The sequence below is a fragment of the Phacochoerus africanus genome, chromosome 13 (assembly GCF_016906955.1).
Source record: "Phacochoerus africanus isolate WHEZ1 chromosome 13, ROS_Pafr_v1, whole genome shotgun sequence".
NCBI classification, from domain to species: Eukaryota; Metazoa; Chordata; class Mammalia; order Artiodactyla; family Suidae; genus Phacochoerus; species Phacochoerus africanus.
Genome location: NC_062556.1, coordinates 16,498,768 through 16,570,856, shown reverse-complemented (window position 1 = coordinate 16,570,856; position 72,089 = coordinate 16,498,768). Strand labels below are relative to the sequence as shown.

At 47.2% G+C, this 72,089-nt stretch overlaps 1 protein-coding gene and 1 long non-coding RNA gene across 2 annotated transcripts; one reads left to right on the top strand and one right to left on the bottom strand.

Annotated features, from left to right (window-relative positions):
- Nucleotides 1–21,410: 21,410 nt before the first annotated feature.
- On the bottom strand, nt 21,411–22,246 carry LOC125113204 (uncharacterized). The gene is made up of 3 exons (XR_007131383.1): nt 22,036–22,246; nt 21,647–21,744; nt 21,411–21,564 (listed from the first exon to the last, which is right to left on the bottom strand). It is a non-coding gene; the product is annotated as an uncharacterized LOC125113204 (long non-coding RNA).
- Nucleotides 22,247–41,085: 18,839 nt separating this feature from the next.
- Nucleotides 41,086–71,784, top strand: SERPINE3 (serpin family E member 3). Its single transcript, XM_047756438.1, is given in 10 exon segments — nt 41,086–41,308; nt 42,317–42,397; nt 42,557–42,817; nt 48,130–48,380; nt 50,579–50,795; nt 52,652–52,850; nt 61,668–61,768; nt 71,035–71,121; nt 71,628–71,749; nt 71,752–71,784. Coding segments are annotated over 8 exon segments (1,266 nt in total). The 5' UTR covers nt 41,086–41,308; nt 42,317–42,397; nt 42,557–42,561.
- Nucleotides 71,785–72,089: the final 305 nt, after the last annotated feature.

Sequence of the window (72,089 nt, the reverse complement as noted above, 5' to 3'; positions counted from 1 at the left end):
CACTTACAGCAATGGACAGATGATCCAGACAGAAAATCAATATAGGAACAGAAGCCTTAAGTGATGCATTAGACCAGATGAACTTAAATGATGTTTATAGAACATTTCATCTAAAAGCAGCAGAATATACAGTCTTCTCAAGTGCTTGTGGAACATTCTCCAGGATAGATCATATTCTGAGCCATCAATCAAGCTTTGGTAAATTTAAGAAAACTGAAATCCTATCAAACATCTTTTTCTACCATATGCTCTAAGACTAGAAGGCAACTACAAGAAAAAAAATGCCAACACATTTGTAGAAATCAACTACAAGAAAAAAACACAAACACATGGATGCTAAACAATATACTACTAAATAACCAATGGACCACTCAAGAAATCGAAGAGGAAATCAAAAAATTACCTAGAGACAAATGAAAATAAAAACACAATCCAAAACCTATGCGATGGAGCAAAAGCAATTCTAAGAGGCAAGTTTAAAGCAATAGAAGCCTACCTAAGCAAACAAGAAACATCTCCAATAACCTAACCTTATACCTAAAGCAACTACATAAAGAACAACAAACAAAACCCAAAGTTGGGAGAATCAAAGAAATCGTAACAGAAATAAATGAAATACACACAAAGAAAACAAGAGAAAAGACTCTATTGAAACTAAAAGCTGGTTCTTTGAAAAGATCAACAAAATTGATACACCTTTAGCCAGACTCATCAAGGAGAGGACGCCAATTAATAAAATTAGAAATTTAGTATACGCAAACGATTGCATTTGGAGTGGAAAAGCAATAACGTCCTGCTGTATAGCACTGGGAATGATATTCAATCACTTGTGATAGAACATGATGGAAGATAACGTGAACAAAAGAATGTATATACATGTACGACTGGGTAACTTTGCTGTACCGCAGAAACTGACAGAACATTGTAAAATCAACTATAATAAAATTTTTTAAATAAAATAAAATTAGAAATGAAAAAGGAAATGTTACAATTGACCCCATGGAAATACAAAATATAGTAAGAGACTGCTACACGCAACAATACACCAATAAAACATACAACCTAGAAGAAATGGACAATTTCTTAGAAAGGTGCAACCTTTCAAGACAGAAACAGAAAAAAAAATAGAAAATATGAATAGACCACTCACAAGTACTGAAATTGAAACTGTGATTAAAAAACTTTCAACAACCAAAAGTCCAGGACTGGAAGACTTCACAGGCAAATTTTATCAAACACTTAGAGAAGAGTTAACATCCATCCCTCTGAAAGTATTCCAAAAACTTGCACAGGAAACAACACTCTCCAAAATCATTCTATGAGGCTACTGCCACCATGATGCCAGAACTGGAGATATCACAGAAAAAGTTATAGCTGAGTATCACTGATGAATATAAATGCCAAAACCCTTAATGAAAGAGTAAGCAAATGGAATGCAAAAATATATGAAAAAGATCACCATGATCAAGTGAGATTTACCCCAGGAATTCAAGGATTTCTCAATATGCACAAGTCAATCAGTGCAATAATCCACATTAACAAATTCAAGGAGTTCCCGTCGTGGTGCAGTGGTTAACGCATCCGACTAGGAACCATGAGGTTGCGGGTTCGGTCCCTGCCCTTGCTCAGTGGGTGAAGGATCCGGCGTTGCCCTGAGCTGTGGTGCAGGTTGCAGACGCGGCTTGGATCCCGCGTTGCTGTGGCTCTGGCGTAGGCCGGTGGCTACAGCTCCGATTCAACCCCTAGCCTGGGAACCTCCATAAGCCGAGAGAGCGGCCCAAGAAATAGCAAAAAGACAAAAAAAAAAAAACCAAATTCAAGAATAAAAACCATATGATCATCTTAATAGATGCACATAAAGCTTTTGACAAAATCCAACATGCATTTTTTATTTAAAAAACTCTCTACAAAGTGGGCATAGCAGGAACATATCTCAACATAATAAGGGTTGTATACAACAAATACACAGCTAACATCATACTCAACAGTGAAGAGCTGAAAGCTTTCCTGCTCAGATCAAGACCAAGACAAGGATTCCACCCTTACCACTTTTATTCAACATAGTTTTGGAAGTCCTAGCCATGGCAATCAGAGAAGAAAAATAAATAAAAGGAATCCAAATTGGAAAAGAAGTACAACTGTCCCTGTTTGCAGATGACATGATACTATATATAGAAAATCCTAATGATGCTACCAGAAAAATATTAGAGCTCATCAATGAATGTGGTAAAGTTGCAGGGTTCAAAATTAAAACACAAAAATCTCTTGTATTCCTACATACTGAAAATGAAATATCAGAAAGAATAATTAAGGCAAAAACCCCATTTACCACCGCATCGAAGAGAATGAAATACTTGGGAATAAACCTAAAGAGACAAATGCACTCTGAAAACTCTAAGACACTGATGAGAGAAATCAAAGATGACACAAATGGACAGAAAGCTACACCATGCTCTTGTTTTGGAAGAATCAGCATTACCAAAGTGACTACACTACCCAAAGCAATACCTATCAAATTATCAATGGCATTTTTCACAAAACTAGATTAAAAAATTTTTAATTTATATGGAAATGCAAAAGACCCCAGCTACCAAAATCGATCTTAAAAAAGAAAAATGGAGCTGGAGGATCAGGCTCCCTGACTTCAGGCTATACTATGAAACTACCACTTATCAGAATGGTATGGAACTAGCACAAAAACAGAAATATAGGTCAATGGAACAGGATAGAAAGCCCAGAAACAAATCCATGCACCACGGTCAACTACTCTATGACAAAGGAGGCAAAAATACACAATGGTGAAAACAAAGTCTCTTCAATAAGCAGTGCTGGGAAAACTGGACAGTTACATGCCCAAGAATGAAATCAGGACACTCTCCAACATCACACACAAAAATAAACTCAAAATGGATTAAAGACCTAAACATAAGACCAGATACTCTAAACCTCCTAGAGGAACGCTCTTAACTACAGCAATATCTTTTTTTAATCTATCTCCTAGAATAGTGAAGATAAAAACAAAGATAGGAGTTCCTGTCATGGTGCAGAGGAAACGAATCCGACTAGGAACCACGAGGCTGCAGGCTCGATCCCTGGCCTCGCTCAGTGGGTTAAGGATCTGATGTTGTCATGACCAGTGGTGTACATCTTAGACGAGGTCCGGATCCTGCGTTGCTGTGTCTGTGGCTGGTAGCAACAGCTCCAATTCGACCCCTAGCCCGGGAACTTCCAAATGCCACAAGTGCGGCCCTAAAAAAAGCAAAAACAAAAACAAAAAACAAAGACAAACAAATGGAACCCAACTAAGCTTAAAAGCTTCTGCAAAGCAAAGGAAACCATAAACAAAACAAAAAGTCCACAAAATGGAAGAAAATTTTTGCTAATGAAGTGACTGACGAGGGATTCATCTCCAAAACATGCAAACAACTCACGCAGCTCAATATCAAACAACCTAATCAAAAAATGGGCAGGGAGTTCCCGTCCTGGCTCAGTGGTAACGAACCTGACTAGCAGGTTAGGATGCAGGTTCTATCCCCGGCCTTGCTCAGTGGGTTAAGGATCCAGTGTTGCTGTGGGCTAGGGTGTAGCTCACAGACACAGCTCAGATCCCATGTTGCTGTGGCTTTGTCCCAGCAGTTACAGCTCTGATTTGACCCCTTGCCTGGGAATTTCCAGATGCCATAGATGCAGCCCTAAGAAGCAAAAAAAAAATGGGTAGAAGATCTAAAGAAACATCTCTCCAAAGAGGACACACAGATTGACAAAAGCACAAAAATATGAAAAGATGCTGAATGTCACTAATTATTAGAGAAATGTAAATCAAAACTACAATGAGGTAGCATCTCACATCAGTCATAACGGGTTTGTAGTCAAAAAGTCTACAAACAATAAATAGTGGAGAGGATGTGGAGAAAAGGAACCCCTCCTACACTGTTGGTGGGCATGTAAATTAGCACAAGCACTACGGAAAACAGTATGGAAACTCCTTCAAAAACTAAGTAGAGAACTACCACATGATCTAGCAATCCCACCCCTGGGCATCTATCCAGAGAAAACTAATTCACAAAGATATATGTGCCCCAATGTTCACTGCAGCACTGTTATAATAGCCAAGACATGGAAGCAACTCAAACGTCTCTCAACAGACATGTCGATGTGGTCCACAGAGACGATGGAATATTACTCAGCCACCAAAAATGTGAAGAAACGCCGCTTGCAGCAACATGACTGGACCTAGAGATTATCACACTAGGTGAAGTAAGCCCGACAAAGACAAGTATTACATGATAACACTCACATGTGGACTCTAATAAAAAAGGATTCAAAAGAACTTATTTGTAAAACAGAAACTTGTGATCAATCATGGTTTTCATAGGGCAAACTGTGGAGAGGAGGGATGCATTAGGAGGATGGGAATAACATATACACACTACTATATATTAAACAGATAACAGGGACGTACCATCCAGCCCAGGGAAATACATGCAATAGCCTGTGATAACCTATATAGGAAAATAATGGATATGTGTACGTGGATACGTGATTCACTTTGCTGTGCATCTGAAATTAATACAACATTGTAAGTCAACTCTTCTCCAATAAAAACGATTTTTAAGCTTCCTGTAGGTGTAAGAAGTCCTATGGCAGGCACGTCCCTCCACCAGACCTCTGATTCACCAAGCGGCGACTGGTATCTGCGGTGGATAGTCGTCTGCCTGTGGCTTAGAAAATGGAAAAAAGAAGAGGAAGGTATTTGGGCAGGAATCCAGGCAGGGCAACGACAGCTTGCTAAAGAGCTACTGCTTCACTTTCTATTCTTCCAGCTGCTAGCAATCATCAGCACATCAAGGGAAAACTTCGCAAGAGCTGATGAGAGGTCTTGTGATAGCAGGAAAACGCCGGCCTTCCGGGCGCAAATCCGTGGTCCTCAGTCGAACTCCAAGTCCGCTGGTGTCCACGTTTTCAGTAAAAGATCTAATTTAACAGAGGAAGCAATCCAGTTGCTATGAAGCCCAATTCAGTTATTTATTTATACCGAAGGGAGCAGGGGCACTAAGCAGTTTCCTCTCTCGGAGAGGATCGATTTGTATGCGTGTTTTGTAAATTATAAATCATCATGCAAATGCTACAGAGATGGATGCATCCTTCCTGCTTACATATTAATGTGTATTAAGACTTCCCAGGAGCACCGAGGAATTTCCTGAGACATCATACATAATGATGCCTTGTAAACGCTAAAGCACAAGGCACATGGAACAAGCAAGCGGGCAGTATTTTGATTTTTTTGTAATTTTTATTAGAGTTGATTTGCAGTGTTGGGTCAATTTCTGCTGTACAGCATAGTGACCAGGTCATACATATATGCATTCTTTTTCTCATAGTATCTTCCATCATGTTCTGTCCCAAGAGATTGGATAGAGTTCCCTGTGCTGTAGGGTAGGACCTCATTTGATTTTTTTTTCCAGTCAAGGCACGCTCTACACCCTGCATGGGGCCTCTGCTCCACACTTGCCCACCAGAGGGATCAGGCAAGAAAGTGACAGACAGACGCACTGACAAGCCAAACGCCCACATGGCACGGACTCTGAGAGCCTGACGGAACCCACAACAACCTTTTGCCATTCTGATAAACTGGACTCTTAAAACTAGCCCAAGGAGGAGTTCCTGTCATGGCACAGTAGAAACAAATCCGACGAGGAGACATCAGGTTATGGGTTCAATCCCTGGCCTCTCTCAGTGGGTTAAGGATCCAGTGTTGCCGTGAGCTGTGGCGTAGGTCCCAGAGGCAGTTCAGATCCAGCATCACTGTGGCTGTGATGTAGGCTGGCAGCTGTAGCTCCGATTCGACCCCTAGCCTGGGAACCTGCATATGCTGCAGGTGCAGCCCTAAAAAGCAAAACAAAACAAAAACCTAGCCCCCCCCAAAAAATAAAAATAAAATTATAAAAAAAAAAAACCCTAGCCCAGGAAGCTGTGATTTGTTCCTTTTTTGTGCTCTGACAGGCTAAAGCAAAGGATTAAGTAAAATCCTTAAACATCATCTCTGTTTAATGAGGTATAACATTTACTCCCGGAGTTCCTGTTGTGGCGCAGCAGAAATAAATCTGACTAGGAACCATGAGGTTGTGGGTTCGATCCCTGGCCTCGCTCAGTGGGTTAAAGATCCAGCGTTGCTATGAGCTGTGGTGTAGGTCGAAGATGTGGCTCACATCCCGAGTTGCTATGGCTCTGGTGAGGCTGGCGGTTACAGCTCCAATTAGACCCCTAGCCCGGGAACCTCCATATGCTGCAGGTGCGGCCCTGAAAAGACAAACAATAAAAAAGCACTTACTCCCAAATTTAAATGAACAATTAATAAAACATTTACATCGTGCAGACTCCTGGAGATCAAAGGCAAACTGAACAACCCAAGATCATCACGTTTAGCCACAGACCATGATTGTTCCCTCCATGTGCAGCTCAGGGATCCCCCCCCCCCTCCAAGCTGTGAAATAAAAGAGAAGGAAAAGCCTGTAAGACACATCATAAAGCAGTTAAAGCGCACTGTCACCAACCAGACCGTCTCAGAAGTGACAGAGATACCAAGATGAAAAAAAGGAGTATAGGTTCAAGGCAGCACTGTCAACAGTCTTTTTCACAAAAACAATTACAATAAAAATCTCCAAGTAGCACCAAAAAAAAAAAAAAAAAAAAATCAACCCCAGCCAGTAGTCCATTCATGTTGGGTAGCATTAAAAGCAATCAAATGCAGGGGCAGCCGAGAAGCCAAACCATCCCTCGGAGTTCGCCCCAATAGCACGTGCCCCTGAACCCCACGACGCTCCACTGGCGCACTCTCTCTTTTCAAGGATCCGCAAAGACAGCTGCCCCTTGGGAGGCTGACTCAAGCCAGCTGGCCCTTCATGTCACACGGCCAATCGCCAGAGCACCTGACTCCCTCAGCCTTCCATGTGGCATCCTCGAGACCCTGCCAGGCCCTCAACATCTCTGTTCGACTTTTGTCCAATCCAAACTCTAACCTGGGCCTCCTAAACCCCTCCCAGGCCTGATGTGGCCTTCAAGTTGAACTTGGAGCTTATACCAGCAGTTCTAAGCCACAACCAGGCAATTCAGCCAGGATGTCACCTGGGCTCGTTGGCAAGCTGTGCGACTATTTGGCATGTTACTGCGTTCTGCCTTTATCTCACACCAGCTCCTGGGAAGTAGGGATTTATATGCTGGGGTGAGTGCCCTAGGAATGACCTTGGCCAGTACCGGCACTGGAGGCTTTTTTTTCGGCACCACTGCCGCCACCCACCCTACCGGCTAAGAATACATGGTTTTCAGGGCCCTGACAAGGGTCCTGGGCCACGAGAAAAAGGAAGGCCACATGTGGAAGGCCAAATAAAATCCTGATCTCAAGGCTGGGGCAGGCTTCCTGTCTACCCACCCCCAATGTCGTGACAGGAAGAAGCACTACTCCTCCCCAGCACAGGGGAGAGGCTGGGCTCCCTCAAGGCCAGAGGACGCTGTGTAGGGAGGCATGGGGGCAAATGCAAATTCCCTGGGCTTTCTGCTCAATGTGGCTGTGAACCTAAGATGCTCTACAGAAACTCAATCTAGGGAGTTCCCGTTGTGGTTCAGGAGTTAACAAACCAGACTAGTATCCATGAGGACACAGGTTTGATCCCTGACCTGGTCAGTGAGTTAAGGATCCAGCGTGGCCGCGAGCTGCAGTGTAGGTTGCAGATGTGGCTCGGATCTGGCATAGCTGTGGCTGTGGTATAGGCTGGCAGCTACAGCTCTGATACAACCCCTAGCCTGGGAATTTCCATATGCCTCAAGTGCGGCCCTAAAAAGACCAAAAAAAAAAAAAAAAGTTCCATTTATCAATTTTTACAGTCAGTGGAAAGTCTCTAGGTATGGCTTGGGTCCCCACTTGGCGTCCTGGGGTCTACGATGCACCAGGGCTGGGTCACATCCTCTTCTCCCTGTACAGTTGCCTAGGTTTGCTCCCCTCAGATCCCACAGACCCTCCTAAATTTCTGCCACTGTGGTAGGTGGCGAAATGCTGCCCAAATTTGTCCTCATCCTCAAACTCTCTGAATACGTTAGGCTACATGTATAAGGGATCTCGGGTTGCGGTAGCCAATCAACTGACCTTCCTGTTGGAGTGAGCCCACTGTATTCACAGGCAGCCATCCAAGTGGAAGAAGGAAGCAGAAAGAAAGCAGAGCAGGAGATGTGATGATGAAAGCAGCATCAGAGACATGCTACGTGGCTGGCTTTGAAGATGGAGGAAGGAGCCTTAAGTGAAAAACAGGGAGAGTAGCTGGAAGCTAGAAAGACAAGCTAACAGATTCTCCCCTGGAGCCAACGTCTTACTTGTAGTCCAGTGAGACCCATTTCACACTTCTAAATTACAGCACTGTAAGATAATACATTTACGTTGTTTCAAGGCACTAGATGTGTGGTATTTGTTACAGCAGCAAGAGGAAACCAGGACACCATTCTCTCACCCTCCCCCACTCTCCAGTGATAATCGTCCTTCTACTGAGCAATGTGCATGCTTGTCACCAACTGGGTGGGGGAGGCAGGCCGGGCACAGTGTGTAATCCTCTTGGCTCCCTAGAGATACGAAGTACAAGCATCCTAGTTTTACACACTAGGAAGATTTGGCATGCCACCACTCAAGAATAAAGATTCACTTCAAATCAGACATCTCAATCAAATGCGCAAATACACAGCCAGGCTACATATTCATCAATGCCTAGTATTGATATAAACTCTTCAAGAACAGATGGTATGTCTTCAAGATAATAACTCATTCTTGCTCTCTCAGCCCAAAGCCAGCTTAATGAGGAGATACTAGAAGCATTCTCATGAAGGTCAGAAACAAGATGACAAGGCCATCCACTATCACCTCAATTATTTAACATTGCTCTGGCGCATTCGCCAATGCAATCAACCAATAGAAACAACACGGAGGAGTTCCCATCATGGCTCAGTGCTTAATGAACCCAGCTAGCATTCATGAGGACACGGGTTTGATCTCTGGCCTTGCTCAGTGGGTTAAGGATCCGGCATGGCCGTGAGCTGTGGTTAGGTCACAGATGCGGCTCAGATCCCGAGTTGCTGTGGCTCTGGCATAAGCCTGCGGCTAGAGAGCCAATGGGACCCCTAGCCTGGGAACCTCCATATGGAGCCCTCCATATATATATATTTTTAGGGCTGTGGGCGAGGCCCTAAAAAAAAAAAAAAGAGAGAGAGAGAGAATGCAAAGATTCTGGTCCAAGATAGCAGCACAGAAGAATCCTGAACTCACCTCCTCCAAAACTCACCAAATCTGTAGCTATACACTGAACAATTCTCTCTGAAAGAAATCCAGAAACTAGCTGAGTGACTACTCTGCACATTGGGCAGGTGAGGGGAAAAAAAAAACTGACATCAAAAAGAGGTAAAAAGGTTGAGACGCACTGTCACCATAAACCCCTGGAAAGAAGACATAGAAATGGTCGATGGGTCCCTGAACAGATGCTCACCACCACGGATCACCAGGAAAATGCAAATCCAAACCATAATGAGATATCACCTCACACTTTTTGGAATATTGCAGAAACACAAAAAATAAAACCCTTGAACACCGTTAGTAAGAACGTAAATCATAAAGCCACTATGGAAAACAATACGGTGGCTCCTCAAAAAAATTAAAAACAGATCTACCATATAATCCAGCAATTCCACCTCCTGGGTATTTATCCAAAGGAAACAAAATTACTAGCTTCAAAAATATATCTAGGAGTTCCCGTCGTGGCGCAGTGGTTAACGAATCCGACTAGGAACCATGAGGTTGCGGGTTCGGTCCCTGCCCTTGCTCAGTGGGTTAAGGATCTGGCGTTGCCGTGAGCTGTGGTGTAGGTTGCAGACGCGGCTCGGGTCCCGAGTTGCTGTGGCTCTGGCGTAGGCCGGAGGCTACAGCTCCAATTCGACCCCTAGCCTGGGAACCTCCATATGCCGCGGAAGCGGCCCAAAGAAATAGCAAAAAGACAAAAAAATATATATATATATATCTCCACCTTCATATTCATTGCAGCATTGTTTACTATAAATAAGCCATGACAACAACCTAATTGTCTACCAACAGAAGAATGGATAAAGAAAATGTGTATATATGTGTATATATATTTGTACAATGGAATATTATTCAGCCACAAAATGAAGGAATCCTGTCACTTGCAGCAACATGAATGGACCTTGACGGCATCATGCTAAGTTTAAGTCACCCAGAGAAAGACAAAAATTGTATGATCTCAGATATACGTGGAATCTAAAAAACAACAACCCAAACTCATAGACACAGAGAACAGGTTGGTGGATGTCAGAGGCAGGAATGGGGGTGAGGGAAATGGGTGAAGGGGACTAAAACTTCCAGTTCTAAGATAAGTAAGTTCTTCGGAGGTAACGTATAGCATGGTGACTGAATTTAACGACATTGTGTTGTATATTTGAAAGTTGCCAAGAGAGTAGATCTTAAAAGTTCTCATCACAAGGCAAAAAAAAATTGTTACTGTGATACTTTGAATTATAAGACATATAAATTTGGTCATTTTAATGACCAAAGTAGATTTCTCATATGTTTATTGGGTCTGCATCCTTGGTTCTTGGCTCAAGCTCCTAAAACCCTCGACATTTCCTAAAAGCCATAGGAGCATCTTTCATCATAATATTTGGTGTCTTGTTCCTGAAATTGCTTCAGAGCCACCAAGGTGACATGAGTATCATGTTATTCATAACAAGCCCCTTTCCACCACAACTGGATTTACATGAATGAGGTGAGTCTTGCAAAGCACCTAAGGGTGGGGCTGGTTGCCAGGGAAACCCAACCATAAATAGAAGGATGGAACTTTCAATCCCACCTCCTGACTTCCAGGGATGGGAGAGGGGCTGGAAGTGGAATTGATCACCAATGGCCAGTGATTTAATCATGCCCATGCACTGAAGCCCCTACAAAAAGCCAAATGGAGGGAGGAGGGGAACTTCCAGACTGGGGAACCACAACACTTCCATGTGCCCCAAGTGTATCAGGTGTATCAGGAACCAAACTCCGCAAGGACAGAAACTCCTTTGTTTGGGACCTTGTTCCATGTAGCTCTTCATTTGGCTGTAGATTCATGTCCTTTACCAGTCTTTGTAATCAATCATTAATCTAGTGAGTTAACAGGTTTCCTGAGGGGTGAGCTGCTCAAGCCAATGAGTTCAACCCACGGCATCCTCCAACCAATAGCTGGTCAGTCAGAAGCACAGGTAACAGTCTGGGCTTGTGACTGGCATCTCAACTGCGGGACTGAGCCCTCTACCTGGGGAATCTGATTCCATCTCCAGGTAGATGTGTCAGAACTGTGTTGAATTGTACAATACCCAGCGGATGTTGAAGAACTGCCTGCTTGTTGGTGGTGTGGAAGCACCCGCACACCCAGCAGAAATCAGGTGTGAAACATTTCCGTAACCATGTGAGATGACAAACATTAAATGTGAAAGGAGAGATGTTAACTAAGCTTGTGGTGATTTCACAATACACACATGGGTCAAATCATCATGTCACACATCTTCAACTCGACAATGTTCTATGTCTACGGCATCACAACAAAACTGGAAAAAGGCATTCAGTAAGGTAGCTGCCTACAATATTAACACAGAGAAATCAATAGCCTTCATGTATACAAACCACCAATAACTGGAAGAAAAGATCCTGTTTCCAGTAGCAACTATTTTAAAATCCCTAGAAATAAACTTAAGGGGGAAACTATAAAACTTATATAAAAGAAAACTTTGTTATTTGTTTGTCTTTTTAGGGCCACACCCACAGCATATGCAGGTTCCCAGGTTAGGGGTCTAATCGGAGCTACAGCTGCCAGCCTACACCACAGCCACAGCAAAGCCAGATCTGAGCCACGTCTGCAACCTACACCACAGCTCATGGAAATGCCAGATCCTTAATCCACTGAGTGAGGCCAGGGATCTAACCCACAACCTCATGGCTCCTAGTCGGATTCGTTTCTGCTGCGCCATGACAGAAACTCTGCATAAAGAAAATTTTAAATCGCTGCTTAGGGACAGAAAAGATCTGCATAAATGGAAATGTCTATGATGTTACTGGATTGGAAGTCTCTATAACATAAAGATATCGTCAGTTCTTCCTATGTTAGTGCATAAATTTAGTGTGATTCCAATTAAATAGCAATAGGATTTTATAACAGATGAGTTGATTCTAGAGTTCATATGGGAAAACAAATGAACAAGAATAATCAGGAAAATAATGAGGGAGAACCATCTCTGTCAGGTATTTAAACATAAGCCTACTCAACAGTGTGCCTGGTACATAAATAACCAGACAGAACTGAAATGAACCCAGATACATAGAGGCAATTATTCTGTAATAATACAAACTTCAAGTCCGTGTGGAATAGATAATGGTAAATTAACTGGATGCTTATCTGGGCAAAAAAAAAAAAAAGTTGGAGCCGTATGTTATACTTCATGCAAAAATAAATTCCAGGTGGTTACAACAGTCAAATGCGAAACATAAAATTATCAAGCAGAAGAAATCACCAGAGAATTCCTTCCTAACGTCAGAGCAAGAGGACCAGGAGCAGGACCAAGAAGAGTGCCAAAAAGAAATAGTAGGTAAAATTTCAAACTTTTCAAGCCAAAAATCATCATAAGCAATACCAAACCCAATAACAAACTGTAAGGAGGGCCAGGAACCATCTGTCATTCAAATCTCAAAGAGCTGATTTCCCTCTTATACAAAGATCTCCTACATATCAACAAATTCAACAGAGCAAAAGCAAATGATGAAACATAGGAAAAGTTCCAAATGCAGGCAGAATTAATGTTGCTAATCCACTGACTTTAGAATTGGGGCAGGCCCAACTCATCGCAAAGGTCTTTAAAAGTAGGAGGAGGCAGAAGAGGGTCAGCACAGAAGCGGGGTCAGAAAGGTGCTTTCAGAATAAAAGAGATGCATTCAGAACAAAAGAAATCCACATTAAAAACCACACGCAGACCTCCCTGTTTATCTACCACAGAGGAAAAGATCAATGTGTTTTAAGACAAACCTCACGGGCAAGGATATGGGGAAAGAGGCACTGTCATTCCCGAAGGTGAGAGCAAACTCCTACAACCTCTCTGGATGGCTGGCATTATCTAATAAAAATCACACATATGTATTGCTATCAAATAGCAACTGCAATCAAATAATTTATCCTACAGACATACTTGCACATAGGCGAAATAACACATGCACTGACGCAATGTCTATAGTAACAGGAAAAAATTGGGAGTTCCTTTTTGTGGCTCAGCAGTAACAAACACGACTAGTATCCATGAGGATGCGGGTCAGATCCCTGATCTTGCTCAGTGGGTTAAGGATCTGGTGTTGCCATGAGCTGTGGTATAGGTCACAGACTCAGTTTGGATCTGGCATTGCTGTGGCTGTGGGCATAGGCCGGCAGCTGTAGCTTCATGCAACCTCTAGCCCAGGAACTATCGCACGCCATGGGTGCATTCCTAAAAAAAAAGGAAAACCACCACAAACGACCCAAATGTCCATTAATAGGGTACTAGTTAAATGATTTCTGACAATGGAATATTATGCACCTGAAAAAGGAAACAAGATCTTTACTGACAGGCAACCATTTCTGAGATACATCAAAGGAGAAAAACAAGGAGCAGAATGGTGCCTCCAGTATGCTTGATTTTTTAAGAAGGAAAAAAGACTAAAACACACATGGTTAAAAATTCAAATGCAAGTATGAATAGGATTTTATATAGATACACATGCATACATACACACCATTTCTGGCATGAATAGACGTGAAACACAAGAGACCAGTACTATTGGCTCTCTCTCTCTCTCTCCCAGAAGAGCAGACCTGGGTATGAAGGACATAAGAGTGAGAGAATATTTTCTTTGTATGCTGTTTTGTGCCTATTTCACAATGTTATAATACCTTTTATAAAAATAAAATATAAATTGGAGTTCCCTGGTAACACAGGTTAGGAATCTGGCCTTGTCACCACTGTGCTATGGGTTCGATCCCTAGCCCCAGAACTTCCCAATGCCACAAGTACAGCCAAAAAAATAAAATAAAAAATATAACACACATATACATGTGTGTGCACAGAAAGACTGTGCCTGAAAAATCGTGTGACTTGCGATTTTATTATTTTTGAGCCCTCTGAAACGAATGCCTCCTCTACCCACAGATCTCACACTTTTACTGCTCAGTGGATACCAATGAAGTGAGAGTTAAACTGGGGATACACTGCATTGGGTCTAGTGGGATATACTTATGTGTTGTTTTTCAGTCTCTTCCATGTTAAGTCATAGCCGGTGGTCATAGGCTAGGAATGGCTTCCAAGAAAGTGCCCATCAGCTCACGGGACCAGGGGTCCCTCCTGGCATCAGAACATGTCCTTTTGGCACCTGACACTACAAATACTTGGGTGGTCAGAGAGAAACAAGGCTTGAAATGTCCTAAGCCAGGAGCTTGCCTGGTGAAAATCCTTTCAACCCCCAGACATGTAAAAACGTGAGCAGAGAATTCAGTTCCCACAGATGCCTCGTCAAAACAGAAGGTTCTCTTGTCAGGAATATGCTCATGGGGGCGGTTATAAACATACCACAGAATTTTTTATTTCCCTGAGAATCATACAAAACAGAATTTATGAAAATGCCTGTGTCCATAAAACACAAACCTACAGCAAAAGCACAAATACTTTATACTTCAGTAGGTGAGGTCAATGGTTTGTGCCTCCCAACTCTCAATGGAAAACATTTTGATCTTACATAGCTGCCATGTGTCAATAAAACTGGAAAACTTGGTGATCAGTCATGCTAGAGGAAAATCTGGATTCTCTTTCCACTCTCTCCATAGAAAGGTCATGTGCCCGTGAGCTGTGGTGTAGGTGGCAGATGCAGCTTGGATCCTGCGTGGCTGTGCCTGTGGTGTAGGCCGGCAGCTGTAGCTCCAATGAGACCCCGAGCCTGGGAACCGCCATATGCTGTGGGTGCTAAAAAGCCAAAAAAAAAAAACAAAAAAAACACGATTTGGTAGAATACCACAAAATCATTGTTATGAGGGGTGAAAAAAAAATGCAGGGAAAAAGTAGCACAGTGGTGGGACGGGTCCTGAGTTCATTAACATGTTAGACTATTTTTCTGGATTTTGTGATGTGGGAATATTTGTCCAGTATTTCCAAATTGTGATTTGTTATTTTTTCCTTCATTCTAAGTACTTTCTTACCTAATCTGTTTTCAATATTTTCTCTCCCCAAATTATGTAAGCTTTGGGCTCCAGACTCACACCTGACATCCACAAATTTTTTTTTTTTTTTTTTGCTTTTTAGGGCTGCACCCATGGCATAGGGAAGTTCCAAGGCTAGAGGTCGAATCAGAGCTGTAGCTGCCGGCCTACACCACAGCTCATGGCCAAGGCCAGATCCTTAACCCACTGAGCGAGGCCCGGGATGGAAGCCTCATCCTCATGGATGCTAGTCGAGCTCGTTACCACCGAACCACAACGCCAACTTCCTGAATGTAAAATATGAATTTGCCCGTCTCGCGTGGGAAGGTTAGAACTGGCGGCCCAGGGGATCCGGATTTTATACTCAAGACTGATGCCCGCATCAGCCACGTAACTGGAGCCAGTGAAAAACCGGTAGAAGCAAAGCCCGGGTCTGTACACCTCCCATTAACGCTTCTCAACCTTTGTCTCCCTGGGGCACAGAAAACAAAAAGGGGTCCCCCTACCCCAATCTTCTTCCACCTCAGTCTGCAGGTCCACTCAAGGCGGCAGGGCACTTCGCGTTTCAGATCTTCAGAGCAGAGAATTCATTCTAAGACTTACTTCTCTCGGTGACAAGGACCTCCGTGGAGGGACACACTGCAAGCTCAACCCAGGAGGACCCGACCCGAAGCCAGCTTGTGACAGGCGGCCCGGATTCCCAGGCTGCTGCACCACTTTGAATTTTCTCACCGGAGGCTTTTCCCCGCTACTGGCTATTTCACAAAAACCAAGCTTTCTTAGCAAGACTTTCCATCACTTTGTTCCATTCAGCTGCTGAACACTTGCTTACAGCCTTGACTAAAATCTATGAGAAGTCCTCAATTGAAGTTTTTTGACGGTTAGGTTTTTTTCTGTACATTTGGGGGGAGGGAGCCCCTATCTAGCAATTATGGGAACGCACCATGCAATTCTTTCCTCCAAAGAGAAGCTGCTGCAGGGGACGCAGCTGGCTGTTAGGATGAAGCCTGCGACCAGCAGAGCGCCAGGGCCAGGCCTCCGCTCCCTGCTGATTGGCCAAGAGCTTCTCAAAGCTGCCCCCAAACTCTCAGGCTCTTCCCACCCAACCCTCTCCCAAGTGTCAGACCGGCAGCTCAGTCTGCAAGCTCTCCCCTCTCCCGCCTTCCCACACATCTCATCTCACCTTAGCATCTGCTTCTCAAGGACTCAGATGGATACACAACCCTCAACCACCTGGCTCCCATTAGTAAAAGGAAGAAAATAATAAAGCCATTGTTGTTTTTGCAAAGGAAGATGGAAAATAAGATTTACCGGGCATCTACTAAGTGTGAGGCATCGCTAACTATTTTAAAATCCATTATCTCACTTAATTCATAAAGGTAAGCACTGTTATTTCAGATTTTAAAACAGGGTACTCTTGGTATTTGCTGAGCTGCCAGCCTCCGATTAGCTTTCTAGAGAAATTCTAGATTTGGAGTCAAGATGTAGTTTTCATGAGACTTGGGTAAGGGCTAACAAACGCATTACACCGTCGGTTGTAGGAATAAAGACTACTTCCTGCAGTCATCTCCTCACCTTCCTTCTCAGCCAAGAAATCTGCCAATGGGCCTTTCCTTCATTGAGATGCCACCACTTTGTCCTAAGAACTCTCTGCCAAAGTCCAGACTGATTCTGAATCCACACTGGGCAGTTTCAGCCATCAAATCTGACAGCAAAAAGTCATGATATTCTACAGTTGTCACATGCCAAATACAGAGCATCATAGAGTAGTCAAAAAAAAAATACTTTTATGGTAAAACTCCCTAGCTTTCAATTTAAAGAATATACAATCAAAATGGTTTTTTTCTTTTCTTTTTTTTTTTTTTGGTCTTTTTGCTATTTCTTTGGGCCACTCCCGTGGCATATGGAGGTTCCCAGGCTAGGGGTCGAATCGGAGCTGTAGCCACTGGCCTATGCCAGAGCCACAGCAACGTGGGATCCGAGCCGCGTCTGCAACCTACACCACAGCTCAACCGGATAGTTAACCCACTGAGCAAGGGCAGGGATCGAACCCGCAACCTCATGGTTCCCAGTCAGATTCGTTAACCACTAAGCCATGACGGGAACTCCCAAAATGGTTTTTTAAAAAGAAGCGTAAAAGATTCGACAGCTCTATTCACTCTGATAGCACCAATTGCTAGAACCTTGGCACCTCACAGACTTAACCCAACAGAAGCTCATGTCCTACCTGCCCCATGACAGTGGTGGCAAAGTGGATAGTTGGGGTGGGGTCTTGGTCACACAAGGTCAACCACTAAATCAGGTCCACAGTGGCCCTGCCACCCATTTCCAAGGCTGCCTTGGGTGTCAACATCCAGGTCATAGAAGAGAAGCAGGTAGACAAACACCTGCTTCTGCATCACTTCTGCTAACACTGCAGCCACGGATGAACTCCAATCACATGGTCTCAGCTGGATGCAAGGGAGGCTGCGAAAGGTGTCCCTGGCTGGGCAAAGATGTGACACCATGAAAGAAACAGGTGAGTGTTTGGGGGAGACCTGGCCATCTCTGCCCTGCAGGCATTGCTGCCTAGAGTGACCACCATCCCCTTCCGCTCTGGGCACTTTCAGCTTTAGCACCGCAAGTTCCATATCCCAGGGAAGCCCTCTATCCTGGGCAAACTGGGACAGCTGTCACCCTATTAACTGAAAGTGAATTAACATTCTAAAATAATTTAGAAAATGGACAACATTTCTTTTACTTGCATTCAAGAGTTTTGTACATGGCACAAAAATATGAGCAGGTGGTTAGAAACATTGGTTTGTGACAAATTTTTTTTTTTTTTGGATCGAGAATTCGCTAACGGCTAAATGTAAAATTTTAAGAATTCATGAAAACACTGACAAGTTAAAGAGCCACAGATGCCTGAAAGTAAACTGGAACTATGAAAGCAATAAAATCCCTATCTATTCAAACAATTCAATATGGTACAAAGTCAGCAGAACTGCTTACTAACATAAAATACTGCTAAATTGCTTCTCTAGCAAAGTAAGACAATCCGTATCTGAAAAAATAGTGGCAATATTCATTTTTACCAGTTTATCATTTGGGGCAATGGATTTTTTTTTTTTTTGGTCTTCTTAGGGCTGCACCCATAGCATATGGAGGTTTCCATGCTACGTGGTCGAGTTGGAAGCTGTAGCTGCTGACCTACACCATCGCAATGCCAGATCAGAGCCGCATCTCTGAACTACATCACAGCTCATGGCCAACGCCGGATCCTTAACCCACCGAGCAAGGCCAGAGATCGAACATGTGTCCTCATGGATGCTAGTCAGATTTGTTTCTGCTGAGCCACGAGGTGAACTCCATCAATGGATAATTTTCAATGATGAGTTTCCACCCATTTGTCTTTTACCACGTGATTCCCTACAGAAAAGCCCTCTCAAACCTAAGAAGTAACAGGTGATCCCTGCCTTATCTCGTCTCCAGTCCTTTTTGTTTTAGCATCTTTCGGCAGCTTTGCCTCACTCTTTGTTCTCCTTGCTTGTATCACCCTTTCAAGCACAGAGGCCACGTGTTTCCTTTTGGCAGGCTCTCCCCCCCTCCCCTCCACAACCTGTGGGTTCAAAGGGCAACTCAAAACAATGGAGGAAATTGAGCTTGCCAAGATCCAGTTTCCTATTCTCTCCAGAAGGAAAGATGCTTCCTTTATTACCGACACACACACACACATATCAGAGTTATTATCCTCCTTCCCAAATACTCACATATTTCTTTTGTTTTGGGGGGGGGGTGATTTTTGGCCTTCAGCATATGGAGCTCCTGGGCCAGGGATTCGAGTCACAGTTGCAACCTAACCCACTGTGCCGGGCATCGAACCTGTGTCCCAGAGGCTCCCAATTGGCTGTCGTCCATCCCCCTGCACCACAGCAGGAGGTCCTCCTCACATATTTCATTCAGGCGTGTCTGTGAGTGCTTTCCATGGGCTCCTGGGAATTTGTGACCACTCTTTTGCCTCTCTGTGACTTCCCTGAGGGATTCCTTAGAACTTCGCATTGCACCTCACTCTTAGGAGCTCAAAAAAATTCAGAGCCTTCAAGTTTGATTCAAAGACTTTTAGAGGAGGAAGAGATCCACCCACTTCATCTCCTGACAAAGTAAAATACTCCAGGAAGACTGAAATATTATAGTATTTGCATTTGAGCGGTTTTTAATAGCAATTTGAGAAATCTGAGTTCTAGAGGGCTAGGTGGAAAAAAAAATCAATCAATTCTAGCTTTCTGTTGGAGCTTTTGAGACCCATCAACTTTTCTTTCTTACCCGGTACCTCTGCATTTTCAGAGCACTGACTCCAGCCCCGTTTCCTGAGCAGTAGGGTTGGTCTGCCTAGGTCGTTGCTGATTTAAAGAGAGGGCCTGGGGCAGCAGCATCTTTTTGAAGCTGTGGATCCCCAGGGAGCGGAAATAACAGTCCCCCCTGTGCTGATCCGATCTGGGCTTTTCCTGGGGGCTGTCTTTATTACACAATGAGGTGAACTTGATGGGAGAAAAGCAAGGTAGTGGAGTTGGCAGTGAGGCCAAATCATGTCTAGGATATAATGGGGGGTTGTGATCAGACTAGAAGCTAACCAGCGAGCCCCAGGGGCCACACAACTGTAGCCACCATATATACATGTACTGCTCTATGCATTATGTAATACACATCTGACATATACACTACATGCACACGCATTTATACATATATATGCACACTACAGCCCCATACACACCACTACATATACCTACTATCAATAGGGTGTGTGTGCACATGCATGCACACACACACACCATGGCCACTACAGCTGCTCCCTGCTCTGCTGAGGCCCGTGCAGGGTCCACCGCCCCCCTATTCCCACTGCACTGGCCTCTGTCACACCCTGCACAGCTTCTGCACCTGCCCTTCCCGTATCTGACACTCTTTTCTCCCACAAACACCCCTGACCCACTAACTCCTACTCATCTTGAGGTCCCAGCTCAAAAGTCACTTCCTTGGGGAAGGCTGTCCCCTTAAAGGAGGTCAAATCCCCCATAATAGGCTATTTTTCCTGCACAGCAGTTTCCTGTTTCTTATGTAACCAGGCTATTGTTTTGAAATAATATCTGTCCTCCCCAATGGACTGTCCGTCCCAGGAGGACACGATCCTTGTCTAATTTGCCCACCGTGGCATCTCCAGCTATAGTAGAGGTTTGATTAATATTGGCTGCATGAATGGATTTGCATCTGATAATGAACCCAGTCAAAACACGGTACAGGTGGAGGGGATCAGACCTGTCCCTGCTCTGCCCACCCCACCCCCTCCCCTGAGGTACAGACTTGGCTGCAGGTGTCATGGATGGGCCCTAAACCAGCAGTTCTTGAACCTGTGTTTGCAGTAGAATCACCTGCGGGCTGGTGAAACTGCAGACTGCTGGGCACCACCCCCCCAAGTCTCTGCTTCAGTTGGTTTGACTGGGCCTGGGAAGTGGCTCTTCCAACAGGTTTCCAGGTTACGGTCAAGTTCCTGGTCCTGGGACCCCATGTTAAGAACCACTGTTCTAAGTCATCAGGCACTATCCAAAAGGCCTGCTAGAAGCAACCTACCCACCCCCAGGCTTTTCTGTAAGATGCTTCTAGAGTAACTCATACTCCAGATCTTGGCAATCTCATTCTTATTTACAACAGCAGTTCTCAACCATCAGTGGGCTGCAGAATCACCTGCAAAGACACCCAAGGCGCAGACCTCAGAGATTAAGTTTCCATTGATTTGCATGGGAACCCAACAGCTATAGTTTAAAATACTTGTCAGGGGATTTTTTAATTCAAGTCTAGTTGATTTACAATGTTGTGCCAATTTCTCTCCTCAGGTGATGTTTAAGTACAACCAGGATTAAGACTCACTGATTGGGATCATGGCTGGTTAATTCAACCAAAAATGTGTTGTTGTTGCAGAGGTCCAACCTCTAATTACTGAGGTTTTCCTCTTTACTGGACTAAAATCCAGTTCCACCCAGCATCTTTATGGGTAAAACGGAAGCCTATCTCTTACTCCCAACAACCATGTTAGACCATGTGCTCGGCATCAGAATTGGAGAGCAGACGGCAGGTGATCACTCACTCCTCCAGTTCTTTATTGGACAGATGACCATTCCAGGTACGATACTAAGTGCTGGGGACCTAACAGTAGACGGGGCACCATTTCTGCATGGATGGAACCCATAGTTTCAGGATAATTTGCTGGAAATTTTCAGGTGAGGGTCCAGAAGGCAGAAGCTGGGGGCTGTGAACATCAGAAGGACACAAATGAGGGGGAACAAGACTTCACTTGGTTCTAAGACACTGTCAGAACTGAGAGGACCTACCTGGCATCCTCCAGGTCCACGGTATCCCGTGGTCCCAGCAAAGCCGAGTCACTGAATGCAGGAACAGAGGCGAATATGGGAGCAGAGGCATCTGAGACCTACACACAAACCCAGGAAAGGAAAACAGCTTGATTGGGCATGCCTGAGCAGAGGAGCTTGGCGGTCCGAGATACCGTGTGTCAGGTGGGAAGTGGGGTTTTGCTATATTACCATGGGACTACATCTTGACAGGGAACCAGATACAGGGGTGGGGGTGGGGAGTGTCCCACCCTGCTGCACCCCCTCAACCGGGAAACTCTGGCCATCAGAGAAAACGCACACATACGCACGAACATCACGCCAGCAAAACCAGAATGGAAATCTCACTCATGCCTGAGCAAGTCCCATACCTTTGAGATGCGGGACCCTCCAGAAGTAGCTGCTGGAAACAAAAGCCAACATGGAGCCCCTACTCCCTTATCAAATTACATCTTTCAGCAGATCTAGATCCTGGCCACTCAGGAGAGGTCGGAGAGCAGGCCAACTCCCCAGGGAGCTCGGCTGGGTACGAGCCCTGCTGACCAACCAGCGCCCGCAGGGTCCGAGGAGCCTGGCCTCCACCCTGCTCCTCCCGCCTAAACTGAGATAGCCGAGGACGTGCTTTTACCACCAGGGCGGCTCAGGCCCCGCCCAAGCCCCGCCCAGGGCAATTAACCCAGAGGGCGGGGCCAGACACCTTGTTTTCCGAGCCTGCGGGCCTGTGAGGATTCTGTGCTCTGGACCAAACGCCTTCCCCTGGGTCTAGTTCCCAGCCTGAGCCATTGCCTGGGAGCCGGGCACGGGTGTCGGCGCGCTGGAAGGCACCGTCATCCTTCCTCCCGCAGAAAATTGTGCCTCCTGCATCCTTAGGATCAGCTTGCTCACTCTTCTGAGCAGAGGGCAGGGTCCACCCCCTCATCGCTGCCGCAGGACGCACACAGCCCCTCCCACTCCGGGTGAACGCTGCCCCTTCACTTATTTATTCCGCAAACATTTGTGGAAGGAGAAGTCTAGCATTTACTTAGCAAACACCTGGGTTGAGCAGTGTCGGAGCCGAGGAGACAAGCCGGGAACAGCAGGGGTGCTTACGGCAAACAGCCTAGAGCCGAGAAAGACACCAACGTGTGAGCAAATAAATGAAAGACTTCGTGGCTAAGGGCAGCCATAACCCAGCATGTTATTATCTTGACTGGAGACATTTGGAGGGAACGGTTTCTGTGGATTGCGCGGTCAGAAGAGACCTCTTTTCTGAGATTGTGCCCTTTAAGGAGAAACCTAAATTATATAAGAAGAACCTGGCCCCCTGGGAGCGGGAGCAGCTGGGATCTAAGGAACAATAGTAGGGGGCTGAGGAGTAGGAAGTAGGCCACACACAGGAGGCCCAGGGTGGTGACAGGTGACATTGCTTGCAGTTTTTGTTTGTTTATTTTAGGGTCGCACCCACCACATATGGAGGTTCCCAGGCTAGGGGTCGAAGAGGAGCCACAGCTGCCGGCCTACACCAGAGCCATAGCAACACAGGATCGGAGCCATGTCTGCAACCTACACCACAGCTCACGGCAATGCCGGATCCTTAACCTGCTGGGCAAGGCCAGGGATCGAACCTGCAACCTTGTGGTTCCTAGTCAGATTCGTTTCTGCTGCGCCATGACAGGAACTCCAGTTTGCAGTTTTTAAACATCGCTCTGACTGCCGTGTGGAGAATAGAACATAATACAGGGAGGAAGGGGAGAAGCAAAGTGACCGACACAATGGTCCAGGCCAGAGGCAGTGCCCAGCGTCCAGGATGTGCAGTATCCAAGCACGAGCTGCTCTGTGCACCCGGTGAACCCTCACTGACAGGTCGGTGGTGGTACTGGGAGCAATGTTCCTGGCTCCGTACCACAGCCTGGTTCTCTGGCCCTGCCCAGAGATGCTGTGAGCCACTGATATCCTTTATATAAATCCTGTTTCTGCTCAGAGCAGCCAGGATTGGATTCTATTCCTTGTCACTAAGAATTTGAATATGGTTAAGCATATCTTGAAATTGTAACAAACAAATCAGAAGTTCTTGTGTGTTTAAGGCAAGGGATACAGGGACATAGCTCAGTGTAGGATTCTGGAATCAGAAAAGCATGGTAACATGATTTATTAATAAAAAGACCAGAGTTCCCATTGTGGCGCAGCGGAAACGAATCTGACTAGGAACCATGAGGATGCGCGTTCGATCCCTGGCCTCGCCCAGTGAGTTAAGGATCCCACATTGCTGTCAGCTGTGGTGTAGGTCGCAGACACGGCTTGGATCCTGCGTGGCTGTGGCTGTGGCATACGCTGGCAGCTGTAGCTCTGATTCAACCCCTAGCCTGAGAACCTCCATATGCTACAGGTGTGGCCCTAAAAAGCAAATAAAGAAATAAATAAAAAGACCAATGACCAGCTTGCCAGACCAGCCTATCTGCTGACCCCATGTACATAGTCTATCGCTCTCCAAAGTTTCCTGATTTGGAGGGTACCAATCATGCTCCTTATTAAGTCCTGGGGCATAACTTTCACTCTGGGTCCCCAAGCCAAAGCTTACTGACAGCCAGGATGGGAAAGGGGTCATTTTACAAATGCCAAATGTCACAGCAACTGCTGCAGCACAGGGCATATGTCTGCGATAAGCCTTTTTTGGTAACCACGCAATGATCTCCCTGTTAATCGTGTCCTACCCCCTCCAAATTCATATGCTGAAGCCCTAACCCCCAGTCCCTCAGAATCGCACAGTATTTAAAGATCGTTTCAAGTGGGCACTAAACTGACCGGTGTCCTTATATGAAGCGATTAGGACACAGATGCATCCAGGGAAAGAAGATCTGAAGACACAGGGAGAAGTCAGACAACTACAAGGCAAGGTCAGAGGCCTCAGGAGAAACCAACCTTGCCAACACCGTGAGCTCAGACTGCCAGCCGCCAGCATCGTAAGAAAATCAGTTTCTGTCGCTGAAGCCCCGTCTGTGGTCCTTTGCTATGGCAGCTCCGCAGACGGACACACTCACATAACACGGCGTAGAGGGGCCTTCTCTCCAGACCTCTACCTTCCGCCGAACCTGCCGTTGCCCTGACCTTACAATTAGTGCCACTCAGCCGAAGGACCCTCAGCTGCTGCACCTCGGGCCCGCTAAGCTGCCGGGTCAGATAATCCAGACCAGTTCATCTTCAGTACCTGGCAGCCCCCTGCTGTGCAATGACCAAATAGGAAGAGTTAGGGGTTAAGTGGGGCTCCTTGAATCCATGCTGACTGCCTGTCTCTGTGTACACAGGGCACAGAAGGTTAAAAAGTATTAAGAACCTTAACCGTGAACCCGACTCATGCACACTATTCCTGGCAAAGCAGGTTTCCAGGGTTACAGACTTGATGCCCGATCCTGTCCTCAAACATAATACTTGCTTTCATCCCCAACGGAAGGTTCTCAAAGAGAAAGGCTTGTCATAAGACTAGTCAGCTGTCTGATATGAAGGCCTTTTATGGGGATCAATCAACAATTTTTTATCAGTTACTCCTGGCTCTGTGGGAGTTTCAAAGAAAGATTACACTTGGTTCCTGCCCTCAAAACAGTGACTTTGTACCTGGGATTGATGTGGTTTAAGAGCTTCCAAATTTAAATAAAACTAAAAGAGCTAACTAAGCAAAGACCAGGACTGACTCCCGGTTCTGTGTCTGGAGCAAAATCTTACACCTCTGAGCATCAGGGGTGAAGCAAAATCTTACACCTCTGAGCATCAGGGGTGAAGCTCCTTTGCCAAATGTGGGTACCTTCCTCACAGGGCTCTTGGGAGAAGGGGGCTAAACAGTACACCTAGGAGGAGATGCTTTAAAAAAAAAAAAAATTCGACGCAGGTAGCTCTTGGTGACAACACCGCGAGTGAGCGGGGTCACGAAGCTAACGCCAAGGACCTCATTCTTCTGTTTGTCCATTGTTTACTGAGCACCTACTACGTGCAACCCAGATCTGTGTTGGGGATACAAGACCAGGTCCCAAGATGCTCCAGCGGGCTGGAAGCAGACAGGCAAACGAGCTCTAACCAGACGGGGCGGGGCAGGGCTCGCACCTGAGGGGGGCGTGGCTGAGCTTCTGGAACGCTGGCTCCTCGGCCCTTCCCTGGAGATACGCTATCAGGCCAGGTGTCATTTTCACACACACACACACACACACACACACACACACACACACACTCTCTCTCTCTCTCTCTCTCTCTCTCTCTCTCTCCAGAGCTGACCGAAGTTCTCATTTCACTTTGCAGCGCAGTGTTTGGCCTACCACGGCATCAAGAGAGCACACAGATTGATAGCCATTTGGAATGTGACGGGGTTTCGCTTTCTGTTTTTCCTCTTCCTCAGGAAATGAAAACATAGATGAATGTCTACAACGATTGGAAATATACAATAGTTAAGACACGTGCTCTGTTTTCCCCTGAGGTCCTGATGATTATCATACACCAGGGGCCTGAGGCAGGCAGTGTGGTCTCACGGTCTGTTGAGGCCTCAGCAGCTGACCTGCAGGATGAGGACGGCGGGTCTGCCCAGGGCCGGGCTGGGGTCTGCCCTGAGCCCTCCCCACGCCAACCAAAGGGGATGGGCCACTGGGTTCCATCCGTTACTGCCATCCTTCCAGGTTGGGGTCCAGTCTGGGCAAGGGCAGAATCCAGACCGTAATCCATATGTTGGGGACCGGCTGCCTGTTCGGTATTAAAAATACCAACATCTGGGCTCTGTGCAGAGTCTGACTCACGTGGGCCGGGAGGGAGCACAGGCACCGATCCTTTCTCCACGTTCCCTCCGGGATCCAAAAGCATGGCCAGGTCTGAGCACCTCTGTCCTGGGAGTCACACACAGCAGGGGCCCAGACACGGGCCCTCCCCGCCTGAGCGAGCCCCACGCGCCCGCCGCTGTCCTGCTGGGCCTTGGCTGAGCACCCCCAAGGAAGGCGCTCGGATTGAAAGCATCCGCTCTTTGAAGCAGCATTAACTGATAGCGCCCAGTGTCTTAGGATGAGGAGCCTGGGGCTTTCGTGCTTTTCAATAACTACATAAAAAAACGCATGGCTGAGCTTCCTCTTGGTGAAGATCCATTTGCTGAGGCCCCCCCTGCGGAGAGTCTTGATGGCTTCCGGAGCGTGTGACGGCCTGGCAAGCCAAAGAGCCAACGGTTTTAGGAAGTGGCACTGCGTATTTCAGAGAACACCCAGGCGGACTCACCCTGCTGCAGGGTATGACGGCAGATCAGTCACGCCGTCAGCCCGGGAAAGAGAAAAGCCATGAAAATGTAGATGCCTGTGACAAACCCCTGAAACACCTACATGCCTGACTGCAGGCTACTCCAAACAATTTTTGCTCTATTTTTCAACATGGTTGAAGTCAAAACTAATGTGGGCTCGAATTGGAAGGGGAAAAAAAAGACACCGACATCCATAATGAACGGACAAGCTAATGAATGGATCGGAACAGAGGAAGGAAACGATAGAAACAGATTGGAAATCATGTGGACTTCATTCATATGAAGGAGAAAGCAACTGGAATCGTCTCGGGCAAATGAATTAAATCTATAAGCACCCCGAACGCATGTCGTTCCAGCTTCCTGCTGAGTTCTGTGGGAGAGGCTTCCTAAACTTGTCTTCTGACCAACGAGTTTCTCAAATGCCTTCTAAAAATGTGTTTTAGAAGCAGGGCAGGAAAGACAAGCCTGGGATTGCATCTGTGTTATGGTCACCCTGGTGCGAATTAAGCCCCCCAGCCTCTTCTTTCTTCCTTATGTCCTCTCCCCAGCCCTCGCTGGGCAGGTGCATCTAAACTCTGAGAATGACCAGATCCCACAGGTGCTAAAGCTAGGATACCTGACTGCTGTCAGAGCAGAAGGGGGAGGCCTCCTTGTCCCCCTCCCATCATGTCCCAGAGGCAGCCACCAGCCCAGTCCACGCTGAAATCCATCTTGACATGGGCAGGTGATCTTGACATTGGCAGCTGCAAATGACCGAAGGCCAGGAATGTACACACCCTTTAGCTAATTCGACTGTTAGATATAGGGATCTGAAAATGGCTTTGAAAAGTGCCTTGTTTTTGCTTTGCCAATTCACCTTGGCCAGCAAGTATTTGCTAATAGCATAGTTGATTATTAATAATAAAATGCACTTTAAAAAAAAGGGGGGGCGGGTATTTTTTGGAAGGTGAATCTTGGCAAATGCTTAAGAAGAGCTGAATAACCAGAGCTCAGAAAATGACAGCCCCGGGCCTGCGGCAAAAAATTCTGAAGCTTCCTTCTGATCCTCTGCCTTAAGTGGGCTCAGCTCCCACACCAGCCTCTGAGTCTCAGGCCTAATCTCAAGAGAGAGAAGCCGATAGGCTGGTGTGGGCGAGGTGTTCACACTTGGTCATTACACAGGTCACGGTTACTGCGTCACGCGGGCCACACCGGACCCCCAGGATCCCGCTTTACAGAGCTGGTCAGGCTGTGGAGCGTGCTTGGTGGCGGCCCAGTGGCTGTCTGCTGGCCAGCGGGGTGTGGAAAGTCAAAGACGAGTGTACCACGTGTGCTCGTGCCCTTGGTCTGCCTGAGTGCCCCTCCACCTGGTGGTCTGTGCCCTCGCCCCCACGCCCCGTCCTTCCAGCACCTCTGGGCTGAAGGCTGACCCCCTCCCTCCCAGGCAAGAATTAAGCATCCCTCCTCCCCACGTGCCTGCTGCTGGCCCTTTGCAGTACAGCCCAGGCTCAGCCTCCTAAGTGGCCTCCCAGACCCTCCTGTCGCCTCAAGTCCATCCACCATGCCTGCCCCCAGGAAAAGGTCTCCTGCTGTCCCCACACAGCCTTCCTCCTGCCACTTCACCCTCTGTCCTCTGCTCCGCACCGCACAACACTTTGCTGTCCTCTGCCTGCACCAGGCGCCCTGCCACGAATGTCATCGGATGCTCTGCACCCAGCAGGAACAGCTTCTGCCCAGGCTGCCCTTTATTCCCCCAGCAGAGCCCGTTCCTCCTGCAGGGACCTTTGGCCTGTCGGGTCCCCCGGCTCCCTGCTCAGGCCCTGCAGTGGCACAGGGTTGAAAGTCAGCTTCTCTGCCTCCCTGCAGACCCTGCTGCTCGAGGGCACTGAGTGCGTCTTACCTGACTCTCTATCCCAGGACCCACCTCAGTGTCCTGCACATAGTAGGACCTCAGAATACACTTGCCGAATCAGTGATTGAACTCTTTAACCCTGAAGGGAAAACCATGGATGAGACAGTGAGCCCCTTCTACCTGGAATGCTTCTATCTCAACTAAAGACCTGGTGGTTTAGAAATCAATTCACCTGATTGGCCAGCGGGGACCTGCCGTACAGCACAGAGAACTCTACCCGGTGGTCTGTAATAATCTATGTGGGAAAGAATCTGAAAGAGAATGGATCCATGTATATGGATGACCGAGTCACGTTGTTGGACAGCAGAAATGATCACAGGCTTGTAAATCAACTATACTCCAATAACACTTTAAAAAACTCACTAGGAGTTCTCATCGTGGGATAGTGGAAACGAATCCAACTAGGAACCATGAAATTGCGGGTTCGATCCCTGGCCTTGCTCAGTGGGTTAAGGATCCGGGGTTGCCGTGAGCTGTGGTGTAGTCAAAGACATGGCTCGGATCTGGCATGGCTGTGGCTCTGGTGTAGGCCAGTGGCTAGAGCTCCGATTCGACCCCCAGACTGAGAACCTCCTACGCTGTGGGCGCAGTCCTAAAAAGACAAACAAACAAGCTCATCCAACTTGAAAAAATAACCAGCATTCCAACATGAAGATAAAATAGATATTTATGGAAAAAATTAATTCACCTGCATGTTTGAGGGAATTACATAACTAATGCCCAGACAGAGGATAAGGGCAAAGAGGAATGAACTAAAAATTGCAGCTTCTCCAGCATAAGTAACTGGGTACTATGGGATGAATTTCATCCCCTGAAAGTACACTGAAGTCCTAATTGCTGGTACCTGTAAATGTGACCTTTGGAAATAGGGTCTTTTACAAGTTTAGATGAGGTCACACTCCATCAGGGTAGGCCCTGAATCCAACCTGACCTGTGTCTTTATAAGAAAGCCATGTGATGACAGAGACAGAGATTAGAGTGACGGGTCTACAACTCAAGGATGGTCACCAGCCACCATAAACCAGGACAGAGGCCTGGAACAGATTCTCCCGCACAGCCTTCAAAGGAACCAAACCTGCCAACTGCTGGATTTCCAACTTCCAGCCTCCGGAACCATGAGACAATGCTTCTGTGGTTCTGAGCCACTCAATTTGTGGTGCTTTGTTACACCAACCCTAGGAAACTAAGTCCGTTGGCGGGAGGGTCATTTTTTGAGCATGTGTGTGGGGAAAGAGTAGACTGATGATCTGTCCGTATCTCAAGACAAAATTATTTTTATTCTTATTGCTACTACTGACCTTTTTTGAGCACACTCTCTGTGCTCAGTGCTGGATGTGCACGATACCATGTAGGCATCCATCCATCCATCCCTCCCTCTGGGAGACAGATGACAAATCATCCTTTCCATGTTACAGATTAAGGAAACTAAGGCTTTGCAAGGTAAGTAACTTGTCTAAGACTGGAATTCAGGTTTGCTGCCTCCAGCACCTGTATTTCACACCCCTTCTCCAAATTCTCCCAAATATCCACGTGGTTGACTGCCCTCCCGGCAGCCAGCCCGAGAGGCATCTTGTGTGGCTGCCTGTACTTTTTTGTTCATGGACTGGGGTGAGAAGGGCAAAAGAGAGTCACAAAAGCTACTGGCCACACAGGTCCTTCGCCTGACCTGGGGGTTCACTCAGCTCTCAAAGAAACTGACCTCTACAACCCACAAAAGCACCTGAACCCACACAACCTGACAGAGGCACTGCCTGGGCAGGCACAGCAGGCAAATGAGCAAATGGACATCACGCATCCATGCAGCTGTGTTCAAATGCGTCTGATCGGCTGCGCAGAGAACAGCAGTCTCCCAGCGGTGTCAAGATCTGCTCCTTCCTTCTGCCTGGGGACAAACCCTCTAGGCTGGGACCCCTCCTAAAGGGGAGACATCTCAGCAGATGGGTGGCAAAACAGACGCTCAAAGGGCCCCACTGTTCTTGGAAGACTGGGGGGCTTCCAAGGCCTGGACCCAGTCCACCCAGACGCACATCTGGGCACTGATACTTCCTAGAAGTGTCTGAGGGCAAATTTCCTCTCTGCACCTCCATCTCTCACCTGGGAAACGGGGAGCACAGATGGCACCTGCCCGGAGCGTCATGAGGACTAACGCAATCTGGCTGAGGCTCTTAGCTCGTTGCCTGGGACATGATAAGGATGTAAGGACTCAAAATGGGAACCATTCTTTGTCTTTTTTTGTTGTTTTGTCCTTTTAGAGCCACACCCGCAGCACATGGAGGTTCCCAGGCTAGGGGTCTAATTCGAGCTGTAGCGCCAGCCTACACCACAGCCACAGCCACACCAGATCCAAGCCTCGTCTGTGACCTACACCATAGCTCACGGCAACGTCAGATCCATAACCCACTGAGCAAGGCCAGGGATCGAACCCAAGCCCTCATGGATGCTAGTGGGGTTCGTTAAATGCTGAGCCATGATGGGAACTCCTATTTTCCTTTTTACACCCCCATTCTCCTGGGTTTGGAGGATGCCAAATCTTTCTCAACCCTTTTCCTGTTTGGACTGCCAGGAGGCTGGGCCTGGGAGGCCTCAGAGCCCCGCCACCCGACCCCGACTGCGCTGAGAGTCAGGGGCCAGAGTGCAGAGCGACGCCCTGCCCTGGTACACTCATGCCTTCCCTGAGCCCTTCTCCCTCAGCGCACTGGCATCAGCAGCCCAGAGGACAGGAAGAAAACTGAAATGACGTTAATCCGCTGTCCAGTCTGAGATATGAGAAATGACTTTTATAAATGACGCCTCATCCTGCATTTAAACAGGCATGAATAAACACCCGTTTGCTGTGCTTAAAACCGGTAAGCTTTTCCATCCAAACCATGCCTTTGCTTGTAAACACATTTTCTCAAAATTACTTAGAATTATAAATATGCCTGTCCCATTACCAATAAGCATATGGCTACCTCCTCTCAAAGAGATAAACATCTGCCATATCCCAAAGTCATAAACCTGTTCTGGACAGAAGAGAACAAAGACGGAATATATTGCTAAGCTGTGGCAACTTGCAGAAAGCTTATACGGACAGCGATGCAATGGCTCCCGTACAGCCACCACGGTGGATGGCACCGCAGGCCGATGGGCTGTGAGGGGAGCCGGGGGTGCCCACGCTCCAGTTGCCACACCACCCCAGGGCCAACAACTCCTGCATCTCCGCAGTGTAGCCCGTGCAGGGCCGCCACGTGCCGTCCATAAAGGACTCCGGCCCTCGGGGAAGGAGGAGGACAAGCTCTCTGCCAGTGGAGACCACTGGACACACGGGCTGCGACCAGGTGGCGGCCAGAGCAGGGAGGGACCACCCGTCCCTGCGAGGGTAGGGCCTGGGGCGCCCCCGGTCCCCTGAAGGAAATACATGCACGCGCCTCATTGAGGGGAAGTGGTGCTTGTGCCTGATGGTTCCTCCTCCCTGGCGCCCGAACCTGGGTCCTTGCTCACGCTCGCGGTGTATGTCCTCAGAGTAAATCACCGTTATATCGTCACGAACATCGCCAAGCACAGCAAAGAGGGTGCGGGGAGGGAAACTCCCCATTTCTTCATGAACAGGCGGGTTCGGGTGCTGCTGGGTGAGGCTCCTCCCGGGGAGGTGCAGTGGCCTCTAAGGTCGCACGCTGTGCGCCCTTGTGATAGACCTCCACCCTTGCAGCCGGGCCGCGGGGCCAGCAGCACCGACAGGACTTCATCACCCAGAAGACCAGCCCACCAGACGCCCCTCGGGGGCCTCCCCCGGCGCTGACCTGTGTCTGCGGCCCAGACCCGCCCCCCGCCCAGTGGGCGTGCTGGGTTCAGAGCACTGGGTCTGAACCCGCTCTATTCACACAGACAGAACGCCTCTGGCTTGTGCATCCAGAAACCTTCCGGAACAGCATCAGCATCTCAGCTTCTTTGTGCAGCCCCTTCCCCAGCGCTCACAGGACCCCACACCCCAGCCCCTGGCCAACCAACCCACATCACTGACACCGCTATCACCGCGGTGTTGAAAATAGAAATAATGTTTTGTTTTTATTCTTGTTTTTATTTTTAGGGCCGCACCCACAGCATATGGAGGTTCCCAGGCTAGGGGTGGAAGTGAAGCTGTAGCTGCCGGCCTTCGCCACAGCCACAGCAGCGAAGGATCCGAGGCACACCTGCAACCGACACCACAGCTCACAGCAACTCGGGATCCTTAATCCACTGCAGCGAGGCCAGGGATCGAACCTTCGTCCTCATGGAGGCTAGTCAGATTCGTTTCCGCCGAGCCACAATGGGAACTCCTAGAAATAATGTTTTAAAATCTCGCTCCCACACACTGCCCACCTCCTCTCATCTCTCCACCTCCCCTTGGGGCGCAGGTGCATTAACGGAATGTGTGCTGGGAATTGCACCCCAGCTTTGAAAATAACGTCACCTGTCACTTGGGGCCTCACAGCAACGTCTCGGCGGCAGGTCAGGAGGTAGAGGTGCAGCCTCCTGGGACCCACCGGCAGGGCTTCTCTGGGAGCTGGGCCCTGTAAGAGCAGGATGTGAACCCCACAAACCGCTGTGCCAACGGCCACTTTCCATGTTAGAGCTTTCTCGAAAGGCCTACCAACTCTTTTCACTGCTGCTCTCTCTACCCGTTACCGCTCCTCTCTCCTCTTCCCACAAAAGAAGGAAGGAAGGGAAGGTGCCCATTTACTTTAACGGGCAATCTGACCATAAAATGAAAACGGATTATGTATGACGGGGTCCCTTTGTTGTACAGCAGAAATGGTCACAGCCTTGTAATTTAACCACACCTCAATAAAACTTAAAACGACAGACAGAACCGAGGGTGTCTCCGCACCTGTGGCTTCTGGCTCCAGGCTCTTCCCTGGAGCCCTCAGGATCCGCCCAGGTGCCACGCAGCCCTCCCCCATCCCGAGCCCTCTGGTGGGCAGAATCTGTCTAAAGCCACAGCTTGAACCCTTAGACCAGATTTCCCCAGCCTTGCTGTCCTCACTCCCATTCACAAACCCCTGCACGGCTCCTTAGTGGCTCAAGGTCCCCCCCTCCCCAGACTGTGGCCTCCATGCGCCCTCAGGCTACAAGGACGGTGTGTCAGAAAAGAAGAGGACACGGCCAGGTGGCCCCCACAGGAATTACAGCCGAGGCAGTGGCCAGCCTAGCTCAGAAGGAGCTCCCTCTGCCATCTCAAGCTTCAGGGCCTCCTAAGTGAGGCTGTGACCTGTCCGCCTCTCCCCTGTGTATTAGCTGTATTTAGGCGGCTTGCCCATATGCCTGCCCAGCCAGGTCATCCAACTGCCAGCAGAGTCCTGACTTGGTGGGTTCCAGGGAGGCCACCGGAGCTTTCAGAGCTGAGCCAGAGGGTCCTTTGGAAATGCTTCAGGGATGACAAATACACTTCTTATAGTCTATGGTGGACTGTTTATTCCCTGCCCCTCAAATTCATATACTGAAACCCACATCCCCACTGGGATGGTATTAGGAGGTGGGGCCCTAGGGAGGTAATTAGGTACCAGGGTGGAGGCCTCATGAATGAGATTGGTGCCTTTAGAAGAAGAGATAGTAGGGAGATGCTCTCTCTCTCTCCCTCCCCCTGCTCCCCCCACCACCCCGGCTCCCTTTCTCCCCCTCTCCCTGCCCCCTTCTCTGCCTTGTAAGGATATATGAGGACAGGGTGGGTGGCTGTCTACAAACCAGGAAGAGGCCCTCACCTGACACCAGATCTGCTGGTGCCTTGATCTTGGACTTCCCGGCCTCCAGAACTGTGCGAATAAATTCTGTTGTTTAAGCCACCCGGTCTGTGGCATTCTGTCATAGCAGCCCAAGCAGAGCAGGACACGGACCAACTACGATAAACTAGATGTGGCTCCATCTGCAAAAATCCTATCCAGAGAAGACTTGTCGGTCAAGGCCCAGCTCCCGGAAAGGCTGCTGTGCATCAGTGCTGCCCACAGCCCTTTGGTGAAGCAGGAGAGGCACATGTCCTGGGCTTGCAGCCCTTGGGTTGATTTTTCCCACTGTTTTTTTTCTCGCCAGTTCTTGAACACGATGCTGGCTTAGTGAAGAATGGCCGTACCCATCTAGTTATTGCAGCCTGAAGGCTAGAGAAGACGACATGGCATAGTCCCCAGTCTTCTTGTTTTATTATTATTGTTACATCCAAGTGATGAAAATGGCCCAAATGCTAAGTATGCAGAAATGTATGAGAAAGGAACACCAAAAGCAAGCTCCGAAGAACTAGAATATCCAAACGCAGGTTGGTGGCTTTGTTCTATTTTCAACCGTAGTTACTCTCTGCTCAATTCTCTCTGTTTTAGGATCATCTGGAGCCAGCTTTGAGGCAGAGCTGCTCTTGACACTGGTTCTGGTACCACACTAGCCTGCGGAGCAGCCAGGCTGAGCACCAGAGCTCATCAGCAGGAACAAACCCACGACGTACCTTGAGCACGTGGCTCCAGCACTTGTAATGTCCCCCAAACCTCCACCACCTCTTCACCTGGCCATCTCGTCCCTTATATCTAGGTCACAGCAGGTGGCCTCTCACACCATATCTACCCATTAAACGTCTCATAACCACAATTTCCCAACCAGAACAAACATATGAAGGAAAAAAAATCACCATGAACCCCTCCAACACCTGCCCAACACTGCCTCCCATTCACTGACACCCACCCTCCATCAGAGCCACGCACTGATCACATGACCTACTTCCTTCCCTGTGACTCTTGCAGACATTTACCATTTGGCATTCTCCAAATGTCTCATAAAGAAAAAGAATTAAGAATTGAAAAGACAAGCTACACATGGGAGAAAGTATTTGCAAGAAATATCTGGAGAGCTTCCTGGTGATGCAGCAGGTTAAGGATCTGGCATTGTCTCTGCCGTGGCTGGGGCCACTGCTGTGGTGCAGGTTTGATGCCAGGCCCGGAAATTTCTGCATGCCACAGGTACAGCCAAAAAAAAAAAAAAAAGGTATCTTATAAAGGACCTGTATCCAAAATAAACCAAAAATGCTTAAAATTCAGCAGCAAGAAAATAGAAACACTGGCACACCGGAGGCTGGCAAAGATGTCGAGGGGCATGAACGCTCATCCATTGCTGGCAGGAATCCAAAACACGACAGCCGCTGCGGAAGACACTCTGGTGGCTTCTTACAAAACGGAATACTTTCAACCCTACAATCCAGCACTCATGCCCCTAAGTATTTACTCAAGTGAGTTGAAAACTGAGGTGCATGCAAAAACCGGCACACGAACTTCCAGCAACTTCATGAGTAATAACTGCCAACAGCTGGAGGGATCAAGAGGTCCTTGGAAAGGTGAAGGGATGAAGAAACCGCGGTACAGCCACACGACGGAAACGTCTTCAGAAACAAACAGAAATGAGCTATCGAGCCACCAAAGGACATGGGGGAATCTGAAATGCATACTGCTAAGTAGAAGAAGTCAGTCTAAAAGGCTATGTAGATTCCAGCTAGAGGACCATCTGCAAAAAGCCAAAGTACGGAGACAGTCAAAGGTCAAGGACTGCCCGAGGCTGCAGGTGGGCCCTGGGGAGGCCTGAACCATGGACACAGAGGGTCTCAGGGCAGTGAGACTCTTCTGGGGTGGTGGACGCCCTTATCCATTAGACAAGAGCCATAAAACTGTACGACACAAAAAGTTTAACACTAATATAAACTGTGGCCTCTAATAACATATCAATTATAAATCACATCAGTATAATATATTAATCAATGTGGAATGGGGGGATTGTTTGATAAAAGGCTTTATAGGTACCCTGTACTTTCTGCTTAATTTTTCTGGAAACCTAAACCTGCTTTAAACCAGAGTCCATTGGCGTTCCCATTGTGGCTCAGTGGTAACGAACCTGACTAATATTCATGGGGACTCGGGTGCAACCCATGGTCCCGCTCGGTGGGTTGGGGATCTGGTGTTGCCATGAGCTGTGGTGTAGGTTGCAGACACGGCTTGGATCTGGCGTTGCTGTGGCTCTGGCGTAGGCCGGCAGCTGTAGCTCAGATTGGACCCCTAGCCTGGGAGCCTCCATATGCCGCAGATGTGGCCCTAAAAAAACAAAACAAAACAGAAGAACAGTCTAGGAGTTCCCCGTCATGGCTCAGCGGTTATTGAGCTCGACTAGCATCCAGGAGGACGAGGCTTCGATTCCTGGCCTTGCTGAGTGGGTTAAGGATCTGGCGTCGCCGTGAGCTGTGGTGTAGGTCACAGACGCAGCTTGGATCCCGAGTGGCCGTGGCTGTGGCCGTGGCTGTGGCTGCGGCTGTGGTGTAGGCCAGTGGCTATAGCCCTGATTGGACCCCTGGCCTGGGAATCTCCATATGTTGCAGTGCAGCCCTAAAGAAAAAGACAAAAAAAAAAGTTTATGTTTTTAATGGCAACAAAGTATAAAACCTGGGAATTTAATCAAGAATACAAGATCTCTATTTTTAAAACTTTAATGTTTTATTAAAACAGTCTATTATACAAGATGATTTTAATGAGTGGAAAGACATTTCATGGTCTTGGATTAGGTGACTTAATACCATTAAGACATTAATTTGTTACAGATTAAACTCTAGATTCAGTGCCATCATAATCAAATTTCAGATGGACTTTTTGAAGGACTTAATAAACTTACTTTAATATCGATTTAGAGTAATAAAAGTCTACAGAAAGCTGAATCAACATTGAGAAAGAATGATAAAGAGTAACCCGCCCTATTACGTGATTAGACACAGTTTAAAGCCAGAGTAGTGGAAACAGTTTGGAAGAGCCAAATGGACCAACGCAACAGAGCAGAGCTCAGAGACCACGCATATGTAATGGGACACAGTAGAGGAGAGAAGGCGCTTACATATCAGTGGGAAAGGATGATTTGAACACATCAAAATTAAGGATTTCCTTTTAACAAAAGACATCATGAAAATAGTTAACAGATAATGGACAGGAAGGGAGAAGATATTTGCAATATCTAAAATTGACAAGGAGAGTTCCCGGTGTGGCTCAGTGGGTTAAGAACCCAACACAGTGTCTGTGAGGATGAGGGTTTGATCCCTGCCCTCACTCGGTGGGTTAAGAATCCGGCATTGCTGTGGCTGTGGCGTAGACTGGCAGCTACAGCTCCAGTTCAGCCCCTAGCCTGGGAACCTCCATATTCCATGGGTGTGGCCCTAAAATAGCTGGGGGGGGGGGGGGAGAAAGCCCTTTGGTTCCTGAAAGACCCACCAGGACTGTGACAAAGAATATGAGACTTGGAGTTCCCATTGTGGCTCAGTGGTAATGATCCCAGCTAGTATCCATGAAGATGCAGGTTCGCTCCCTGGCCTCACTCAGTGGGTTAAGGATTCGGTGTTGCCGTGAGCTGTGGTGTAGGTCGCAGACATGGCTCAGATCTGGTGTGGCTGTGGCTCTGGTGTAGGCCGGCAGCTGCAGCTCTGATGTGACCCCTCGCCTGGGAACCTCCGTATGCTGCGGGTAGAGCGCTAAAAAGAAAAAAAAGAACAACAACAACAAAAAAAAAGCACATGAACTTAGGAATGTGGCCCTAAATTCAAACCCCAGCTTAACCTCCAACAAACGGCGGGAACTTGGGCAAATAGCTTAGGTTCTTCAAGCCTGTTTCATCATCTTCAAAAGGGGGATAATGATACATTTCTCAGAGGACTGTTGTGAGGATTCATTGCCATTGTGAACGGAAAGGATATAACAGAGTACCTGGAACATGGCACGTGCTCAATAATGCTCACTATTTTTGCCGTTATGATTTTGATAAATATCTTTAAGAATGGAGGCTCCCTTAGCAATGTAACCAAGATCCAGGCAAGGGAGAAACAAGCATGCTAACTTCACGTGAATGGTCAGAGGACACACTGACTACCAGGTCCACAGCTGAGCATACAAAGAAAAACTGCAGCCCATCTTTCGTTCATTCACACTTGGAAATGTTTAACTACACAAGAAACATTTTTGCTATATTAAGCTCAGGTATTTTTTCCTTGAGACTGTTTTTTAAAAGCAATTTAGAATGATACATTCTTTGAGTGAGGTAGGAAGGAATGCTTGCCAAAGCCAGAGCTTTTCGAATTGGGAAAATCTTTTTATAAGCATCTCTTCTCCAAATCCACCACTGGCAAATCCACTTCTGCTCAAATAACTGCAACCATGGGGAACTCACAAGGGGTGACAGCCCGTGCACGTTACTGTGGTCTTCCTCATGGTCGGCTCTTGTTCTTCAAACCACCAGCATCAACATCAGAAGTCTGTACTCAGTGAACAAGACTCTAGGTCCCTTGAGAGCTGAACCCAGGATGCTGGTCCGCTGCCACATCCACCAGACCTGGCACAGGGCCTTGGGACCGAGCAGGCTACCCAGAGCTATTTGATGAATGGATGGAGGGAGGGAGGAAAGGATGGAAGAATGGAAGGATGGATGGAGGGAGGGATGGAAGGATGGATGGATGGAGGGAGGGAGGGAAGGATGGAAGAATGGAAGGATGGATGGATGGAGGGAGGGATGGAAGGATGGATGGATGGAGGGAGGGAGGGAAGGGTGGACGGATGGAAGGATGGATGGATGGAGGGAGGGAGGGAAGGGTGGACGGATGGAAGGATGGATGGATGGAGGGAGGGAGGGAAGGAGGGAAGGATGGACGGATGGATGGATGGAGGGAGAGAGGGAAGGGTGGACGGATGGAAGGATGGATGGATGGAGGGAGGGAGGGAAGGATGGACAGATGGAAGGATGGATGGAGGGAGGGAGGGAGGGAAGGATGGACAGATGGATTGCCCACTCTGGATGCTATATAATAAGTTACACGTATTTATTCCCCCCTTAGAGTCCAAGACACATAATAATTCACTATATCTACATTAAATATTTGGGGAATTTGATGTGAAACAATTCTAGAACTGTAACTATTGTAAGATCTTATAAACTATTCCCAGCCTGAGTGTCATAACTGTTTTTTTTTGTCTTTTTTGTTGTTGTTGTTGTTGTTGCTGTTGTTGTTGCTATTTCTTGGGCCGCTCCCGCGGCATATGGAGGTTCCCAGGCTAGGGGTCGAATCGGAGCTGTAGCCACAGGCCTATGCCAGAGCCACAGCAACACGGGATCCGAGCCACGTCTGCAACCTACACCACAGCTCACGGCAACGCCGGATCGTTAACCCACTGAGCAAGGCCAGGGACCGAACCCGCAACCTCATGGTTCCTAGTCGGATTCGTTAACCACTGCGCCACGACGGGAACTCCCTCATAACTGTTTTAAAGTGAATTACTCATGGATTAGTAGATGCAAACTATTCTACATAGGATGGATAAATAATAAGGTCACATTGTAATAGCACAGGGAACTACACTCAATACCCTGTGATCAGAAGCCATAATGGAAAAGAATATGAAAAAGAATTTATACATATAACACACACATATATATATAACTGAATCACTTTGCTGTACAGCAGAAATTAACACATTGTAAATCAACTATACTTCAATAAAATAAAATATTTTTAAAATAATAAATGAATACATAAAATGAATTACCAATTGATTACAGGAGTGCAGTCAGATGAAAACAGTTTCATTCTTTTTTGAATATTAACTCTAACAGGTACCTGAGAGGAAATAACGAAGAATTGCCGTCATTTCAAATGTCCTGTTTTCCTTACTCTTTGACAATATGTAACCTACCATGTATCTTGTATTTAATATAACGTCTAAGACTTTAGGAGAAACGTACGCAATTCTGAATGGGTCACAGGACAGAGTCTGATTATTCTTTCCCCACATGTGCCCTTACTCATTGAGAACATGGGCTCTTTCTCAAATTAGTCATCAGACTTACTACCCGTTCTGAGAAGAACAAGACTGGTAATAGTGCTTACAATATTTCTTATATTGCATATGAATAAAGAAATGCATTCACTTTTCTTAATAATAAATAAGGCAAGTCACCCTGCTCCAAAATGCTTGGGCTATACCTTGCATTGTTTGTTTTTTTGTTTGTTTTTTTCTTTTTTGCTGAATATCATTTGCTAAAAGTTTCGAGTCATGCTCAATGACTGATTTATTGTTTCTTCACGGGAGGAGGGGAGAAGCATTAGGTACCTGGTACCCAGCAAAAGCCCTGAGGGCAGAGTTATCAGTGAAATTCCTCAAAGTGACAAAGGGCTAGAAGAGGGGTTCCTTGCTGGTACAACCAGGTCACAAGCCTAAGAAGGCTTGACGGGTGTGGCTGGCTCCCTCCCCAGGGCTTGCCCTGTTTCCGATCTGGGCTTGGCTGGCCGGGTTGTGCTCCTCCTGGCTCTCTGCAGGACCTCGGGCTCCAGGAATTTGGACCGAGTGGTAGAGACATCGCCGACAGAGACGGCAATTGCCAGCTTCCTCCCTATGCTGCCTTGTGATTCAAAGCAGGATTCTGCTCTGCTTTTCTAAAAGGGGAGCACGTTAATGCTGGAGACCCACAGATCAGAAGCAGGCAAGGAAACTCCACCGGTCCCATCCAAGAGTCTGTAAGTAAACAGCTCCTCTGCGGTGAACCATGGCGGGGATGTGGTCACGGGGAGCCGAGGGGCTTGAAGATCTGACTGCTGGGTCCCTAAGGGAGGTGATAGGAGCTTCAAGAGCATTGGTACTTGGTCATTTCGCAAGGACCCTGGGCTGGAAATGGCTACCTTCAAACACATGCACAGAAAAGACACCCCCACACATGCCCATCCCTGCCCTGGCAATGCCAAGTGACCCAAGCACCGCCTCCGTGCTTGGCTGCAGGAAGGAAGAGGTGGGCATAAGAGGATACTTCTCTACACGGGGCCTTTCTCCGAAATAAACGCCCTGGAGCCTGGTGGCTTTATGTGCTAGCCTTTCACTCTCAAATGGCCTTGGACTGGGCCTCTCTCACACGGATCTGGTCTGATACCGAAGTCAGACATCGGACATGGCAGCAACGGCCGCAGGCCCTCTGGGTGGCACAGGCACTAAAAACACTTTTTGCTCTGCTTCTCCTCTTTGCATCCATTTCTGGCTAAGGTGCTCTCTTCCTCCCAGGGGTGCATTTCTACAGTAGGAGTTAGATTTCTATCCTCCTACGCTCTATGAAAGTGTCCTTTTCTACAAGAATAATGCACACCACAGAATTGTGAGATCCTGGGTATGATTAGCTCATGGATCAATATCTTCATGTGCATTTGCATTTTCAATATTTCATGTACCTCCCAGAGGAGACCAAGACTGGAGTCGCAGGCCTGTTTCTGTCCCCACGCCCTCCTCAAATGATCTCCTGAGCTCTCTAAACCTCATCATCACTATATTTGCAGTAATAGTAACAGCTGCCTTATAAGATTGTTATAATGATTAACCGAGGAAATACAAAGCCCTTTTTAACCTAGTACATTATCTCTTGTTGGTATTATTATTGGCAGAAATGCACAGCCATAAGCTAGCCAGGTACCAAGAAAAATGAGTAGGATGTACTTCTTGTGTTTCTTTTCCAACATAATAGTTCGCTTCTGGTCTGACAGGAGCTTCGCCCGAGGTTACCCGGGTAGCGAGTGACAAAGCAGGCCTAAAATCCAAGCCCGCCAACCTAGTCTGGCTTCACGGTGAGTATTTCTAATGCACACACAAGAGGATACAGTGAAGCAGCCACCAGCAGGGTGAATGGGACAGGGCGACACGCGGGCTAAGGGACCGGCTCCTTCAGCCGCACCCAGTAGGGCGGGCGTTTCCCGCCTCACTTGCATCTCCTCCCTCAACTGCAGGAGCCATGTGGCCTCTCCTGCTGGCTTTTTTCCTGCTTCATGCCTGCCCCGCTGGAGGAGCCCGCGACCTCCGCCAGGTCCTGATGCTGCAGAAGACGGAGCTTGCGCTGCGCCTCTACCGGAGCGTGGCCGCCACCAGCAACCAGACCAACCTGGTCCTCTCCCCGGCCGGCGTGTGCATCCCTCTGGAGCTCCTGCACTTTGGGGCCCAGGGCAACACGGGCCGGCAGCTGGCCGAGGCCCTGGGCTACACCGTTCATGGTAAGAGGAACGCTGCCCACCCCACTCCCCCACCCCCATCTGAGTGAGCAGGGAGCTCCCAGGGCCCAGCGATGGGCAGGCAGAGAAGGTTGCCCACTGGTAAGCGGGCCGCAGAAGGCAGTCCAACACTGCATCGCGGCTACTCTTGATGATTTTCAAGGTTCCTTCTAGCCTCAGATTTGCTGGCGATTTCTCAGTTGCGTTTTACAAGCCTTTTATAGGCTTACTAAGTGCCAGGATGTGCTCAGAGCACCTCCCAAATATAATTTAATTCACTGCTCCAACAGCCCTACTGAGGCAGGTAATTCTCACCATCCCTGTTTTAGAGAGGAGCCTATTTTAGGCACAGAGAGTACAAGCAACTTGCCCAAGGTCACAGGCTAGGAAGCAGCAGAGTTGGGACTCAGGCCCAGGCTGTCTGGCTCCTGAGCCCATGCTCTTGACCAACCTGCTTTCATAAACCTCTGCCTTCTAGCTGGGGCCGTACTTACCCCATAATTCTAGGGCCCATACTCAGGGCCTCTGGCAAGGCCTGACCTCGGTCCCAACCTCCTAATTCCACACAAACGCAGACACTCATACATACAATTTTTTTTTCTCTATCGTAGAATTAAAAGATAGTTAAAAAACAAACAAAAAAAAGAAAAAGGAAAGGCGTTACAATTGTGTGAATGTGCTGAGACCAGCTCAGCAGGATGGGGCTAAAGAACAGGTGCTGTGAAACTTAAGAAAAAGTGAACATAAAACAAGACACATTTATCTTAATCAAAAGTGGCTCAGTGGTTAACGAATCCGACTAGGAACCATGAGGTTGCGGGTTCGGTCCCTGCCCTTGCTCAGTGGGTTAACGATCCAGCGTTGCTGTGAGCTGTGGTGTAGGTTGCAGACACAGCTGGGATCCCGAGTTGCTGTGGCTGTGGTGTAGGCCGGTGGCTACAGCTCCGATTCAACCCCTAGCCTGGGAACCTCCATATGCCATGGGAGCGGCCCCAGAACGGCAAAAAGACAAAAAAAAAAAAAAAAAAGGAACCGGGGGACTCAAGGTCTCAGGGACCAAGAGCGCTGCCTCAAGAAACCACACTGCTTTTATTGTCCTCTTTAGGATGACGGCAAGTGAGGAGGGGCCTTTAGGTGCAGGATATAGTTTTTTTATTATTATTTTAAAAGTTCTTTTATTATTTTAAAAGTCCCATAGCTGGTAGATGGTTAAGCTTTTATTCTGGCCTTTAGGCATTTAACAATCATTAGCATTTGAGGAAGCTTGGCGTCAACTAGCTATACATAGCATCTAGAGAATCATCACTGTGCTTCTGCAAAAGGCATGCCTATCTGCCACAACCCAGTGTGCCTAGAAAAAGGATAAGCATTACCATTGTGTGAATTAATACTTTTTAGAAAGCACAGAAACTAATACCAACACAGTCATAGCAAGGGCTTCCTTTGAGCTGGAGTCTTGAGTTGGCGAGTAGAGGTGAACAATCCAGATGCCCGGCCACAAGGCACCAGCTGTGTGTCCTGGCCCCTCCAGCCAGTGCCTGTCTTTTGCCGAAACAATTCTGGTGAGCCTGGTGGCACACAGACAGATGTGTTTTCTCTCTGGTGGTAACTGAAGGCAAACATAAGCTATCACGCTGAATTTTTCTCAGCAAGTAAATCACAGAAACGCACGCATCCGTGGACGTAGTCTTCAGCCACATTAGATGCAGTGCAATGCAATCCAATCCATCAAGTGCCTCTGAGCTCCTGCTGTGTGGGCTGGGGCTGTGCCAGGAATGCAGCAGGCAGATAATATAAGGAAAACTGCACACAAGCAGCTCGGGCTCCCAGGAACGATGCCCACAGAAATACACTCTAACACGGCACGGTAGGTGTACTTTTTTAAAATTAAGTTAGGACAAGGGAGGACATGACTCATTCCATCAGCAGATCAGGACGGAAAAGTGAGAAACGCAAGCACAGTTATCCTGCGGTCAAGGTTGCTGTTGTCAGGTGCAATCATGGTATCTGGTTAACCAAATACGATGATTAAGAGGGTTTCCATTCAACAATTCCCAGACGTCCAGACTGCTTCACGGTTCAGCTCTGTGAATATAATCCTACCTTTCTTTTCTTACTCATAAATAGCCTCATTATCTTATGGCACCCTGATTAATTATTACAAACAAGAATGTGTTGCTTACAGAGTTCTAGTTAATAGAAAACCCCTGTATGTTTGTTTGCCCGCAAATCGTTCCAAGAATCATGTGTGAGCTGCTTCAAACAACCTGCCAATGACCTCCGCCTGCCCTGGCCCAGCCTTTCCGTTCAAGTGAAGGCAAACCAGAACCACCAAGCCGGGTTCCGGGGCCTGGGGGCACTGTTCCCGTCCGATCAACGGGGAGATCTATCCAGGTTCACAGAGGGACACATGGGCTGTTTTCCCCCCGACATCCAGCCAAAAGGTGACCATCAGCCACTTTGCTAGGACCCCCACCTGCTGGTGCGCCAAGCACAGCAGGAATTTCAGAACAGGCACCAGAAATACCTGCAGAGAGTACCACTGTTTCTCCACATGAAACCCCCGATTTCCTGAAGGTCCCAAGTTCTAGGGGTTACTGTGCGTTTCCAGATAAAATTAATAGAGAACACTTTACGGCGATGCTGGGGACAGAGGCGTCAGCGATGGAGGTGGCCTGGCCCCTGGGAAAGGATCCTGTGTGGTGATGCGTACGGACTCCCTTGCACAGTCGTGGCATTTGATCCCTAAAGAAACCACATGCAATCTCCAGGCCCCCAGCAGAGTCCCCGTCTTACAACTGAGACGAGACGTGAATGATTTAGCAAGACGCAGTTCACCCAACTGGCCAGTGGCGGAGCCGGGATTCCACTTTCAGATTTTTTGACTCCAAAGCCTATGTTCTTTCCTCAATTCCTCAGCCCCGCTCTCAGTCACCGAGCAGTTGCAGAGATCTATCTAAAGCGCCTTGAAACGTCTCCATCTACAGCATCTCTGTTTTTCACTAAACCCACACTCGTGACTTTCTCAGCCCAACCAAACCCTCTGGACATCATCCTAAACCTCACCCCATGCCTCTCCCACTACCTTCCTGTCCCTCCCCCGCCCCGTTTCCTGCCTTCTTGACCACCCCCCTGGTAGAGCCGCCCAGCCCCTCCGGCAAGAAGACAGCTTTCCAGGAGGCGGCAGCTGGTCACCGCTCCCATCAGCCCCTTTTGCCCCATTACACCCAAGATCTAGGGAACACAAGTAACACAGCAAACAGGAGGCTTGGTGAGACTCTCTAGAGCAGAGAAGCAAAATGTTACCAGCCCACCTCCTTCACGGGGCGGGGGGTGACAAGGAAGCGTGTCTATTCATTCATCTCAGCCCCGGCTCCCTCATCTATAAATGGGATCAACACTGCATTTCATTTACGGGGCTGTTGAAATAATTAAACTGCAACCGTGCATGTAGAGCGTTTAGCACACAATCTGTGGACACCGCCAACCTCCAGCATTTTTCATTCCGATGTATATTCATTCCAGCAGCATCTAGAAAACCTCCAATATGCAAACGGTAGGGACAAACCGGGCTCAGGTGGAGGCAAGATTTCTCAAGCCCCTTGACTCTGCTACTTGAGCGTGTCTGGCTAGAAGCACAGCTGGTCCCCTGGGCCCAAAAGAATGAGGACAGAGAGGAGGGCTCTGTGACATCCCCTAAGGTCACGACACTAAGGACCACAGAAGCCTCTCTGTTCACCCCGGAGACAGTCTACATTCTCCAAGGACATGATTCTTTCAGTACCATGACCTTCCCAGTAGAGGGAAATCTGATGAGTACTTTTTTCATTCATTGCTTTTCTCATTAGAATAAAAGGTCTTGAATTAGCTCTAATTCATTAGGCTGTATATATAATATATATGCATTTACACATGCACGCACACACACCCCGCTCAAGTCCATGTTTATAGTTGGAGATCCTAAGAAGGAGCTTTGGGAGTGAAAGCTTTGTGGCGTAAAAGCTGCCCACAACTGTGTCCTGGTGGCTGGGGGCCCCGGCCGGGCTGTATTCTGGGTGCCCTGATCCCAGAAGGACTTGGGTCAGGCAGGTCAGGGGTGAGGGTCGGGGTCATCCTTCATGTCACCGAGGCCAGGCTACCCTCCTGGCCTGGCCTTGGTTACATGAAGGATGGGACAGGGAGTGGACAGACCCCCAGGCCAAGTCAGAGATGCACCCCCTCCCTGGGGTGCCCAGGGAGCACCTGTGCAGGGGAGGGGCCGGGGGTAGGTGGGGGGTGCGGGCCTGAGAGCAAGGGGAGGCCAGTGGGACAAGGGAAGGGCCATGTTCCAGAGGCAGCCTGCCCGGGGAAGGGGGCCCGTCTGTCGGCAAAGCCCAGCCTGCGTGTGTCAGGAGGACACTCAACTGTGTTGTGACTCACCAGTGAGTGAGAGACCTCACTCCAGATACAGAGGCCCTGGGGGAGAAGAGAACAATACCGTGCAAAAGAAATCCACTCCTGATTATGAGAGAAGGAAGCCATTGCCCGTGTAAGGAGTGAATAAATAGGAGTCCAGCTGCCATCCGGGAAGGCGGAAACCAGGGCCTCCCTCAGATGCTTACTTCCTCAACATTCTTGAAGGTTCTCGCTGACAATAATAACACGGGCTTAGTTCAGCACCCTGGCCACCCTCTGTCACCGTCACTGGAGATGTTTCCCAGAAAAGGGCTGACTTCGTAAATATTTGCCCACCAGCCCAGCTCTCTCTGCTTTAGCGCTGGTCTACGTTTCTGACTCAACAAGTTCAGGAAGCGGAGTTCCCACTGTGGCGCAGTGGAAATGAATTAGACTAGTATCCATGAGAACGTGGGTTCGAACCCTGGTCTCCGTGGGTTAAGGATCCGGCATGATCATGAGTTGCGGTGTAGGTTGCAGACAAGGCTTGGATCTGGCATTGCTGTGGCTGTGGTGCAGGCTGGCATCTGCAGCTCAGATTTGACCCCTAGCCTGGGAATCTCCACATGCCATTGGTGTGGCCCTGAAAACCAAAAAAGAAGTAGTAGTTCAGGAAGCATAGCATGTTTTTCTATGTGACTTAATCATAGCCTGATTTCTTTCCAATCTTGCATGCCCCCCCAACTTTTAATCTGTGGATCCATGATAACTGCTGAGCAATTTAGCTATGACTTTTCCAAAGTGACTGCATATGGTAGATGAACCTTAGGAAATAGGAGTGGAGCTGCTGAGATCCCAGGCCCACGCAACGTGCAGAAAGGGCTGGTGCAAACGCCTCTCTTACACTCACCGTTGTCAAATGATCCCACGTCTCTTTGCAGACCCAAGGGTCAGAGAGTGGCTGCGAGCCGTCTATGCCACGCTACCCAGCGCCAGCCCAGGTGCCAAGCTGGAGCTGGCCTGCACCCTCTATGTGCAAGAGGGAACGCCGCTCACCCCCTGCTTCGTGGAGCAGGTCTCCCGGTGGGCCAACAGCAGCCTGGAGCCAGCCAACCTCAGAGAGCCCAAGGGCACCACCCTCCTGGCCAATGGATGGGCCTCCGGGCCGACCACAGGTAAAGGAAAACCGTCCGCCGGGATGAGGCTAATGAGGGAGGGCTGCAAAGACAGGCAGCACCCACCACCTGTCCGAAGCCATGTGGTAGGTAATCAGGCCGCCCTCAATTGCCGCAGAAGCTTGTCCTCTTGGGAGGCCTTACCCTTGCATACAAGGCTCATCTTTGTCCCCTTGTGCTCCTCTCTTTGCCCCCAGGAGCGCGCACGCGCGCGCACACACACACACACACACACACACACACACACACACACACACACACACACACACGCAGCCTCTCTTCAGAGCCTCCCACACCCCGAGGAGCCCTGCAAGCTTTGCTCCATGCAATGCCCCTCAGGTGAGTTTCCACTGAGCTCTGTTCTCCTCCACAACTAACCTTCTTGATGACAGAATTCACGAGGAAGCCAAAAAGTGATTTCTTGGCACTTTAGCTTAAGTAATAATTGTGATTAGATGTTTAGCCCAGTGTCATCAAAGAAAAAGACGTATAAACGAGTGAGCTGTCCAGCGGGTGGGGATGATGCAAAGAGTTATGGCAGCAGCACATCACGCGGGTGTGATGCTCGTCACAGCCGGTGAGCACTGCGAACATTTCCTGAGGGCTCAGTTTATTTATTTAGCCCTCTTCTAAGCGCCTCCTGTTATTAACTCACTTCCCCCCACAGTGATCCTGAGAACCAGGTGCTGTCATTGTCCTCATTGTCCAAATGGAGAAACGGAGGCACAGAGAACTGGGCCTCCCGCCCCGGGGCCAAAGAGCCAGGATCCCCACCCAGGCAGTCTGGCTCCAGCATTCTTGAGAATTACAGAGGTGACGTTCCTGTCGTGGCACAGCAGAAACAAATCTGACTAGTATCCATGAGGATGCAGGTTCGATCCCTGGCCTCACTCAGTGGGTTAAGGATCCCGTGTTGCCGTGAGCTACGGTGTAGGTTGCAGACGCAGCTCAGATCTGGCGTGGCTGTGGCTCTGGTGTAGGCCGGCAGGTGTAGCTCTGATTGGACCCCTGGCCTGGGAACCTCCATATGCGGGGATGCGGGGCCCTCCCCCCAAAAAAAAGAGAGAGAGAGAATTACAAAGGTGACATAGAAATAGGGAGAATGTTCAAGGCCCAACATTTCGAAGGCAGAATAGGGAGTATGTACTTGATGAACTGAGAACAATAAGTGGGTGGCCAGGTGTGCAGAGCTGAAGTGCAGACATTAAGATCTTTATTGATAAGGAGGTTTCCTCCTTTCTCTCTTTCTCAATTTTCTCCAACATTTCACAAAGCCTTTAAATTTACATTAAAGTATTTCACTCCCTATCGCCAATTGTTGTCCTGCCAGGAGGCCCGAAGCCACAGTTGGCTGCTCACAACCCCCATGGGTGGATTTTCCTCTAAGAAAGACAGGCAGGAGTTTCGGCCGTGGGTTAAAGGATCTGGCATGGCCTCAGCTCTGGCACATAGGTCACAGCTGTGGCTGGGATTCAGTCCCTGCCTGGGAACTTCCATATGCCACAGGTGCAACCATAAAATAAAAAACATTAAAGGAAAAAAAAAATAAAAAGGAAGTGGGGCAACTGGTGCCCTAAGAAAACTGAGGCCAGGCTGCCTGGGCTCAAATACAAAGTCTCCATCTTGGGCAACGGGGCGCCTGGTGCTTTAGTCACAATGTGTGACCTTGGACAACCTGTCTGAACCTTGGTGCCCCATCTTTAAAACTGGAAATAACAACAGAACCGGTGGGAGGAGTGGGAGAGGGCTTGCAAAAGCATTTAAAACAAAGCCTAGCACAAAGTATGTTTATTAGATGAATAAAGCGCTGAGGCAACAGAGCCCCTTGCGGGGTGGTCAGCCCGCTCCTCTCTCACATAAAGCCCATGCCCTGGTTCTTGTGTGAACAAAGGCTCTGCCAGAGATGAGCCCCAGCGTCCGGGGCGAGGGAGGTCGGGGGGGGGGGTGCCATTGTCAGCACCCCCAATCACAGCTCCTCGTCCCTCCCAGGGGTCCGCCTAAGCAGGGCCGGCCTTGTGCTTCCTGGAACCAGCCCCAGCGTCCCAACCTGTCCAGAAAAAGATAAAAGCATGGTCTCCAGCCACAGCTCGTTACAAACACTACCGTTCCACAACCAAGAGTACTAAGCAATCTCCTGACCCACCTTCTGGGATGCCCCAGCCTCTCCGGGTGGCGCAGGTGGGGGCCTCAGCGCGATGCTCGGCTTGCAGGGGAGGGTCCAGGCGGCTCCACGTGGACGCGCGGCGGCGGCGGCGGCGGCGACGGCGGCGGCTCGGCGTCTGCGCAGTTGGTGCTGCTGAGCACCATGACTTTCCAGAGCGCCTGGCGGCAGCGGTTCTCCTCCTCCGACACTCAGCTCCTGCCTTTCACCTGTGCCAGGGGCCTCGTCCTCCAGGTGCCCATGATGTACCAGATGGCTGAGGTCAACTACGGTGAGCTGCTTCCCCTTGGCCCTCGGGGCGGGAGGGGACCCGGGCTCCGCGCTCAGGGACAGGGCCGAGCTTTGCGGCCCATCCCTCTGCTGAGCGGGCGCTTGGAACAAGGGAAGGCCCGGCAGCGGGAGGCCCTCAGGACAGAGAGAGCAGGTGGGGAGGAGAAACCCCATTTCAGGCTTGACATTTCCCTCGGCAGCGTAAAGGGGGAAGTTCGTGTGAAACCAGAAAGGTTTGAGCTAAACCCCTTCCCTGGGCAGTCACCCCCATGAAATGAACACCTGCCTCCGTGTTTGGCGCAGAGAACGGATGGAAGGTTGGGAGTCCAGTCTAGAAGGTTCTCGAGAGCACGTCCACCCAGAAGTGCCCCTGGCCTGAAATACCAGGGTTCTTCTGCCCACCATGCCCACTGTCACTCATCCCCAGCTCGGTGAGTGCCGGGCAGCCCTCCATCCTGGCAAACTGATGTGTATGTAATGAGGACGCCTCAGTGGGACCCCAGCAAGGCCAGGGAGAAAGGGACCCCACTGCCCTGCCCCCACTTCCATGCCTCCTCTCCCTCCAAACCCGCTTGGCAGGCTCAGCGGCCTCCAGCATGTGGGACCAATTATGCTCTTATTCTGGGAGAAGCCGGTGAGACTAAATCAGTGTTTTAGGAGCTTGCTGTCATCCTGCTTTGATTCCATGCGGACCCTAGTGAGTTCTCAGTAAATTCATGCATTGGTTTATTCAACCAATACTTATGCATTGAGGTCAAGTAAGATGGGAATGGAAGAATGTGTACTGGAGAAGTAAATATACATTTATGACGGATTATAGTTCTTGTTCCCAACACTTTGCTGTCACTACTGTGCCCCATGCTGGTCCATCCGAACATCAGCTGGGCAGTGCTCTTGTTCCCCGCAGCCCTCCGCGCAGGATGGCCGGCTGATAATGCAGGCTGAGTGGATGTGTACTGACCAGATACAGTAAGGAGTAGGACCACGCCCCAGCCTTTCTCCAATGAGCCGAAAATTTTGCCTTAGTGGCTGGCTGGCTCTGCTCCCTCAAGACCAGGGCCCAGGCCTCCCCGTGCTCCCAGGGAAGGGGTCAGGCCTGGAGCTCTGCTTGAGGCTGGGGCTGCCGCAGGCTGCGGATCTCTCCAGCCGGCCTGGATTGCTCCATATCACTTCCCACCTTGCCCCGTCCCTGGGTCTGGCCGCTGCCTCTGCATTCACCAGCAAGCCTTGCTGGGTCTCTTGATCTCTGACCATCTGTGTCTGCTGCTTCTGAAATCAGGCTCTGCCCAATGGGCTGCACTTGGCCCCATGGCCAGTGTCTCCACCAGCCATGCCGGTGCCCACAGGCTCCTGGCAGCCCGTCCTGAGACCTATTTGTTTATGTCACAGGGTACACATTATCAGGTCAAATCCAGTCTGGACTCATGTTTTGTTAGAAATTGGGAAATTTCACGTGAGGTCTGGGTGTAGAACTTTCACTGAAAAATGGGAAAATCTGGCACAAAGAGCCTGCATCCCGAGATGGCCACAACTCCCCAGGGTTGGAGTGGCTGCCCCTTAAGTCAGAGCGCATGGTCTCCCGGGTGCCATCGTCCCCGCCCTGTCCAGACATTGCAGTCCCCGGGACTCCAGCCCCAGGAGGGTATCTTGGAGACCTTCTAAGCCTTAGGATCAGAAAAGGTGGCCATAGCTCCCAATAATCTTTGACCCCAAACAGCTCCCTGAGGGCGAGGTGGACAGCTTGTTAATAAAATGCACTGTTTCCAGGTCTGCGAGCTGACCCTTCCTGGGGTCTGGCACTGTTGGGCTCCCCGGGCTCCTGTGACAGAACTAATCCCCTGTCCACTCACCCCCCAGGCCAGTTCCAGGACCCTGCAGGCCATCAGGTGGGGGTGCTGGAGCTGCCATACCTGGGAAGTGCGGTGAGCCTACTTCTGGTGCTGCCGCATGACAGAGACACCCCACTGAGCCACATCGAGCCCCACCTCACCGCCAGCATCCTTCACACCTGGACCTCCAGCCTGAAGAGAGCCAGGATGGACGTGTTCCTGCCCAGGTGAGCTGCTGCGCCATCCTTATGTCTGGCCCCTCAGCCCGTTCCCGTTGGCCTGGCCTGGATTGGAGAATCCAGGCAGTCTGGCTCTAGGTCTGTGCAATTACCTTGGAGGAACGGGCCCTAAATCTTAGCACATCCTAAGAATATACAAACATCATTTTTCAAAACCAGCGAGGCAAGATCACTTATGCAGTTGAACAAATATAGATACAACTCGGATCGGAGGGCAAATCAAGGCATAAAAATTCAAGACCTCAAGTCCTTGTGCTGAAGGTTTCATTCTTTCTAAAGAGAGGTGAGCTTTTCTGTAAGAATCTCAATAGATACAAGTGCAAAACCCCGATGGGTGAAAAAGTTACAATGATGGTGCTGGATTTTGCTTCTCCAAAGCAAAACCTATTTGCAAAACTCATTACTTTACAAAGGATTCCTCCGTGATCGTCCTTAAATGATTAGTGTCTCCAGTACATTTGAAATCAGAGTAAATGCATAATTAATTTGCAGACCCGTATTAAGTGAGGAAGTTATGCATGGGCTCATCCTCAGCCTGTAGACTCTTCATGTTCCTCCCCCCTGGCCTCTTTGGCCTCCTCCGCTGACCAGGCCGTTGGCAGCGCCGAGCCAGAGGCCTTGGCAGTGCTCCTGCGAGGAGTTAAATATACATCCAGGCACTGAAACAGAAACACAGAGAGACACCCAGTGAATGGCAGGCCAAGGGCTAAAGTGGCATCTGGCATAGCAAGGGCAGAAGGGCAACCTAACCATAAGAGAAAGCCCATCTCTCCACACCAAATATCTGGACCCCAAATCAAAGCCCAAAGTCTGGCTATTTCAACACATCACTCTGGCCTGGAGCAGAAGCAGCCTTGATCTTTCCGTTATATTTGAGAGAAGCTCAGAAAAGGAAGAAGAGCTTTCAAAGCTAAAGGTAGAGGGAAAATGCAGCCGGCTGCAGGAATTGGCTGCAGTCTTTTTGAATGTAGGAGGCAGGTGACTGGCCTCAACCTGAGCAGCTGACAGAGGTGAGAACTCTCCGCTGGCACTGGTTCTGTGTTTAGAACTTGTAAACTGAAGTTCCCATCATGGCTCAGCTGTAACAAACCCAACTAGCATCCATGAGGATGCAGGTTCGATCCCTGGCCTTGCTCAGTGGGTTAAGGGTCCGGCATTGCTGTGAGCTGTGGTGTAGGTCACAGACACAACTCAGATCTGGTGTAGGGCAGCAGCTACAGCTCCGATTCGACCCCTAGCCTAGGCATGTCCATATGCCATGGGCGCGGCCCTAAAAAGATAGGGGAAGAAAACCAAAAAAAAAGAACTCACAAGCCTTTGAGAAATGATCCTATAAAACTTCAGAGGACAGGAAATGGAGAGGGAGGCAGCAATCATAGTAACATAGGTATTCACACTTGACCTCATCCTGATTAAAAAAAAAAAAAAAATTTAAATCTAACGCTATCCAGCCTGAAGTCTGAGAAGGAAAGAAGTTTTTAAAAAATAAAGCTATTTCACAAGCAAAACAAAACAAGTTTTTAAAAACTCGCTTTAAGCCCCTGAAGAAATAAATATTAATAACTATTTTAGGTCTAGATTTGGGTACAAAACTTTGGACCATGGTAGCATCAAGTCAGCTTTGGGGCAAGAATTTATCTCTAGTTCCACAAATAATTTACTCATCATTTGGTACGACCTGCTCAAAATTAGCCTGCACTTTTCATTTAGCAAGAGCAAAACCTTTGGCACTCTGTGGGTAGCAGTGCAAAAATTGTGTGGCTGTGAGGGGTGCCTTCAGGTTAAACATCACCAAGCACTGCGTGAGCAGATTTTGGATGAATTATGATGCCCAACTTCCAGTGTAACCCCTTATTTATAAAGAAAGACTATATAGGGACTCTCAGCCTTCAGTGGGAACACTAGCATACCAAAAGAGTAATTTTTTTTTTTTTTTGCTTTTTTTAGGGCTGCAGCTGCAGCATATGGAGGTTCCCAGGCTAGGGGTCTCATCGGAGCTACAGCTGCCAGCCTATGCCAGAGCCACAGCAACGCCAGATCTGAGCCGCATCTGCGACCTACACCACAGCTCATGGCAATGCCAGATGGTTAATCCACTGAGCGAGACCAAGGATCGAACTGGCTACCTCATGGTTCCTCGTCGGATTTGTTTCCGCTGCTCCATGATGGGAACTCCCGAAAAGAATAATTGAGAAAACGAGCAATGAGAGTAAACAAGGGCTATACGCATCCATGATGATGTCGTGTCCCACGAGAAAAACTAATTGTGTCAAATGTATATATGTTTAATGAATAAAAAACTTAGGTTTTAGGTCAGCATAGTAGGAAGCCAAGCAATGAGCATTTTTTTTCTAACTTGAGACATGATAATTGCATTTTAAAATGATTTTTCCCTTCCTTCAAGGAGCTACTGATCAGCATCATGTATGGTTTGTGTTTCTCTAAGGATGTTTTCTTTCCTGTTTCTTAAATCGAGAGAGATAATTCGCATACATAAAATCCATTCTTTTAAATGGATTTGCAATTAGAGGTTTTTCAATACAGAGGTTTTTAGTATATTTGCCAAGTTGTGCAACCATCACTACTATCTAATTCCAGAACATTTTCATCACCTTAAAAAGAAATTCCAAGAGTTCCCCTGTGGCTCAGCAAGTTGAGGATCCAGCATTGTTGCTGCTGTGGTTTGGGTCACTGCTGTGGTGCCGGTTTGATCCCTGGACCAGGAACTTCCATGCTGTGGGCATGGTGAAAAAGAAAAAAAAAAAAGAAAAGTCCACACCCATTAACAGTCACTCATATCCTCCCTCCCCCCAGGCCCAGGGCAACCACTAATCTACTTTTTCTCTAAGTGGATTTGTCTTTTCTGGACATTTTCATAGAGATGAAATTGTACCCTATGTGGTCCTTTGTGTCTGGCTTCATTCACTTAGCATAATGTTTTCAAGGTTGATTCTTGTTGTAGCCCATGTCAGTACTTCATTCTTTGTTATGGCTGAATAATATTCCATGACGTGGATATACTGTGTTTTATTTATTCATTCATTCTTGACATTTAGATGTCAAGATAATTTTTGGTTTGTTTCCATTTTTGGCACCTGCAAACATTTATGTGCACATTTTTGTGTACATATATACTGTCAAGTATTTTGGGTATATACCCAAGGAATGGAATTACTGGGTCATGTATTCACGCTACACTTTCCTTTTTGAGGAGCTACTAGACAGTTTTCTAAGTGGCTGCACCATCTTGCATTCCTACCAGCAGTGTATGAGGGTTCCAATTTCTCCATATTCTTTCCAACACTCACTTTTGTCCTTATTTCTTTACTTATTTACTTGTCTTTTTGTCTTTCTAGGGCCGCATTACATATGGAGGTTCCCAGGCTAGGGCTCCAATCAGAGCTGTGGCCACCAGCCTACACCACAGCCACAGCAACGCCAGATCCTTAACCCACTGAGCAAGGCCAGGAATCGAACCTGCGTCCTCATGGATGCTAGTGAGATTCGTTAACTGCTGAGCCACACAAGAGATCCCTTTTTTTTTAAGACCCTCTTCCTGCTTAATGGGTACAGTTTCCGTTTGGGATAATGAAAAAGCTCTGAAGTGGATACTGGTGATGGTTGGACAACAGTGTAAATGTACCCAACACCGCTGAATTATCCACTTAACATCGTTGAAATGGTAAATGTTATGTATATTTTACCCTACTTTTTTAAAGGCCTCTCTTTAGGCAAGGAAGGTAGGAGGAGGGGAAAGACTGCCTTCCCAAATTATGGATTAAAAATTAGGGGAGTTCCCATCGTGGCTCAGTGGTTAACAACCCGACTAGTATCCACGAAGACATGGGTTCAATTCCTGGCCTCGTTTAGTGGGTTGGAGATACAGTGTTGTCCTGAGCTGTGGTGTAGGTCGCAGATGCGGCTCAGATCTGACATTGCTGTGGCTGTGGTGTAGGCCGGTGGCTACAGCTCCGATTCAGCCCCTAGCCTGGGAACCTCCATATGCCGTGGCTGCGGCCCTAAAAAGACAGATAAATACATACATACATACACACAGCAGGGATGTTAGGAGTTCTCTTGTGGCTCAGCAGGTTCAGGACCCGACGTTGTCTCTGCCGTTGGTCAGGGTGCTGCTGTGGCACGGGTTTGATCCCTGGCCCAGGGACTTCAAAAAACCAAGTAGGGGTGTTACAAAGCTTGCATTCAGGAACGATGTGGTTATTTCTAGTTAGATTAGTCAGGATGCATTCACCCCCTCTGCCCTTCAGCAGTGCCCTCCTTTATGCTTTGGCTGCAAGCTGGAGGCAAAGGGCTTCAGCCTGTGTAACCTCACAGCTGTGTGTCACAACAGCTGTAGGAGAAAGTCCCCTTACGGCCTGTGAAGTCTCTCTGCCTTACTCTCATTTACATTTCCCCAAAGACTGCAGTGTCAAGCATCTCTCCATGTGCCTGTTAGCCACTTATATATCTTCTTTGGAAAAATGTCTGTTTGAATTCTTTGTCCATTTCTAAATTGGTTATTTGTCGTTTGACGGTTGACTTACAATAGTTCTTTCTATACTCTAGAGACTAGTCCCTTAGCAGAGATATAATTTGTAAATATTTTCTCCCAGTTTGTGGGTTGTCTCTTCATTTCATCATGATAGTCTTTGAAGCACAAGCATTTTTAGTTTTGATGAAGTTTAATTAATCTTTTTGTTTCTTGTGCTTTATCTGATGGCCTATCTAAAAAACCATTGTTTAACCCGTCACCGAGATCTATGTCTGTTTTCTCTAAGATTTTTAGAGTTTTAGCTCTTATATTTAGTCCTTGATCCCTTTTGAATTCATTTTGTGTACGGGACGAGGTAGAGGTCCAACTTCCTCCTTTGTGCATGGCTACCCAGTTGTTTCAGAGCCACTTATCGAAAAGCCTATTCTTTCTTCCATTGAATTTTTTTGGCTCTCTTGTCAAAAGCAATTGGCCCTAAGTATATAGGTTTATTTCTAGACTTTCAGTTTTATTCTATAGGCACAAATGTCTGTACTGTTGCCAGCATCACATACTCTTGATTGATTACTGTAGCTTTTTTATATGTTTAATGTGTTTATTTTATTTTTCACTTTCTTCTGTTTATTCTTTTTAAAATTTATTTTTCTTTTTTAAATTACTCAATGAATTATATTACATTTATAGTTGTACAGCAATCATCACAACCAAGTTTTATAGCATTTCTATCCCAAACATTTTATAGTTAATATGTTTAGAAATCAACAAATGTGAGTCCTCCAACTTTGTTTTTCTTTTTTAAGATTGTTTTGGGAGTTCCCGTCGTGGCGCAGTGGTTAACGAATCCGACTAGGAACCATGACGTTTCGGGTTCGGTCCCTGCCCTTGCTCAGTGGGTTAAGGATCTGGGGTTGTCGTGAGCTGTAGGTTGCAGACGCGGCTCGGATCCCGCGTTGCTGTGGCTCTGGCGTAGGCCGGTGGCTACAGCTCCGATTCGACCCCTAGCCTGGGAACCTCCATATGCTGCGGGAGTGGCCCAAGAAATAGCAAAAAGACAAAAAAAAAAAAAAGATTATTTTGGCTGTTCTGGATCCCACGCATTTCCATATGAATTTTAGGATTATCTCGTCAGTTTTTGCCAAATGAACAGCTGGGATTTTGTTGAATCTGTAGATTAGTTGGGGGAATAGTGCTTTATAACAGTGTTCAGTATTCCCGTGTCTAAACAAAGGATATCTTTCATTTTGTTTAGGTTTTCTTTAGTTTCTTTCTGCAGTGTTTTTAGGTTTTCAGTGTTTGAGTTTTCTTTTGTTAAACTCATTTCTAAGTATTGCTGCTATGGTAAATAGGGATTCATTTTCAGATTGCTCATTGCTGGTATAAAGAAACCCAGTTGATTTTTGTATCTTGATCTCACATCCATGATGAATGCACCTATTAGCTCTCATAGTTTTCTCTGTGTACGTGTATATTCCTTAGGATTTTCTATATACCAGACCAAGTCGTCTGTGACGAGAAATAGATTTACTTCTTCCCTTTGATTCTGGATGCATTTGCTTTCTTTTTCTTGCATAATCACCCTGCACACCCTTCAGTGGAGTGTTAAATGGAACTGGCGAACATCCGTGTCTTGTTCTGATCTTAGGGGAAGAGGATTCAGTCTTTCGCCGTTAAGGGTGGTGCTGGGTGTGGGGTTTTTGTAGATGCCTGTTTCCAGGCTGGAGAAGTTCCCTCCTATCTCAAGTTTGTTGAGTGGTTTTGATTTTGTTTTTATGGAAGAATGTTGGATTTTGTCAAATGCTTTTTCTCCATCTCTTGAAATGATCACATGGCCTTTGTCCTTTAGTTTATTAATACGGTGTTTTACATTGATCTCGCCTTGCATTCCGGGGATAAATCCCACACAGGGGGGATTTGGATGTTGCTCGACTCAGTTTGCTAGTATTTTGTTGAGGATTTTTACGTCTGTATTTATAGGGAACACTGATCTGTCATTTTTGTGTGACATCCTAGTCTGGCTTTGGTAAAGGGTGACTTTTTTTTTTTTTTTGTCTTTTTGCCATTTCTTGGGCCGTTCATGCGGCATATGGGAGGTTCCCAGGCTAGGGGTCTAATTGGAGCTGTTGCTGCCAGCCTACACCACAGCCACAGCAATGCAGGATCCGAGCCGTGTCTGCGACCGACACCACAGCTCACGGCAACACTGGACCCTTAACCCACTGAGCAAGGGCAGGGATCGAACCCGCAACCTTATGGTTCCTAGTCGGATTCGTTAACCACTGCGCCAAGACAGGAACTCCCCCCCACCTTTTTTTTATTTAACTCAAGGTATTTTCTTCTGGACTGGCCTTCATAGCCATACAGGAAAAAAATCACTGCCGTCTTTCATAGTCATACCTTGCTTTTGCTGTTGTCTTTAGTTACTAAAAATATTGTCCAGTTGCGTTGGCTACTATAACCACTGTACTTGGCTTGACACCTACCTTAGCTCTTTCGCTGTCACTGAGGAGCAATAAAACCACAAGGATAACAATCAAGTCCATGAGCTGTGCCAGGCATTGTCCTGAGCGCTTTACCAGGATGATTTCATTTAATCTGCACAAAGCCCGGAGCTAAGCACTACGTTAGGCTCATTTCACAAGTCAGGAGACCGAGGCAGGGAGGTAAAGGAACTCCCCCCGGGCCCTGCAGCCAGTAAGAGGCTGCGCCAGCTTTCAGACCCTCCACTGGAATCCCAAGTTCATGTTCTTAACCACTGGATTTCTGCACTGAGTTCTCAAAAGAACGTGTTGTAATGATTTAAGAAAATTCCAGAAAAGTAGTCCAAATTTTTTTGAGAAATATCACCATACCTGGAGAAAGCGTGTGCCTCTTGTGGAACCTATTACAAAGATCCACGTTTTATGCGACAATCCGATACTTTCGTTTAAAATATTGGCCACATTGTCTTGTATGGCAGTGAAGAGCTTTCGTCTTTAATGGTCTGGTGCGGTATTTTTATTCTCCTACAAGTTCCGCTACAAGTTCCGCACGGCTTATAGCAAAGATCCTCTGAATTCCATTTTGAACTTTTTTATTTTTCAAAGAAAAATAACATCAGCCATCCTTTGAAAGGCTCCTGCACCAGTAAAACTTTAGGTGCTCTGCCCTCGAAGAAATATGACAAAGTTGCCATGCCGATTCCTCCTGCTCTCAGGACTGAGTAGGAAAACCAAAGGCACGTGCCCCACCCAGAAAATGTGAAACTATGTTGTGTCAAGTATAAGCATATTAAACGAGAGCCTCTGTTCCTTGGCAATGAGTCAGCAACTTCTTTTCAGCACCTGCAGTGTGTGAGCTGCCACCCAGGATGTGAGGTAGCGAAGCACAGATGCCAAAGGGTGCTGGCTCTGCACTCTGTCAGCCTCCTTTGAGTCGAGTTCCATCACAGGCTCATTGCCTTATTATGGGCAAGCTTCTTAAACGCTTTACGCCTCCGTTTTCTCATCTGAAAAACAAGGATAATAATAACATGGTTAAGTGAGGATGAAATGAGATAACCCACAAAAAATACCTGTTGTGCCCTGCACGTGGTAAGCACTCATTAAATGTTAGTTATTGGAGCTCCCGTCGTGGCGCAGTGGTTAACGAATCTGACTAGGAACCCTGAGGTTGCGGGTTCGGTTCCTGCCCTTGCTCAGTGGGTTAACGATCCGGCGTGGCCGTGGGCTGAGGTGTAGGTTGCAGACCCGGCTCGGATCCCGTGTTGCTGTGGCTCTGGTGTAGGCCGGTGGCTACAGCTCCGTTTTGACCCCTAGCGTGGGAACTTCCATATGCCACGGGAGCAGCCCAAGAAATGGCAAAAAGAAAAAGAAAAATTTTAAATATTAGTTATTGTGAGGAACTCCACAAAGTCGACCGTGAACGCCTCTCTTCTCAAGTAGTTTAACCATGTCATTAATAACAGGAAGCAGCAGGTTCTGTGTCTCAAAGAGCAGGACCACCGGAGTGTTTCATGGGTCTTTCAGAACCAGAGGCCATCAGACAGCTGGGGAAGAGGAGTGACAGTTGAGTTGAACTTAGAGAAAAGGATGGGAATTCACACTCAAGGGAAACCTGGAAAGAACAGCAGAAGTGAAGGTCCCCTGGGGGGACCTGGGGGGTCTGATTAGTGGGGGGTCGGGGGCGTGGGAAGGAGCCCTGAGGAGGAAAGCTGGGTGTGAGCCTGGAGCCCCCCCGATCTTCAAGTTAGGGGGTTGGGTGTCATGCAGTGGGGATGAACGTCTCTCGAGTGAGAATTTTAAGAGAAAGTTGATGGTTTGTTTTTTGTCTTTTAGATTTAGAATCCAAAATCATTTCAACTTAAAAAACATTTTATATTCCTGGGGACTCACCGATCTTTTCGACCCACTCAAAGCTAACTTGAAGGGAATTTCAGGTAACAACAGTTCTTCTTCCCAACTTCCTGGCATTGTGTTTGGGGGCAGTTTTTTATCAGTAAATGTGCACTGATTGAGGAGGTCTCCTGTCTAGAGACTTCAGTGGTAAAGAGCCAGAGTTATTAACATTGTTTAAAAAAAATTAAAAAAGTGCTTTGTTGTACAGAAGAATATGTCGCTTCAAGTAACAGTCAACTTTGGGTTGAACTTTGCAGGGGAGGGGGTGTTTCTTGAGATCTCTAAGTGCTGTTTTCAGCTGCCGCCTTCACAGTGAAGTCAGGACACAATACAACTCCCCTTCCTCTGCCCATCACAACTAGGAGATGCCAGAGACACTGGTACAGCGGAGCCCTTCATTCTGACCTCCCGCCGTGGTGCCCGCCTCACTGTCACTGTTTCTGCCTCCCTCCCTGTCCTCTGCCCTCCTCTAATGAGCTGGCCTTGGAACTCTCCCTTGTTCATCCAGCTTCCTTTCTTCAAATTATTCATCCATCTGTAACTTTGCCTTAAAATGTTCTCCTTCTCAGGAGTCTTTATTAAATTTTTTGGCTTATAGTAGACAAGCTACTACTAATCAGTAGAGTTTGTATTCACCTCTGGCCTGACAGAACTTACATCTAATGTTAACAGAGAGCGGAATGCCAGAACTTATGTTAAACTGTTGCCACCTCCAAAGGCTCATGTTTATTTCTGGTCTGGGCAGTAGTAAATTATCTCTTCCAAGATGACATTGGAGCATTATCATCGGCCTTGGTATTTTCCTTGCCCGATGAGCTTATAAATTTCTGTTTTGAGTACTAGAACCAGATGAATTTTCTGAAGGCTTGTTCTGAATCTTCTTTCTTAAGCAATCACAGAAAGAAATGTGAATTTGGTCCACAAGAGAAGTCTTGGTTTGGGCTTTAGATGTGACCAGTTCAGCTACATGACAGAGTTACACATCAAACAAAACACAGGGTGAAGGATCCCTTCTCGACTGTCTATGATCTGCCAGCTCTGAGCTCATTGCCTACACATGCAAAGAGCTAAGCAAGGCAATGGTGAAGTTTGGGGCTGCTGCCCCGAGCAATGCTTAGCACACACTGGGCATGTAGTCGCTATTGTTGACTTGGTTGAATGACTCTACCAGGAATTTTCCCTGGTGACACAGATGTAACCTGGCAGTGCAAGGAAAAGAGGAAGCCTCGAGTGAAAGGGTAAGAGGCAAGGAAAGAGCATGGGATGAAGACCTTGAATCTCTCTACCTTTAATAACGGGCAGAAGCCAGCCGCAGTACCTTTTCGTAGCTCTGGAGCTCAGCAGTGGCGGTCCTGTGGTTGATCACCCTCGTGCAAAACTTTGGGGCCATTCTGACCTTTTCTTCCATACCGCCGCATTCAGGCAATCACTGTGACCCACTGCTTGTTCCTTCATAGGTCTTAAACCTCTCTGCCTTTCATGTCTTGGAAGCACATACTACAATGCCGTCAATCCTGTATCCTCAAACAGGACTGAGCTCAACCCGTGTCGTGCAGTTCCCCTCTGGGTAAAGACTTCTGAGGCCCATCGCTCCTTTGACAAGATCTAACAGGCAGCTTAGTTTAAAAGAACCTATTAAAATAGCTAACCTCCTGTTTTATAATGCAATTAAAGTCTACTTATAGTTGCTCAAACCAACGGAAATATAGGCTCATGGACCTGGTTTGTTAAACGATCATCAATGGGAAGCTTATGTGCATATTTCCTACTGGTAGAACACATTCACCTCATAATCGTCTCCCATAAAGTTTTGTTCCTCTGACACAGTGGTCCCCAAATGATGGCCCACCGCCTGTTTTTATAAGTAAAGTTTTATTGAAACACAGCCACTTCCATTCATTTACAAATCATCTGTGGCTGCTTTCCTTCCATCAGGACAGAATTAAGACATTGTAACAGATGCCATATGCTCTGCAATAGCTAAAATATTTAATATCTAGCCTCTTACAGCTAGAGTTTGCCAACTAAAATATTGCTTTCTAATGCCCTTCTAGAAACATAATCAAGAGACTAGACACTTCTGTGCCCAAGCAGGCTGTTGACTTAATTCTGGAGATTCCGAATCTCTCTAACAGATAGTTCTGTCATGCCTAAATGGGGTAGCCACCACCCATCTCACATCTTACTTGTGGAAAATGGAATTCTTTATCAGCTAGCAAAGCATCAGCAGAGAGCTTTTCAGAGAGTAAATGATCAGAAAATGCTGGCCTCCCTTCATACAATTAACAGGGGGTTGCAAGCAGTTTTTTACTATTGATGGAAGCTCAGCAACCACAAAGAACATTTGGCCTTTTCTTTCTGTTTGGTCCCAAAGCCCAGAGTCATTTTACTCAAGTTCCCCTTCTCCATTTAAAAGTCACTCATCTCTTCTGTCATGGCAGCAAATCTTTTTCTTTTTCTTTTTTTGCTGCATGGAGAACTTGCTCAATATCATTTCAAGTCCCAGCTGAGCTCAGAGTATAATTCTTCTGCCCAGACAACCTTGACACTACATGTTATGAAGCTTTTAAGAATAATTCACTTACACTAAAAACATCAACTAGAGCTACACTTCTTGAGCAAACCCACTTCCTATAGGACCATCAGGCTTTGATAAAAATCCATGCTTCTCAATCCAAGAAATACTCCTTGTGCACAAACTTGAAACTTGGAAGAAACTATCTCTTTCTTGACTTTTGTAAGTGAGTAGTTTCCCCTCTTTGCTCAGGAAGAAGTACAAGCTTGCTGTTACTATGATGTGAATAGCAAGCTACCCATGGTTTGGTTGTGTACTAAACTTAACGTATGCCATGACTGGGCAGAGCTGCAGTAGGTCATCAGCATGGCAACATGGGTCATTCTTGACTTCAGTCCCTTTCCCAAGAAGACCAACTAGCAACTATCCATAGACAAGTCACCACTGTGGAGATCCTCCCACCCAGGGATGAGGCTGAAGCATCCCTCTGAAATACAGAGCCTGAGAAGGACCACATTGGAAAGGCTACAGTCTGACCTCATCACCCTTCCTCCAGGCTGACACAGCACTGCACTGGGAGTACCCCCCTTTTGGGGGTGGGGGGGTGTTGTCTATAGTTTCTTCCATGAGAAATGAGAGCCCAGGGAGGCCATCCAGCTCATTCAGTGTCACAGGCCCTCTCAGGTCTCACCTCATGGAGACCATTGAGGATCAGCTAGAGATGGAGAAGTGGGGCAAAGCTTACGGTGATCAGCACTTAAACCTTAGTAGACCATATAGCCATGGCACCTGAGCAAAGACCCCAGCTTTGCATCCCAATCCATGGTACTACCAGGCCACAGAGCATGGCCGGGGGCCCCACCTGACATGAACCCAGCCAAAGGCACCATCCGGTGGGGAAACATAACCTGAGACCCCACCTGACCAGGAGTTATTGCAGAGCCCAGCCCATAACTGCCCAATCATGGTATCCAGTCAGTGGCACTATCCTGCCAGGGAACACAGCCTATAACCTCACTCCACTAGAGGTGATTACAGAGCTAGTGGCCCAACCTGACCATGAGGCATAGCAAGAAGCCCCACCTGAACAGGGAGCCCACACAGTGGCCCCACTTGAATGAATAGTCCAGCCAGTAGTCCCACCCACCTGGAGAACATGGCCAGCAGCAACCCCTGCAGCCTCAGAGCATATGCAGCAGGCTTGCTCAGAGACACTGATAGAAAGCCCCACTTGCCCACGACTGGTGGGTCTTCGCCTGCCACAGGAAATCCGTAAAGTCTGGAAGAGGACTAAGTCCAATGCCTAGATAACAGTGTAAGGAAGGAAGGATCATGCAGCATCATGAAAACATGACACCACTAAAAGAAACAAAGTTCCAATAACTGCCCTAAAGAAATGGAGATCTATGAACTGTCTCACAAAAATCCTGAATAATCCTCTTAAAGAAGTTCCATAAACTACAAGAACGCACAGACAACTAAACAAAATTAGGAAAACGGTGCATAAAATTCTTACTTTATAGGAAGTTCAACAAAGAAATAGAAACCAAACCAAACAGAAATCCTAAAGCTGAAGAATACAATGAGTGCACTGAAGATTAATAGAGAGCTTCAACATCAGACTTGACCAAGGAGAGGAAAAAAAGATCAATGAGCTAAAAGAGAATTCACTTGAAATTATCTAGTCAGAGGAGCGAAAAGAAAAAGAATGAGAGAGGAAAGCCTATGGGAGTTGGGACCATTCATCAAAAGAAACAGTTTATAATTACGTGAATCCCAAAAGGAGAAGAGAACGATAAAGGGACCAAAAAAAAGTCTGCTTATATTGACTGAAAACTTCCCAAACTTGGAGAAGTGGGCATTCATATTCATGAGGTCCAAGGGACCCCAAATCTGTTGAAGCTGAAAAGGACTACACTGAAACACATTATAATTAAATTGCCAAAAGTCAAAAGACAAAGATTTCGAAAGCAGCAAGAGAGAAACAAGTTACATACAAGGGAATCCCCATAAGACAATCAGTTGGTTTTCTCAACAGAAACTGTGCACGTACAGAGTGGGATAACATGTTGAAAATATTGAAAGAAAAAAAGAACTGTTAGCCAAGAACACTGTAGTGGCAGAGCTGTCCCTTGCAAATGAAGACGAGACAAAGACTTCCCAAGCAAACAGAGCCTGAGGGAGTTCAGCACCAATAGACCACCTTGTGAGATACGCTACAGGACATTCTTCAAGCTGAAATAAAAGAATGCAAATTAACATTGTGAAAATGTACAAATGTGTGACAATCACTGGTAATGGTAAATACATCATCAAAATCATATTCTCTACGATTGTAATGGTTAGAACTAATCAATAAATTCAGTAACGCTGTAGCATAGAAAATCAAGATACAAATTTGAGTTGTGTTTTTGTGCACTACCGGTGAACTATTTGAAAAAGAGCTGAAACGATCCTATGTACAAGTGCACCTAAACCATTAACGTTCTTAGGAGTAAATTTAACCAAGAGGGTGAAAGATCTCTATACTGGTAACTACCGCACATTGATGAAAGCAACTGAAGATACAAGCAAATGAAAAGATACCCTGTGTTCGTGGACTGGAAGAACTAATATTGTTAAAACATCTGTACCACCCAAACCGGTCCTCAGGTGGGATGCGGTCCCTATCAGAATTCCAAGGTGTTTCTCACAGAAGTGGAAAATCAGTCCTAAAATTTGTACGGAACCACAAAAGACCCCAAATAGCCAAAGCAGTCCTGAGAAAGAGCAAAGATGAAGGTGTCATACGTCCCCATTTCACACTATATCACAAAGCTGTAGTAATCAGAACAGTGTGGAATGGCACAAAAGCAGGCACATGTGGATCAGTGTTGCAAAAGAGAGACATGTTACTTAAGAGAGAGCCCATGATAAACCCATGAATATACAGCCAACTAATGTTTGGTAAGGGAGCCAAGAACACTCAGTAGACAAGACGGTATCTTCAATAAACGGTGCTGGAGGAATTGGACATTCACTTGAGACAGAAACTAGAACCCAATCTCAACACCACTCACAAAAATTAACTCAAGATGAGGTAAGGCTTACCTGTCTGCAACCACAAAACTCCTAGAAGAAAACACAGCGGAAAACTTGAAATTGGTCTTGGCAGTGTTTTTTGGATATGACGCCAAAAGCACAAACCACAAAAGAAAAAGTGAACACGTACAACTGCATCAAACTAAAAGCTTCACAGCAAAAGAAATAATTGACAAAATGAAAAGGCGACTTATGGAATGGGAAAAAATGTTTGCCCTAAAAAGACAAAAAAAAAAAAAAAGTTGCCAAGAGAGGAGATCTTAAAAATTAATACACACACAAAAATGGTAATTGAGCAAGGTGGTGGATGTGCCACCTCATCTTATTGTGGTAATCGCTTGGCAGTATATACATCCCTGAAATGATGCCATTGTCCACCTTAACCTGACCCAGCGAAAGCCAGGTGGTGGGGGGAGAAGGAACGATGTGAGGAAGGGGCTGGAGGAGGAGAAGGGGGACAGGACCCAAGCGCGGACGTTCAGAGGCCCTTTCAGATTCTTCCCCACACTGCCTCTCTGTGTGCTGGGCTGAGAGCTGTGTGACACACACCTTCTGTCTTTCACAAGTAAGTGAGAAGAAGATGAGAAAGATTAACTAGAAGGAATCCTGGCAATAACTTTTTAAAAGTCACTGATGTTGCCAATAAGTAAGAAGAACTGGGAAGACGAAAGACACAGAAATTGATGCTGTTTGTCCTGCTTCATGAGACGCTGCAGATGAAATGTAGGGATATTGATTTTTGTTTGCAGATAGTATGTTTACACAATGTCATGTTATGAAAACTCGTAAACCTTTTGCGAGTGTGGCCAGCCGTACACAGAATGGGGGATTCTACTGACAAAGGGGAAGGGAGCCCTGCAACAGTCATTTGGATGAGAATCGCCAAAGATCCATTCTGTGCTGTGTCCCTGCGATTCCAGACACCAACCAGCATTTCATTAGAAGTGAAATCGGATTAAAGAACATTACGGCAGCTGCTTTTATGGGGAAACAAAACAAATGTACAGTATGAGAAATATCCAGTATTTGTTCATCCCACATTTACTGAACTCCTTCCTGTGTGACCCACGTGTTATTGTGCTAGCTGAGTGAAGTGACAGATATTTTAAATAAATAATAATACAGCTTCTGCCTCCTGGGAGCTAACAGTCTAACAGGGATGGTGGAGGTGTCACACGTGTCCCTGTTCTGGGGAGGAGTGGAGAGGGTGCCGGGAGAGGAGGAAGAATTCTACCCATTTGCTTTGGACACTAAAATGTAATACAGGAGCAAAAGGGATTATTAGGGGGAAGGCAGATGGTTTTCCAAAGTCCTAGAGTGCTAACCTGGGAAGTTTGGAAACAGGAAATAGTAGGGGTGGTTCCATGGTTAAACAGCACGTGTTATATAGCCCTTCTGTAGAGATTCGCTGTGAACAGTAGCAAATGAGCAGCTCTCAGAAGTCCACTGTTAAAAACCAAAGCACGAAACTCTTCAACCTCCAGTTCCGATTTTAATGAATCAGGGAACCCTTTTTAAAGAATAGCACCTCTAAACCACCTTGGGAACAAATTTGGGGGAAACAGGTCACATGGCTCTCGATGGCACTAAACAGCTGCCAACACTAGAAGAGAGGAGAGGATGAGCCCAAAGCCAGGAGAACCCCTTTGTGCTGGGTCTCTTCCAGACTGATTCCATTAGCTGCATGATATTTCCAGAGCTGCTTAACAGAAGGAAGCAAATAGGGATCTGTAACACAAGATCAAGCAAGAAGAAAAACACAAACCCAGAGATGACTCCTGAATCCTTATTTTTATCGCAAATGTTGGTCTCTGAAATGCTAACTCTTAATAGAGATGCAATGTAGGAGATGTGGATGCTGGGGCATGACAGGCTGTGGGTTCTCAGCCTTTGGCTGTGCCAACATGTAAACGTCCATTAATGGACCACTCCTGTAATGTGATGGAGAAGACAGCTTTGTAAATGAACGCGCAGTTGCAGTTTCAAGAATCTGAACTAGCCAAGCCCATCTAAGCAAAGACTCATTCACACCAACTGATTGGCCCCATTTCCTGCGTTGTGCCAGGGTAGCCCGGACTCTAATGACACAAACACATTGCAGCCGATAAAGAACCTCTGCTCATTTCATTAACATGTATTTAAAGCGTTCGGATACCATGTTAGACGGTAAGGAAGTCACAGCTGAGTAAACCTCCTCCTGACCCTCACACCGCCGCTCCTGATACACAGCATGGTTCCTTCTCCTTTGGGCCCTGTGTGTGTGCGCTCAGTGAGCTGGTGAGAGGGGCTGGTTACTAAGTATAGAGAAATGTGTTTATTTTCTAAAAGATCCTACAGGAAAAGAGTCACTGCTAAGATAAATCCGATTCCACACTGGCGTTGGAACCCGTGATGCCGAGAGAATGATTCCATTGTTTTTCCCCTTCCTCTGGCCTCTGTCTGGCCCCCTTCACTGATGCTAGAAACTAACTGTTCCTTACGGCGAACACAGCCAACGCACGATTTCCCGTGTGTGCCTCATCTACAGGATGGGTGAGATGCTGCATATCCTGCACTCTGCTGGTCTTATCTCCTCACAGCGTTCATTTGCTATCCCCTTGTAAGTGCACGAAAGATGCAAAGCGATTTAAATACTGGTCTCAGATGAAACAAAGAAGCCCCCTCAAAAATACCACATGGACAGCACAATGACTATTTTAAGACTCCTGCCAGTGGCGCGCCAGTTGACTGGAACAGACCTTTGGAAGGTGGTGGCCTTTGCGTGGAAAGATAGGGTGGAAATAGGCACTGCACGGTCAGAGCACCTGCAGATGTGCGACCGTTCCGTTTGTCAAGTATGTGACCTCAGGTGACTTTACAGCTCCCTCTCAAATGCAGGGGTTGGACTGAATGACTTCTCAAGTTTCTTCTCATTCTAAAGAGTCTTACTTTAATTCTTTCTTGTCATCAAGTGTCCATTTCACTGTGGAGAGTTGTTTTTAAATGATTGATGGTTAAATTACAAAGCCCATCAATCAATTCCTGTTACCTCTCAGATCCTTATTTTGCTAAGCTTATAATATCTTTGAAACTGTTGGCGTACAGCTGTTACAGTTCTAACCTCTTGTTTTCTTTGCAGATTCTAGCCATGAGGCAAGGTAATTGCACAACTGATATACTCAGTATACAGAATGCAGTCATGCAGCATGAGACATATTTAATACACTGCCTTTTAAATTAATACACTGCCATAGTACAGATCTGTGGATGTCATTTACAAGTAGCTCTTAAAATGCAGCCCAAGAAGGCATTCAAGGGAAATCATCTCAGAAGCTTGTTGAATGTGTGGATTCCTGGTCCCCAGAATCTGTGTTTTCACACACACACCCTGGCAGTTCTTATACCACCAGAATTTCAGAAATACTGACTGAAGGAAAGATATAAATGTAACTAGAAATTATTTTTGAAAATTAACTATTGAAAAAATGGGGCACAGCTCTGAGTATTTATTTGAAGGCCTGCTTATTAATTTATCATTTTAGGCTTTGAAAGTAGCACAGAATATTGTACCTCCAGAACTTCCCAAAGTAGCCTCTTCCTAGCTGCATAGTATGCAGCCTAGGAGACTGTAGCTAAGCAAATTCTGTTCTTTAAAAAAAAGTACTCAAATCCTTGAACAAAATGTACAAAACTGCAAATAAGCGATCACATTTTCCCCCCCCCTGGGGTTAGGCCAAGATGGCTTGTATGTTTCTGAAGCGATCCACAAAGCCAAGGTGGAGGTTGCAGAGGAAGGCACCAAGGCTTCTGCGGCTACAGGTATGTACCTGAGAGGACCCCAGCAACACGTAGCATGCTGCTTGCCCCCCTCTGCCTTTGTTAGATTTACCCAGTTCAGTCTTCCCGCTTCTAAAGCTTTCCACAAAAACCCCAGGTCCAGATGTGGTAGAGTCTTTTCAGAAAAGAACTCTTAACAGAACAAAGTTCTTGAAAAAATGATGGGAGAAAAGATAGCCATTTTATAGAGGAGTTGTCCCATGGCCCCATGAACAAGGAATGGAGTCATTCTGAAAATTGCCTTCAGGATGAAATTAATTTCATAGACTATTTTGAAAATAGGACACAGTGTTGGTTAAGCGGTATCTTTTCTCTTTAATTTTCCCATTCGCACCCCCCGTTGTAACACTAAACGTTAATATATCATTGGGATGCTTTTATTTCTTCAAAAATCAAGAGGTATACCTTTCGTTGTGTTTCAGTTTTCAGTGACTTTCCTCAAAAGTATAGAAAATATAATGCAATTCTATTCTTTATTTTTCCTGCAGCTCTGTTGTTACTGAAAAGGTCTCGGATTCCCATTTTTAAAGCAGACCGACCATTCATCTTTTTCCTGAGAGAGCCCAACACAGGTATCACAGTATTTTTTGATAGAACTAAGATAAATTCAATATTTATCAGCATCTCTCTAGCAACAAGGGCTGATTTGCCCACCAGAGCCTAACAAGCATTCCTTCTAGCTGGTTTCTGTGGCGCTTCAGAAGCTTCCCAGTTGCTATGTCATGTATCCTAAGAAAGAGTATTTCACGACAACAGAGGAAAGGAACATCCTGTGTGTCGTTTCGGCCTTCTCGTTCAGCTCAGTTGTAGTGAGTGGGTGTAGGGCTTGAGAAACTCAGGTTTCTACTTCTGGGGAGACTTAGAAAAATCATGAAAGTAAAATAAATGATCCATCTTGACTTCTTCCCCATTGTTGCCTAACTTTCTTAGCACTGTAGGGTAGAGTGCCT